Source organism: Aristolochia californica, unplaced genomic scaffold, assembly GCF_029961685.1.
Source record: "Aristolochia californica isolate CCGP_79_NKW_82.1479 unplaced genomic scaffold, dmAriCali1.0.hap1 SCAF_6, whole genome shotgun sequence".
Taxonomy (NCBI): domain Eukaryota; kingdom Viridiplantae; phylum Streptophyta; class Magnoliopsida; order Piperales; family Aristolochiaceae; genus Aristolochia; species Aristolochia californica.
This window is the reverse complement of record NW_027182257.1, coordinates 41,564,788-41,632,870: the sequence shown is the minus strand read 5'-3', so window position 1 is coordinate 41,632,870 and position 68,083 is coordinate 41,564,788. Positions and strand designations below refer to the sequence as shown.

The 68,083-nt window shown below is 37.2% G+C and overlaps 10 protein-coding genes across 17 annotated transcripts; 5 read left to right on the top strand and 5 right to left on the bottom strand.

Annotated features, from left to right (window-relative positions):
* Positions 1 to 130: 130 nt before the first annotated feature.
* Positions 131 to 3,338, bottom strand: LOC137934790 (mitochondrial ATP-independent inner membrane protease subunit 1a-like). The gene is made up of 5 exons (XM_068779318.1): positions 3,082 to 3,338; positions 2,782 to 3,006; positions 2,570 to 2,680; positions 1,728 to 1,829; positions 131 to 496 (listed from the first exon to the last, which is right to left on the bottom strand). The coding sequence occupies exons 1-4, from the start codon at positions 3,226 to 3,228 to the stop codon at positions 1,794 to 1,796; spliced, it is 519 nt and encodes a 172-aa protein (XP_068635419.1). The 5' UTR covers positions 3,229 to 3,338; the 3' UTR covers positions 131 to 496; positions 1,728 to 1,793.
* A 9,854-nt stretch (positions 3,339 to 13,192) lies between these two features.
* LOC137935120 (cytochrome P450 89A2-like) lies at positions 13,193 to 14,672 on the bottom strand. Its single transcript, XM_068779780.1, has one exon. It carries the CDS (start codon positions 14,629 to 14,631, stop codon positions 13,369 to 13,371), a length of 1,263 nt encoding a protein of 420 aa, XP_068635881.1. The 5' UTR covers positions 14,632 to 14,672; the 3' UTR covers positions 13,193 to 13,368.
* Positions 14,673 to 18,197: 3,525 nt separating this feature from the next.
* LOC137934452 (uncharacterized) lies at positions 18,198 to 19,947 on the top strand. Its single transcript, XM_068778791.1, has one exon. It carries the CDS (start codon positions 18,374 to 18,376, stop codon positions 19,760 to 19,762), a length of 1,389 nt encoding a protein of 462 aa, XP_068634892.1. The 5' UTR covers positions 18,198 to 18,373; the 3' UTR covers positions 19,763 to 19,947.
* Positions 19,948 to 22,958: 3,011 nt separating this feature from the next.
* On the top strand, positions 22,959 to 24,025 carry LOC137935113 (uncharacterized). The gene is made up of 3 exons (XM_068779774.1): positions 22,959 to 23,343; positions 23,462 to 23,556; positions 23,739 to 24,025. The coding sequence occupies exons 1-3, from the start codon at positions 23,124 to 23,126 to the stop codon at positions 23,775 to 23,777; spliced, it is 354 nt and encodes a 117-aa protein (XP_068635875.1). The 5' UTR covers positions 22,959 to 23,123; the 3' UTR covers positions 23,778 to 24,025.
* A 3,526-nt stretch (positions 24,026 to 27,551) lies between these two features.
* LOC137935094 (uncharacterized) lies at positions 27,552 to 30,588 on the bottom strand. Its single transcript, XM_068779754.1, has 3 exons — positions 30,324 to 30,588; positions 30,101 to 30,244; positions 27,552 to 27,963 (listed from the first exon to the last, which is right to left on the bottom strand). Exons 1-3 carry the CDS (start codon positions 30,519 to 30,521, stop codon positions 27,817 to 27,819), a joined length of 489 nt encoding a protein of 162 aa, XP_068635855.1. The 5' UTR covers positions 30,522 to 30,588; the 3' UTR covers positions 27,552 to 27,816.
* A 195-nt stretch (positions 30,589 to 30,783) lies between these two features.
* On the top strand, positions 30,784 to 35,667 carry LOC137934471 (cell division protein FtsY homolog, chloroplastic). 2 transcript variants are annotated; one of them, XM_068778823.1, is made up of 11 exons: positions 30,784 to 31,134; positions 31,247 to 31,351; positions 31,472 to 31,545; positions 31,662 to 31,720; positions 31,973 to 32,010; positions 32,686 to 32,806; positions 32,900 to 32,968; positions 33,071 to 33,153; positions 34,281 to 34,349; positions 34,980 to 35,042; positions 35,136 to 35,667. In XM_068778823.1, exons 1-11 carry the CDS (start codon positions 30,811 to 30,813, stop codon positions 35,247 to 35,249), a joined length of 1,119 nt encoding a protein of 372 aa, XP_068634924.1. In that variant the 5' UTR covers positions 30,784 to 30,810; the 3' UTR covers positions 35,250 to 35,667. The 2 variants fall into 2 exon arrangements, with proteins under 2 accessions (XP_068634924.1, XP_068634925.1); XM_068778824.1 differs by lacking the exon at positions 32,900 to 32,968.
* A 3,737-nt stretch (positions 35,668 to 39,404) lies between these two features.
* Positions 39,405 to 40,003, bottom strand: LOC137935423 (uncharacterized). The gene is made up of 2 exons (XM_068780078.1): positions 39,579 to 40,003; positions 39,405 to 39,414 (listed from the first exon to the last, which is right to left on the bottom strand). The coding sequence occupies exons 1-2, from the start codon at positions 40,001 to 40,003 to the stop codon at positions 39,405 to 39,407; spliced, it is 435 nt and encodes a 144-aa protein (XP_068636179.1).
* A 6,709-nt stretch (positions 40,004 to 46,712) lies between these two features.
* Positions 46,713 to 52,545, top strand: LOC137934571 (uncharacterized). Of its 2 annotated transcripts, none has more exons than XM_068778994.1 (5): positions 46,713 to 46,798; positions 46,965 to 47,297; positions 48,847 to 49,108; positions 51,403 to 51,470; positions 52,063 to 52,545. In XM_068778994.1, the coding sequence occupies exons 2-5, from the start codon at positions 47,163 to 47,165 to the stop codon at positions 52,327 to 52,329; spliced, it is 732 nt and encodes a 243-aa protein (XP_068635095.1). In that variant the 5' UTR covers positions 46,713 to 46,798; positions 46,965 to 47,162; the 3' UTR covers positions 52,330 to 52,545. The 2 variants fall into 2 exon arrangements, with proteins under 2 accessions (XP_068635095.1, XP_068635096.1); XM_068778995.1 differs by lacking the exon at positions 46,713 to 46,798 and adding an exon at positions 46,841 to 46,919 and having other exon boundaries at positions 46,998 to 47,297.
* Positions 52,546 to 53,524: 979 nt separating this feature from the next.
* Positions 53,525 to 56,900, bottom strand: LOC137934980 (uncharacterized). 2 transcript variants are annotated; one of them, XM_068779587.1, is made up of 6 exons: positions 56,736 to 56,900; positions 56,444 to 56,541; positions 55,295 to 55,397; positions 55,028 to 55,101; positions 54,414 to 54,540; positions 53,525 to 54,335 (listed from the first exon to the last, which is right to left on the bottom strand). In XM_068779587.1, exons 3-6 carry the CDS (start codon positions 55,295 to 55,297, stop codon positions 54,075 to 54,077), a joined length of 465 nt encoding a protein of 154 aa, XP_068635688.1. In that variant the 5' UTR covers positions 55,298 to 55,397; positions 56,444 to 56,541; positions 56,736 to 56,900; the 3' UTR covers positions 53,525 to 54,074. The 2 variants fall into 2 exon arrangements, with proteins under 2 accessions (XP_068635688.1, XP_068635687.1); XM_068779586.1 differs by lacking the exon at positions 56,444 to 56,541.
* A 1,315-nt stretch (positions 56,901 to 58,215) lies between these two features.
* Positions 58,216 to 66,856, top strand: LOC137934748 (uncharacterized). 5 transcript variants are annotated; one of them, XM_068779270.1, is made up of 5 exons: positions 58,218 to 58,278; positions 58,349 to 58,360; positions 63,316 to 63,395; positions 65,154 to 65,424; positions 66,410 to 66,856. In XM_068779270.1, exons 3-5 carry the CDS (start codon positions 63,350 to 63,352, stop codon positions 66,411 to 66,413), a joined length of 321 nt encoding a protein of 106 aa, XP_068635371.1. In that variant the 5' UTR covers positions 58,218 to 58,278; positions 58,349 to 58,360; positions 63,316 to 63,349; the 3' UTR covers positions 66,414 to 66,856. The 5 variants fall into 5 exon arrangements, with proteins under 5 accessions (XP_068635373.1, XP_068635371.1, XP_068635369.1 ...); XM_068779272.1 differs by lacking the exon at positions 63,316 to 63,395 and having other exon boundaries at positions 58,216 to 58,278; XM_068779268.1 differs by lacking the exon at positions 58,218 to 58,278 and having other exon boundaries at positions 58,280 to 58,360.
* The last annotated feature ends 1,227 nt before the right edge of the window (positions 66,857 to 68,083 follow it).

The following is a 68,083-nucleotide window of genomic DNA, read 5'->3' as shown; positions in this document are numbered from 1 at the left end:
AGTTAATCTTTGAAGTCTGTTCATCTTACTTCCATGCCTTTCACTTCTGATCTCCTCTCAGACCTTCAAGCGAAATAGGAAAGTGTCTGCTATGCTGATAAAGGATAATCCAAGTAAGCAGAAGGAAATGATCTCTACCCTTGATTAGGTCAGACAAATGTTACAATCTATTTACTTCTGCAAGCTGCTGCTTCTTTCTTGCCACAAGTTTCTGTGTGACTACAAAATGGACAAAGAATAGTCCCAAGTGTTATTCACTTCCCATTCAGAAAGCAAGGATCAGCCACACTGATAGTGGTTAGAACTCCCAAAAACTTTGCTGGCTTGAGGCATAAAAAAATGACATGTTGGTCTGAATCGATCTCATCGAAGAACACATTGGAAGCTGTCATACAGCTTATTGAAAATCAACAAGGTTTTATGCTTTAATCTCATGTCTATTCCATTGCAGTCTGCAGTAAGGTCCAGCAGCAAAGTTCCTATTATCAATGTCTATCTGAAAACAACAACGAACAGAAACAAAATTGCTTGGTTTAACAATTTATCACTGACCAAGGAGATACTAGCTAACGCTGCAAAAAAACAACTTTGACATTACCCTCACCCCTGAAAATAAGACATGCAATTGTTAAAAAGATGTGAGAATGGATTGAGAATGAGATTCCAAATTGAGAATGCATCCCCCCACACACAAAAATAAAAAAAAAGTTAAAAAGATAACCTATTTTAAATTATGCAATTGTTTTTTAGGTATCACGAGGTCAGCTAACGCATGTAGTTGCCAATTACCATATTCTCTAGGCAATGCTCAGAACAACTATTGATATTATCTGCTTCTCTATGTTGCTTGCAGAAGCCTCCACTTCATGCAACTCATAATGGTCACATTTCAACCTTAAAGGAATGCTCTTTTACCCACAGTAATGGAACCAACTACCAAGAGAACCTTAGAAACTTCTCCCAAGAGGTAGAGCAATTGATGCTAAAGTTTGATTGGAAAGAGGTATCACAAGATTTTTTTCTTTTTCTTTTTCTTCTTTATTTTTTATTTTTTTTATGACAATGAGAAGAGGGATTTCATTAAGAGAGCTCCCGAGGGAGGAATTAAAACAAGCATAGAGTACAGAAAGAATTAGTAGCTCTTGTTGACCATGGTTTAGACACAATTTGGAAGGGCAACCTCAACCAGGGGTTTGATTAGAAGAAATGACAGGATTTGCCCTGAGGGCTTTCAAGGCAATCAGTCTTAGCTGTAGAAAATTGCAAATTGCTCAAGTAAAAGGAGGAGACTCTTTGCTGATTCTTCCCTCTAGGACACAAACGTCCAAGGTAGATATCGGTAGGTGACTTGGAATTGTTGATATTTTGCATGTACAGATCTCCGACTGGGTTCGTTGGACTATCAACAGTATATAGAAAGAATGATAGAGATGGCTAATTCTTTCAGACCATAAATGTGAAAGTATATGTTCTCAACAGTATATTTTCACTGTCATCTCTATCATTCAAACATATGTTTTTGAATGTTAGATGGCTAATTTTTTCAGACCATGACAGTGAAAATATATGTTCTCAAACAGTCAATGACTAATTCTATAAACCTCAAGCCTGGCAGAACTAAAAAAATCCAGAGGAGGTGACAGGAAAAATAGAGACATGAAGTCAACAAAATGTTATTCGTTAGTTCACATACAACACCCAATTAAATCAATTTTCCGAATGCATACCTTCAATTTTTCCTGCATGGATCTAATACATTTTGTTCTGTCACTTGTAAGTGACTGAAATTTGGGTCATACCAGAGAGCCAAAGCCATCCAATGGCCATACCTTAGAACCAAAGCGCAGACAATTAGAAAATGAAAATTTAAACCAAAACTCATAATTAAAATAATCAGCTTAAAAAGACCACAAAATGTGCAAGTTGAAACAAGCAACATACTAAAAGAAGAAAATATCCTTTATTGGGCAGACAATGGTATCAAATGTACCTAAATAAGGACTTCGATTAAGAAAAACCATACAATTCAACTGAAATACTAGCTTAACTACTTTCTGTAAATCTTGCTTTTTTAATAGACAACTCCCTGTCAATGAGCAGTCAGTTTGTTCAAGATAGTTACTGACATAGGCATTCTCAAAATAAATTGAAGCAACTTAACTCTGACATTATACATTTTTTTCTATCACTTAATTGACGGGAGTTTTGAGACTTATAGCTACTGTTTTCCAGGGAAGGGATAGAATTGATAATTCAGTGAATACTGTCATTTATTACTCCATACTTGGCTAAGTTATGACTTTGACATTTAACTCTCTTTTTCCTTTTCTCTTATCTTCCAAAATCAAAATAAACCAATAGGTAACAATGCTAGCAGGAAATCCAACCCCTTTAATTAAATAGAGCCCACGGTCGTGCGAGACCCCCAACGAACTCTCTTTGGAGCTTCTCTCAGACTCTCTCCTCTCTCTTCTCTCTTCTTCCAACACCTGAAACCCTAATTTTTACAAAAAAATAAAGAACTATAACGCGCCCAAATCTCACAGAGGGAATCAAAGAATAAACTTACTCGACAAACGACCTTCCCTTGAAGAAGCCCATACGGGATTGCACCAAAATGCCTAGAATCGTTCGACTGGAGGGCATTATCACCTTGAATCCACACATGCCCCTTGGGGACCTATAGAGCACATAACATTACTTCCAGTCACAATGAAGAAACCTCGAACCAGAAAAAAAAAAAAAAAAAAGAGTACTTTAAATTGGAAGCGGGTCTCATACAACAACAGTACGACAGCCACCGTTTTTCATGGGGTCTGTAGCAAAAGTAACAATATCCCCCTCCATGGCAGTTATGCGCTTCGTCAGGAGTCTCTTCGGATTCTGAGGGGATCGAGCAAGCACAACATCGCCGACACCAGCAGCCCCAAACCTAGTAGAAATACGCTCGACGAAAACTATGTCACCAGTAAGATTGAGAGTTGGAAGCATGCTGGGGCCATAGACCTGTAGAGAGAAGATCAAAGTTGCTTGAAGTTGAACAGAGAGAAAGGGGAGAGAGAGAGAGTGAGAGAGAGTTACGAGGGCAATCGTGCCGAGATAATTGTTAGTGATATGGAGGAAACAGCCGAATTTGACAAAGATGAGAGCTTTTCCCATGGCCTCCTTGGCATTGGCGAGGTGTGGAATGCTTCTGAATCGACATGCAAAATTGCGTAAGGCATTCATTCTTCTACAGTCACTCAATGCCCTTGGTGCGGATTCTGTTGAGTTAGAGAGCTCGGTGACCCTACGTTGGGCAGAAGCAAAGAACAAAACGAAGGAAGACCAGAGAGGCAGAGACGAGGTGGGAGGATCGCTTGGTCAAGGACTCAAGAGTCAGGACATCCCCTGAATACCTGCCCATTATGAATAGAGACCAGGTGATCTAAGCCACCCATGTTTAACGGTACAAATTATGCCTATTAGAAAGTTAGAATAGAGTGATTCCTCTCATTCATGGATTAGAACATATGACATAATGGACCTTATTGGTGGTGAAAATATCCTTTAAGGAAGACAAGGAACAATTAAGAACTAACTTCAAGATAATCAACCTATTGTTGTGTACTTTAGGTCCAAATGAGTTGAATCGGGTATCCACATGCAAAACAACCAAAGAAATTTAAGATAAATTGGAGTTGACACATGAAGAAACAACTCGAGTGAAAGTCTCCACAATTACTCTATTGGTAGCCTAATACAATGAGTTCAAAATTAAATTAGGTGACTCAATAACTAACAATGATTCTAAATTTACTCATATCATAAATGAATTGAATATCTTAGGTAAAGAAATATCCTTCTATATGAGAAATGACAAGCTCTTGAAGGTTTTTTCAAAGTCTTAGGGACATGAGGAAGATGACAATTAGAGAAAATGTAGATTTAAGGATCATGAGCTGAGTTGAGGAGCTAATAGGTATTTTTCTTATACATGAAAATGGAACTTGAAGAAAAAGATGAAGAACAACCTAGGAAAAAGTATTACACTCAAAGGAAATAGAGCAACAAATAAGGACTCCAGTGAAACATACTCCAATAAGGTGAGCTTTATCACTAGGCATTTATAAACACTATATATATTAGAAAGAAGAAGAACTTTAGAAGCGCAACGAAGAAAAACAATTAAAAGAACTCATATTTGCTTTGAGTGTGGCAAGCTAGGGCGCAGAAGAAATAAATGCCCATCTCTCGGAGAAAATTCTCCATCCACAAGCAAGATCCAAAGATGAAGAAAGTTTTGGTCTTAGTTTGGGATACAATTGAAAGTAATTTCAACCATTATGAGGAGGAAAGTGACATTGGTCTTATGGCTTTAGAAGAAGAAGAATCTACTATTGAATCCATAATAGTAAATTCTAATCCAAAATTTACAACATGCTAGAATACTAGGATTGAAAACATACCTGGATCCATTCTGTGAATTTCGCCTTTTGATGCGGAATCTCTATGACGAACGATAAGAACGGATATGGTCTTCCTCAACTAAATCGCCTTATTCCTCAATGGGACCTTCGTCTCTCTTCCGAATAGGGAGAAGGGAAACTGTGTGTGATTTAGTATATCAGGGACCATAACCCTATTGTGTCTCTTTATATAAGGTTCCCATAATTCCCTATGGTATCTACTCAATTGGCCCATATCCATCACCCATTCTTCAATGGGCTTAACGAAATTAAATCACTTAATTTCAACCCATTCCATTAATAATAGAAAATAAAATTGCATAATAAATATGTTACCCAAATTAGAATAGGAAGTGTGAATTTCTTAACAATCTCCTACTTGGGTTACATATATTCCTGAAACAATTATATCACAATTCTTTAGGCGCGCATCTGTATACTATTAATAATGGAACAATCGTATATATTAATAATGGAACCACCGTGACTTTCATTACATTACATTCGTGACTAAACCACGATGATCACCATACTAATACACTCAATGACATAGATCAAATATGGATGAGTAGCATAGAAATTACATGCAATGTGATATCAAACATGCCTATTTCCAACTGGTCCTTCTTTAGTCTTTAGTGAAATCTTTCCATAATCCTTAATGCAATGTGAACATTGCACATAGAAAACACAAGAAGTTCATAAATAAAATAATAAGTAATCAATTTTATTAAAAAATCAAATAAATCAATGTCTAAAACAAACATATAGTACAAAAAATGACTCCCACTAAACCAAGGTATCCTCAGAAATAACGCCCATATGAGCAGTGTGCTCATGAAAGAACTTAGGCGGTAAACCCTTGGTTAATGGGTCTGTTAGCATAGAGTCTGTCCCTATATGTTCTATAGAAATTTACTTATTCTGAACTCTGTCCTTAACAACTAGAAACTTGATGTCAATAAACTTTGACTTCGTTGAGCTCTTGTTGCTGTTGGAATAAAGTACCGCCGAGTTATTGTCACAGTAAATCTTTAATGGCCTTTCAATGCTATCTACCACTCGTAGCCCAGTGACAAAGTTTCGCAACCATATTCCATGGTTGGATGCCTCAAAACAAGCAATGAACTCCACAACCATGGTTGAAGAAGCTATGAGAGTTTGCTTAACAGACTTCCATGAGATAGCTCCTTCACCCAACATAAAGATGTAGCCTTATGTGGAGCGTCTGCTATCTTGGCATCCGGCAAAGTCGGAGTCAGAGAACCCAATGATCTCTAAACTGTCTGATCTCCGATAAGTAAGCATGTAGTCTTTTGTTCTCCTCAAATAACGCATCACGCGTTTGGCTGCCTTCCAATGTTGCATACCCTGATTACTCAAATACCTGCCCAAAATTCCTACTATAAATGCTATGTCGAGACGAGTACAAACTTGAGCGTACATTAAACTCCCTACTACTGATGCATAGGGAATTTTTTGTATCTCTGTTCTTTCAAGATCATTTTTAGGGCACTGTTTGAGACTAAATTTGTCTCCTTTAGCGACGGGTGTGTCTCCTGGTTTACTATCTTTCATGCCGAATCTACTCAACACCTTATCAATATAGCTCTTTTGTGACAACCTAAGGATACCTTGAGAACGATCTCTAAGTATCTGTATGCCTAATACAAAAGAGGCATCACCAAGATCTTTCATCTCGAATTTTTTCATCAGAAATTTCTTGGTTTCGTGTAGTAAGCCTATATCGCTATTAGCGAGTAGAATATCATCAGCATATAATATCAAGAAGATGTATTTACTCCCACTGAACTTATGATATACACAAGCATCAATAACATTCGCCTCAAAATCGTACGAGGTTATGACTTGATGGAACTTGTGATACCATTGACGGGAAGCCTGTTTGAGACCATAGATGAATTTCTTCAATTTACAGACCATAAACTTTGGATCACCAGATACAAAGTTTTTTGGTTGTACCATATAAATCGTCTCATCAATGTCTCCATTGAGAAATGTAGTTTTGACATCCATCTGATGTAGCTCTAGATCTAAATGAGCCACTAGTGTCATTATTGTTCTAAAAGAGTCTTTCGAAGATACCGGAGAGAAAGTCTCTTTATAGTCTATGCCTTCCCTTTGAGTAAAGCCTTTAGCGACTAGACGGGTCTTATATCTCTCAACATTGCCCTTTGAATCCCTCTTGGTTTTAAATAACCATTTACAACCAATGGGCTTCGCACCTTTGGGCAACTCGATGAGATCCCAAACGTCATTGTCTTTCATAGACTTTATCTTATCCTTCATGGCATCAATCCACTTTTGAGAGTTAGAACTGCACAAGTTTTGACATAAGTTAATCAGGTAATCTTCTGTCAATCTGATGACATCCTCATGTTCTTGGAGAAATATGATATAATCATCTGGAATCGCATTTCTCCTCTCTCTAGTGGATCTCCTTAATGACACTTCTTGAGGTTATTGAGTTTGTACTAAAGGTGGTGCAAGAGGAAGAATCTCATTGTTGTCTGGATTTAGAACAATGTCAGGAATAGGAGCCCGAACATTGTCCTCTAGTGCCTGAATTGTGTCTTGAACAACAATAGGTATGAAGACATGATCACTATCAATGACATATTCTTCTTCAAAGACAACATTCCTTATGTTTTCTTCCCCTCCAAACTCAATATCCTCAAGGAATCTTACATTTTCCGTTTCAAAGAAGGATCGTGATGTGGGATCGTAAAACTTATAACCCCTAGAGCGTTCAACATAACCAACAAAATAACAGTTAACCGTCCTTGAGTCCAGTTTTCTTTCATGTGGCCTATAAAGTCGCGCCTCAGCTGGACAACCCCAAATGTGCAAGTGCCTAATGCTAGGCTTCTTGCCTGTCCAAAGTTCATAACAGGTTTTGGCAACTGCTTTGATCAGTACCCTATTAAGGATGTACACTGCGGTCTTGAGAGCTTCTCCCCAAAGTGACTCTAGCAAAGAGGAATGACTGATCATACTCCTTACCATATCCTTAAGAGTTCAGTTTCGTCGCTCTGCAACATCGTTCATGCTAGGTTTGCCCGGCATGGTGTATTGCGGAACAATTCCACACTCTTTGAGGAAAATCGCGAAGGGTTCTAGACGTTGTTCTCCTGATCCATCATACCGTCCATAGTATTCACCACCACGGTCGGATTTGATAGCCTTGATTTTCTTTCCAAGTTGAAGTTCAACTTCAGCTTTGAAAGACTTAAAGACGTCCAGGGATTGTGACTTCTCATGTATTAAATATAGGTAACCGAATCTAGAGTAATCGTCTATGAACGTAATGAAGTACTATTGGCCATTCCATGAAGCTGTAGGGAATGAACCACAAATATCTGTATGTATAAGTTCTAAGACATCTTTAGCTCTTTCGGCACCTAATTTTCTAACATTTGTTTGTTTCCCCTTGATGCACTCAACACAAACTTGAAAGTTTGTAGTATCTAGGGGTTCAAGAATTCCATCCGACACAAGCCTTTGAATTCTCTGTTTAGAGATAAGTCCTAAACTTTTGTGCCATAATGTGGCGGAATTCTCACTTAATTTTTGCTTCGTACCACGTGAACTAATTTACAATATTTCTCTATAGGAACTAACAACATCAAGCATTTATAGATTATCAATTAAGGGACCGGAACCAACAAAATTTGAATTTTGGTAGAGACTAACTTTATTATTTCCAAAAGAACAAGAAAAACCTGATTTGTCCAAAATGGAAATAGAAATTAAATTCCGCCGAAAAGACGGTGCAACAAATGTCTCAAATAAATCTAAATAAAATCCAGTGCTTAATTGTAATCTGAAAGTTCCTATAGCCTATACTGTAACTTTATTGTCGTGGCCCACAAAGATGAATTTTTCAGCATCACTTGGCAGTCAGTTCCACAGGCAACCCTGCAAAGACATACTAATGTGAGTGGTAGCACCAGAATCCACCCACCAAGTGTCTTTAGGTACAGAAGCTAAATTAACTTCAGAACAAACTAAAGTTAGAGGCATACCCTTCTTTACACGCCAGGCAGCATACTTGGGACAATCCTTCTTCATATGTCCCGACTTCTTGTAGAAGAAGCAGGTAAACTCCTCAACCTGCTTTTTTTGTTTCTTAGTCTGAGAAGAACCTACCGCAATATCCTTACCTCTCTTCTTCTTCTTGTACTCAGAGGTGGAGGCCAAGTGAAAACTTTCAGTCTTATCCCGTTGCTGCCTCTCTTCCTCTTGCACACAGTGAGATATAAGCTCATTTAGGGACCATTTGTCCTTCTGAGTGTTATAACTCACTTTGAATTGGCCAAAGTGTGCAGGAAGAGAAATCAGAACCAAGTGCACGAGCAAGTCCTCAGATAGCTCTAACTTAAGTGACTTGAGTTTTGATGCAAGATGAGACATTTCCATGATGTACTCTTTTATGTTCCCTTTGCCTTTATACTCCATCGAAACGAGTTTAGCCAAAAGGCTACTCACCTCTGATTTTTCATTCTTGGCAAAATATTGTTCAATTTCTTCTAGGAACTTCTTGGTGCTCTCGCTCTCTGTCATAGAGCCCCGAAACGCCTCCGGAATGGAGCGTTTCATGATCATCAAACACATTCAGTTAGAGCGCTCCCAGTTCTCAATTTTAACCTCATTGAGGTTATCAAGAGTAGAAATGGGTGGCTCTGCCCGAAGTGCAAGATCTAAATCCATACAACCGAGGACAATTTCCACGGTATCTTTCCAAGCTTTAAAATTTGTCCCGCTTAACATTGGAATGTTGCTTATTTGAGCAGTAACATTTGAAGCAGTAGCGACAGAGACTGTATAAAGAACAAAATAAACAAGCATACTCACATTAACTAGCATGTCATATAAAGAAAAATAGACAAGTACAAAATAAAATCCAAATTGGGGACCCATCTCAAGATACCTAGTATAACATTAATTTCTAGTCTTTGGACAGAGAAATTAATTGTAAGTGGTACTCTCAGTGCAATGATCAAATATTGATAATCAGTTCTGTCAAACAATAGCCTTTCTTTGGACCGACTATTGTTCACATGAAAAGTCTTTATAATTGTCGTGCATTTATCATCACAGGTACGTTGTTTATTTGCATAAATAACTCCGTACAAACATCTATGTATTTCTAGTCAAATTATTCTACACTAAAGAGGTTACTTTGGCAACATGTAGCTTCAAACAATTTGATTGAAAATACTAGACCAACTGGTGCCGCAGCGTTGGCCTTTATATTTTTTTATTCAGTTGCCCAACACTGTGGCACCGCCCCATTGGTGTCACGACGTTGGCCTTTATTTCCTTGGAGCTGCAATAAATATTTTGTAATGTAATATATATAAACAAAATATTTAGTCAAATGTAACAAACAAATATGAGCAGCCTTATTGGGCATATACGCCAAAAGCAAAGCTTCAACTCGGTCGAGCCAAGTCGACCCGATCTGTAGCAACCGGTTCGAATTGACTCACCCGAGTCAATCTCATTAGGTAAGTCTTAAAAACCCCAAGTTGTTTTTATTTTTTTATTTTTTTATGGCAATGCTGCAGTTTGTCCAACGGACAAAGCAACGCATCCGTTGATTTGAACGGGCATTGCAGTTGCCCAACAGACGCACGCCCATTGCAGTGAACCGACACTACAATTGCCCAACGGGCATGGCAGTGTGCCCGGTGGAGGCAACGGGTGCTACTGTCGCCCAACAGTGATGACAGCCCTCCCAACAGGCGCTGCTGCCGCCCAAGGGCCTAGATAGCGCTCCTGACGGGCACTGCTGTCCCCCAATCTTCCTCCGTCGGCCGATCTGCCGTCGTCCAATCTTCTTCCGTCGGCCTGTTCCCTTCTGACGACAGAAGCGATGGCGACGACAAAAAAATGATGCTGTCGGGCGCTACAGCGTGCTCAGGCGACCTCCGTCGCCTCCCCCTTTCCTGCTGAACGTCATTGCAGCTTCTTCTGTCACCCCCCCTTTCACGAGTAGAGAGAAGAGGGGGGGTTCAGTCTCCCTCTATCTCGCAGAGAGAAGGGGGTCGGGGGGGTTTTCGTCGGTGATTGTCTATTAGAGTCGCTGTAACGTGTCCCAGTGGACGCTGCAGAGCCATCCTCCACCCGACGGCGACACCGACGAACTCACAACCCAAAAAAAGGAATTCCGTGGAGAAAAAAAAAATTCTGCACTCCAAGAATTAATCTAGAAATCCTAATAATCTAACAGACTGCTCTGATACCACTTGTTGAATCCATAATAGTAAATTCTAATCCAGAATTTACAACATGCTAGAATATTAGGATTGAAAACATACTTGGATCCATTCCATGAATTTCGCCTTTTGATGCGGAATCTCTATGAAGAACGATAAGAACAGATATGTTCTTCCTCAACTAAATCGCCTTATTTTTCAATGGGACCTTCGTCTCTCTTCAGGATGGGGAGAAGGGAAACTGTGTGTGATTTAGTATATCGGGGACCATAACCCTGTTGTGTCTCTTTATATAGGGTTCCCATAATTCCCTATGGTATCTACTCAATTGGCCCATATCCATTGCCCATTCTTCAATGGCTTTAACAAAATTAGATCACTTAATTTAAGCCCATTCCATTAATAATATAAAATATAATTGCATAATAAATATGTTACCCAAATTAGAATAGGAAATGTGAATTTCCTAACATCTACTGTATTGAAAGAGGTTTGTCTTTGTGCCAAGGCATCAAAAAACACGTGGATTTTGTAGTAGGTACTCAAACACATGATCGGCGATAACAAGAAATTTATAGAAGCCAACCCAAAGGATGATGATAATGCCAATTTGGGAGACAATGGAAAAGATATTATCAAATGTTTATCATGTACAAGGGTTAATAAAGATTTGTTCAGTATTAGTCGATTTGTGACGAGGATAACAAACTGGTACTTGAAAAGAATAAATGTCAACAATATTTTAGATATACCCTCATATTTTAGCTAATGTGGCAGATGACGTGGTAAAATAATGATGTGGCAGACGACATGTCAATCTATGTTTACTGCACTGATAACGTGGCGACACATAAGCAGTCAAAGCTTACGTGTTGTTTTTGACTGCACACATAGGCATTTGATCGGTCAAAGTTGGGTAATTTTAGAAATATTTTGATGACGTTAATGTTTTTGAAAATAATTTATTTTAAATAGGTATTTTAGGGAAATTCCCTACAAACAACCATGTCATATTTGTATAGAGTCATTAAACAAACCAACAAAGAAAATCACGTAAGAAGACAACAACTAAAATTGAGTATGTAACGATTGGGAGTTATGTACAACTCTTATTGATGAAACAACAATTATAAGACTATGGCTTGAATCAAATTAAAATCCCCATCAAGAATATTAGTTAAATACCCGGTTCACTATTCTCGATCAAAGCACTTAGGCAAAGAGAGACTTACTTCTCTTATTTACACAAGTAAGAAATATGTGGTGTTTATATGTGTGCCACAATGTTCTTATTGAATTCACTTTTATGACTTGATTATCAAAGACAAGTTGCAAATTCTAGCAAGAGAGGGTAGGAGGAGAAAATAAGGGGCATTATGTTCTTATTGAATTCACCGGTTGAGCTCGATCCTTCCCGTGTGCACGCCCACGAGCTACACCCTTCGTCGACGAGAGCATTATTAGAGAAAAGCAAAAAAGTATATTGGATTCTTGTTCTCTTGTCTGTCATCAATATCATCGTGCGGAGCGATCGAGATTCTTCCTCGATCATTTCCTCCAGTGTCTCTTCCCATTCATCTCGTGGGTAGCGACGCCGGCACAGCTGCTTCACGTGGGAAGTTGTGCAGAGTCGCGTGAGCTCTCCAGTTTTGTCCATATCCCTCCGACCGGCTCTTGATCATAGGTTTCAGAATCATTCACAGCTCATCAATCTTTTCCAAGTAGCTGCAGTTTGCGTGAAAATTGACAGAGAAACGACGAAGCGAGGGACATCTTTTCATTCTGTTACACGAAAATAAAAGGAAATCGAGAGAGAGAGCGAGCCCCTCTCTCTTGATTCGACTGAATTTGCGGTGATCAGTATATTGTTCAGGTTTCCAATCTAAAAGTTATCTTCAAATAGAGAAAATGGGAGCCTCTGTTTAGAAATCCTTCATGGTCTATTCAATGGGACCTTACTTCTCAGTTTCAGGTGTTCCTAACTACCGGAGCAACTTCTAGGTAAGATTTGATGCTTATGTCCACTTCTCGGCCACATTTTTTATTCTTCTTGTCTGATCCCCTCTGTCATCCTTTCGCTGCCCTTTTCTCAAAACCGAACCCTATCATTCATCTCCTGGTCGCTCCCTATCTCAAAATTGTACCTTATAATTTTCTCTCGGTACTCTCTCTCTTAATACTCTATCATTTTACCCTCTTGCCACCCCTGTCTTAATGACGTGGCATCTTACTTGGCTATTGACATGTCGAAATGGTGATATGGTAGTCGACGTGTAAATTAATTCATTGAGTGTTAATAACATGACAACACGTAATCAGTCAAAGCTTATATATCACTTTCGACGGTACATTTTGAATTTATTTAGAAAAATACTCAACTTTGAAGTCAAAGTTGAGTATTTTTCTAAATAAGTTCAAAGTGTCGGTATTTATCTAATTAAGTTTAAAAAAATCAAAGTTAAGTATTTTTCTAAATAAGTTCAAAATGTCGTTATTTATCTAATTAAGTTTTAAAAAATAGGTACAAACATACTGGAATAAACACATGAGACGCAACAGAGATGACTAATCGGTCAACAGGTTGTTGGATTCAACTACAGAGATATAATTTAGTAATAACACACGAGAGAAATGGCAGAATGAAAGAAATACAGGTCTTGGAGGGTTGTTTCTGCTCTCTAAAATTTACCCCTTCTGGGTACGATGTGAGCTCGCAACGGTGTTTTCATGGAGTAGTCAATGTCATTGTGCATGGTTTCGGTCATGTCCACCCCTCCTCCGTCAACGACCTTCCACTCGAACTCCTTCACCATATTCGCCACCAAGAATTCCAGATGCAGAGTCCCGATTCCCATACCTGGGCAAACTCTCCTCCCTGCCCCGAAAGGAATCATCTTAATCTCTGTCGTCCCTGTTAAATCCACGGCTTCCCGTCCACCCAAAAATCTCTCCGGCCGGAAAGCCATCGGGTCGTCCCACACCTTGCCGTCCCGGCCCATGCTTACCAGCATGAAGTTTACGAACGTGTCTTTGGGGATGGTGTACCCTTCCATCGTCATCTCCTCTGTCACGCGGTGGGGAAGGAGAGTGTGGATTGGGGGGTGCTTCCGCAGGGTCTCCAGCACCACTGCTTTGACGTAGGGCAACTTCTTCAGTTCCTCCTCTTTGATGATTCCGTCTCCCGACCCTGTGACGGAGACGATCTCTTCGTAGAGTTTGGACTGCACATCGGGATATTTGACCAGGTTTGCCATGGTCCACTGGAGGGAGGAGACGACTGTAGAGACTCCTGCAGTCAAGAATTCGAAACAGAGGGTAGCGATCTCTGGCTCCCTGAGCTTCCCGCCGTCGGGGAGTTTAAGAGCTATGAGGGAGTCGGCGTAGGACTCGATTTGTAGGTTTTTCTCCAACTTCCGGGCTCTGGATTGGATGAGGGGGAGAAGGTTTTCAACCAACCGGCGGCGGATAGCTATCATCTCCTTCCACATCTTTGGAAAGAGGTACTTGCCGAATCGAGGGAAGACGTGGAAGACGAAGAACCGGCCCAGATTCTGGTGACTCGCTCGCACAGCTTGCATCTGTTCCAAGATCTCCTTATCGTCTAGCGTCTCCGCAAAGCACATAGACAATCCCAGCGCGAAGAGCACGAATCTGAAAATCTCGAGGGGCCGAACGACGCCTCCATCCGACTCCGCACCGGCTTCATTTCCCAGCTTCTCAAAGAGCTTCTGCACCAGCTCCTCCCTTGCTCCGGCAAAGGAGTTGAGCTTCGCGGGGCTGAGAAGCTCGGTGTTGAGGTTGCGGCGGAAGGCCCTCCAGAGGGGACCGCAGTCGGTGAAGCCGATGAACGGCTCCGACTCGTCCCCGCCGAAGAGACGGAAGTTCTCCGGCGCGGCGGGGATGCGGTTCCCGAAGGCGGCTCCGTTCTTAACAAGAGCCATGTGAGCGGTCTCGTGGCCCGCAACGAAGACATGGCGCTCGGGGCCTTGGTAGACGGTGATTATAGGACCGTACTTGTCGTGGAGCTTCTGCAACTTGGGCTCGATCTCCTCTAGACCAATATGGTGCAGGTTGCCAATGAGGGGTAGCGGCAGCGGCCCTGGTGGGAGCTTTCGCCTCACCTTCAACTCCCCGACGAAACTCAGAAACAGTTTGACGGCTAAACAGGCGACTGAGGAGAAGAAGATGATCCACACCCAGTCCTCCATTACTCTGTAAAATTTCTTACAACCTCGTCGGAGGTCAGAGTGGAGAATTGAAAGAGGCAGTGGCTGCGTGACGGGCTGCTGATTCTTTATATAGTCCAAAGGCCGAAGAGTTCAAAATCAAATTAAGACATGACAAATAAGCGATAAATCTTTCAAGGAAGGCGGCTTCTCGCGTTCGGATTTTTAATATAGACTTTAAGGTTTTTACCCAATTTTTTTAATTTAATTAGATAAATGACCAACTTTTGAACTCATTTAGAAAAATACCCCATCAACTACACACGTGTACAATCAAAAGTGACACGTAAGCTTTGACCGATTCCGTTATGTTAGTACCCGGTGAATCAATTGACACATCGTCTCACAGCCATATCATCATCACCTTTGTAAGATGCCATGTCATTAAATACCTTAACACGTCATCATGCCATAATTTTTTCAAATAATAAATAATTTAAATAAAAAATAAATGGTATTAAATAGTTAAGAGTAAGATTTTTAAATTAATTAATATATTTTTAATAATTTATTATTTTAAATATAATATAATAAAAAGTATTGAATAAATTTAATTTTTAAACTCGAAAATATTTTTTTCTAATATTTTAAAAAATTTATAAATATTTTAAATTGATAATAAAAAACGTGGTTTGCCATGTAATTGTTATTTAATGATATGGCATGATGATGTGATGACATGTAATCGTATAAAACTTACATATCACTTTTGACTGTACACATGTATAAGTTAACGGTTAAAATTGGATATTTTTTTAAAAATAAGTTCAAAAGTTGAATCATTTATCTAATTAACTTTAAAATATTCTCTTTTTAAATATTATATAAGGAGGCGCCGGTCCTTTGCGGTTACTTCTGAACGACGGGCCTGGTCACTCTACCCAGATATAATAGTAGCATTAAATTGGGCAAGAAAGACCATTAAAGGGACTGACTTGAAAGGCCAAAGGAGTCTATATCACCATGCAAGGAGTTGTCCCTTGTCATAACAAAAAAAAAGGAATTGATCCCATTGGGAGGAGTCGACCCCATTGGGCAACCAGGAAAAAAAAAAGAAAAAAAAAGGAGTTGAACCCAGTTGTAGAAACATTTGAAATAGAAAAGGAGTAAAGCATACAATAGGAGATGTAGCCATGGGAAGATTCCATGTCATTTGAGTGAAAAACAACAAAAAAGATTCAACTTCGCGAAATAGTGTTTTTTGAAATAAAAAATGATTCAACCCATATATGGTACATACAAACCCATGAGATAACTCGACTCGATTTTGAGTGAAAAAAATAAAAAATAAAGGAGTCGACCCCAATTACACTTTGATCCCATGTTGTAGAACTTCAAAGATTTGAATATTAGATCTAGACGAGAAAATTATGGGTCTCCAAATTTTTTAATTGACCTACCAACATGTTCAATTGCAAAAATAAGGTTTATTAATTGTTTTTAATATTTTTGGACCTCTCTTCCTTTCACTTGGATCGAGAAGCACTCTAGATTGCATTTTAGACTCAATATGTAATCCTTTATTTAAGCCTTATAGGTTCCATTTTGGGCTCTCTAACTCAAGCATTTTAGTGTGATATCAAGGCTTACCATGGACACAATTTTCCCACGTTCCATGTATTTTTATGATATTAAGAGCAACATTCTTGTATTTATCTTCAAGCATATTTCTACAAATACATGTGAACAGAAATTTATGTGCACTAAGAATATTTTGTAGCTCAAAAAGCCCCCACGTGAAACTTTTGACACCAATATGTTTGTTTGGTAGAGGATCGACCAAACAACCCATACAAAAATGGATGCAATCAACTCAAACCATAAAAGCACACCATCTGAATAGCCTAGCAACATTGTTAAATTGAGCCAAATAGCTTAGCACAACAAGCAAAGAAAGCCCAAAAGATCAAACAAATAAAAATCATTTGTGCAACTGACCAAAACAAAGTATAGACTAGAAAAAAGCAAAGTCTATCTAGTTGAATCGTGATCAATCGAACACCACATGCAAAACGTCCAAGCGAATGATGAAACCTGACTATTTGAAATGAAATTGAAAACTTAGAAGAAAAGAAAGAGGCGTGAAGATCATTTGATTGACCTCTAATCAATAGAATGATGTGTTCCAAAAAGGTGGTGGAACTAGATTGAAGATTTTGATTTGGCCTAGGTAAGTCTCCCAAATCTATGAGTGACCTATATAATTAGTACCTCAAAATGAGAATTTTAAGCATTTTTCATGGATTTAGTCAAGATTTCATTGAGTTCATCCAACTCCATCTACTTACTCTAAGAGACATTAAAAATGACAAAATTAGAGGGTTGTCTCTCTCTATTTGTGGCAGCCTCTTAGTTCATCAATGTATCAAAAGTATTTTTAAAAAATAATAATGCAACACATATAAAAATAGCCCATTACTTGTTGCTTTCTCTCTTCTTCTAATACACTTTCTAGTTAACTTTTCTGTCCTTGCTTCTTCTTCTTCTTCTTCTTCTTCTTTCATCCACCTCTCACACACAAATTTTCTTCTTTTTCTCCTTCTTTTCAAGTGTTCTCAAAGTCAAATTTCATGAAAACTTAGTGTGGTATCAAAGTAGGGGTTCTAAGTTTATGGGTGATATTTCATGTGTTTGTCTTGCAAGTGTTGAAGTGAGGTTGGCCAAGACTATTGCGAAAACAAGTTATTTTGGTCCAAAATAAGTTTTATGACATTTTTGTTTCAAATAGATTTATATGCGCAAAAAAATGGACATAGCATCACACACACACACACACACATATGTTCAAACGTCGAATTTTACATTAAAATAGGCTTACTTCTAGTTGTGGGTTAATTAAAAAAATCCTACTCTCAATTTTTTTTATCACTTGAAACATATGTTCAAACGTGGAACTTTACATTAAAATAGGCTTACTTCTAGTTGTGGGTTAATTAAAAAATCCTACTCTCAATTTTTTTTATCACTTGAAATCTTTTAGTTGCATTTATATGAGGGTCAACAATAAAATATTGTTTATGCAAATTTCACTATATATATTAGTTGGACCTTTTGTTTTATGTATGAACTTAGGGCGCATATGCCATGTCGCCTGGAGAAAAATGCCTTTTGCCTGATCAGATAAATTTGGCATATTTGCTCAACAAACGGTAGATTTAATATTAATAAATGTACAATCCGTAAATTTTACACATAGAAGATTTTAATTTACCATTTTACCCTTCTATTTTGAGTTTTCTCGCCCTTGGGGCTTACTCGGTTCTCCTTCCCGACCAGACGAGGCCTTGACGGCGGAGTTGTCAATGGGGAAATGGCCACTCTTCATCCATGTTTCATAGCTTCTTCGGGAGCTAGCTTCTGGGGGCGGAGAGGCCTCTGCTTCCTCCATTTTGCTGCATTGTTTTTCTTTAATAGTATCAATGCCATGTCTCTTCCATGAGAAATCCCCAACCGGAAAATGAAAGCCGACCTTTTTCCCTACCAGAATCTGTTCTTCCATGCCTTATTTTCAGTCTGCATTGCTTTCATCACCACCACATTCAGCATTCCTGTCAGGTGGCTAGAAGGGTTGCAGACGTATGTTCACCCTGAGAATCTCGGCAACGATGCACCCCGGGGAAATGTCCGAGCTGCGATCCGTCGGCCGTCTTCCTCGGAGATGGGGGATTTGGGTGCCAACGGGTTTCAGACCTTCTCCGAGCAGAAGAGGCGAAACCACCGATCTAAAGAAAAATTCGAGTTTGATGAGACCAATGCGCAAATCTACCGGTTGCCATTAGTTGAAAGTCATGTTCGATCTCGCCTCTTCTTTGGTGATTTTAATCTTGCATCGATTTATTCCATTGCTGCCTTACTTAACCTCCTTCTCCATCATTTTCTGCCGGTTCCAGAAAAGAATGATAAGTTTCTCACGGGCGGGGCTGCAGTTCCTGTCGGATTGGGGCTTCTTGCCATTTCCAAAATTTTGGTTGTTTGGGCAAAAGTATCATTTGAGAAGTCAGCCTCGAAGAGATCAGACAAGCAACTGAGTATTTTACTGGGTTTGATAGGATTTCTAACTGTGCTTTTGGTGACTCTAATCGCTGCGCCCTCTTGTTTCGACTTCGAATTCCATTCAGTCCATGGGTTTGCAAAAATTATCCTGGGTATTTGCTCGGGCGGTATTGTTGGTTTCATGTTCCTGGCGGGGGGTAAGATAGCTCGATCGTTCTGGATTGGGACTGATCAGCTCCGCTGGAATTTATCTGTAATTTCGTGCAGTACATTCAACCGAATTCTTCTTTATCTCAGTGTTCTGATGGCTGTGTTTACTTCATCGCTTTGGATTAACCCGGTTGTAGAAATCTTCTTAAGAAAGGAAGGCAGTGCTGTTGGTGGGGCGAATACTGAGGTGTTGGCTGGGCACATTGGCATGGTCCGATCAGATTTTTTAAAATTTAGAGTTTGGTGCTTGTTGGTTTCGGCTGTTTTGCAGCTTCTGGTGCTTCGTCCAATGCTGCAGATGTTTCTAAACGAGGCTGTGTTATCTTGGTACCAGAGACTTCATTCCAGTAAGGTCCCAGACTTGGACTTCAGTCGAGCTAAGATGTTCTTGCACAATTATTACCTTTGTCTGGTAGTTCTGCAATTTTTTGCAGCCCCAATGTTGGTTTTATTGTTTACTGGCATATCAGAAATGCGAGGTAACCTATTCGAGGATTTTCCTTTTATCCGTAATTTCAAACATTTATCTTCTGCTACAAAAGAAGTAGCTCTGTTCATGGCTTGGTGGGTTATGTTTGTCTGGACTGCTTTCACTTCAGGAAGCCTCCTGCTTTATCGTGTTGGTTTTTCTTTTGTTTCCTAGTGAATCTTGAGTTGGAAATTGGTATTCATATTTGTAATGTTTCAATTTTTGCCACGCACTCTGTTTTTGTCTTGGTTGCATTTTATGGGTTTGCAGAGGTTTCTGTCGACAAATTTACCTTTCAGTAGCAGTGAAAATGTTCAGGGATTCACGGTGTTTAATAGAAGAAATGAGTTAGTTCCAGATGTGTATTGAAGTTTAAGGCCTTCTGTTCCCCTCCTTTCCAAATGATCAGGCTTCCGCACATATTGAACACCACTCATTTCACTCTGCTCCCCATATCTGGTCAGTGAGGAAGAACAAAAAAAAAGCTCATGTAATTATCGAAGGAGGGTTCCTCTTCATTGAGGAAGGAATACTATTTTGTTAGCCTGGTCTCTTCCTCAAGAGGGTTGGAGAATCATCTTGTGAACCTACCTTAGCCTTCTCCTGTTTTTTATCTCTTTTCTCTGTAAAGTTCTAAGCAGACAGAGAATTGTCATTGATGCAAAAGCTGCTGACTCAATTTTGTGAAGTATCTGCGTTTCTATTACTTCTCAGGGACAAACTGTTTTTGCAAATTTAAAATCATCTTTATTTTGTGATTGGCAAGAGATGGAATAAGATGGAACTTCATTGCAACTGAACCTTTAGTCTAAGTTGTGAAATTAGTTTTCCTAACTGATGTAGTTCTCAATCTGGTCAGTGAGAAAGTTTTGATCAGATGCTTAGACAACAAAGTTAACGAGTTCAGGTGCTTTCTGAGACAGGACAGAGCTTTCTGGTCTTACCCAGATGAGGGAAGACAGTATCGTTGCTGGGCACGGTAGGGGTGGTTTTGAACCGAGCTGACTCGCAAGCGGCTTGAGCTCAGCTTGGTTCGATTCGGTATCTCTCGAGCCGGGCTCGAGATCCGGAATCGGCTCGTTTAAATTAACGAGCCAATCTTGACCGAATCCAGGTTCGGCTCAGCGACTCATGAGCCGGCTTATTAATGTCTTGAGTCGGGAGTGTCACCACTGAGCCCCTCCCGTCCGCTTTTGTTGCCGCCTTTGTCACTGTCGGCAGTTGTTTGCCGGCCGCCTCTGTTGTCGGTCGTCCGATTTCTGCCTCCCCTTGTCTTCGCCTCTGTTTCCGTCGTCGTCGTCATCCCTGACGACACCAGCGCCGTAACTCCCTTCCTACGCGCCGTCTTGGCAGGATACCTAAGTTAAGGGGAGACACCCCCCCCCCCCCCCCTTCACACGTGCGAGATCATAAAGTTAAAAAAAAAAATCCTGGTTTTTGAAAAAATTGAAAATACATTTTAATAGAAATAAGTTTCATTTTTTTTGCAAACATTTTTCTAATTGAAAATTCTTATTAAAAATCATATAATTTTCTAAGTAAGATTTTCCTGCCCAGATGGGCTAGAAAACCGTATAGAAAATTTTTGAATAAGTATTTAACAGTTGATATTGTAATACTTTTAGTATGAAGCAATTTTTATTGCAATTTTGTGTTTGACATTATATTTGATTAAAAATTTATCGATAAGTATAGTAATATATTGGATTGATTATTAATTTTTATTTATTTCCCTAAAAGAGGCAATAAGAGGTCCATTTAACTTTCCTAAGAAAATTTTAAAATATTTCTTTTAATTTTCTAATAAGTTACTAATAGTAATAAGATTTTATTTAAAGTTTTTTTTGGAAATATGTATCACAGGATAAGTTTCAACCAATGAGACTAAGGAGGCCCTTGTAAATTTATGGCTAGATTCAAAAATTACAAAACAAGATAGACAATATTTGGAGTAAAAAAGATTAATATTGGTGCATTTTAATCCATTATTGAAATTCAATCCTGAACCTCCCCTATCATTATTTTTTTTAAATGTATGCATAATTTTATACATAATTTATTTGACATATATTTTATATAGAGTATTAAATGTAGGTTAAGATCGAACTTGGGTAGAGTTTGAGTTCGAACTCATTAAAATTATTAGGCTCGAGTTCGATTACAATTTTAGGTTCGAGGCTAGGGTCGGCTCGAGTTCGAGTTCAAAATATTTAAATCAAGTTTGACTTTAACAAGGTTCGGACTCAGCTGGATTCGATGCCACCTTTATACCCAATTTTAAGTAGAGGTCATTCCCAATTTTATGTAAAATATATGCATAATTTTATAGACAATTTATTTAATATGTATTTTTTGAAAAGTTTTAAATGTATGTTGAAGCTTAGCTCGAGCTCGGCTCGAACTCGTTTAAAATTATTAGGCTCAAGTTCAATAACAATTTTAGGGCCTAGGCTCGGCTTAAGCTCGAGTTCAAAATATTTAAATCAAACTCAGCTCGAATATAAGTAGGTTCGAGTTCGGCTCTCGGCTCAATGCCACCCCTAGCGAGTGTTCGTGTTATGATAAGAATCATAGAAACCCAATTCTTTATGTTCGTTCCCTTTTCTCTCATATTTCCCCTGTAACATACTTGACTAATATTTCTTGATCTTTCACGCACAGATCTCAAATTAAGGGTTTCTCCCCGCAACAAACAATGATCTCTTGGTTAATAGAATCTTAGCTTTCATCTCTCTGGTTACGGAAGCTCACCTGGTCTCGCACCTTCATCTTCCTGAATAATGTGTTCTGACGAGCGTGCTGGAATTGGAAACATGTCTCTGACGGCAATAGAGAAGAACGTGACGTGTGGCTTCCATAGTTTGGCCGGGTGTGATCGCACTGATTCCACAATATTTGATTTTATCTTCCTGTTGGTTGTCCAGCTCCAACGCGCATGCAAGATCCAATTGAAGCCGCATAAATTACACAGACGCTATGGATCAGCTCTAGATTTTTAAACTGCAGTTCCTGCCGATTTTTACATATGGTTGATCATTAATTATCTATAGGGTAAGATGTCAGAACGAATCGATTCATGGCCATTTTTAGACCATGGGTTTCTTCTTAATGTTTTAAAACTTTAGAAAAGTTAAAAGTTTCTTCACCGTCGAACCAGAGGCCTCAGCAGGGGCCTACCAGAAGCTGCATAAAATGGAAAAGTGAAAGAGAAGGAAGATGAGCTGAGGCGGACGAATCGTTCGAAGACAGCAGTCCACTTCCGTGCTATCCCAAAATCAATCGCCGTGAGTACGTCGCCATCACGGGGCGAAACTGATGGCCGATATTTTTGAGCTCCAAACTGGAGGACCGATTGTGCGACGTGGCCACGAAAATATCTCAAAGCCCCACCTTGATATTTCTCTTCCCCACACCGGAAAAACAAGAAAGGGCCAGGAAAAGCGAAGCGGCGGCCACCCACCAAGCTCTTCTTTAAAGACTGCAGAAAATCCACCGAACGAACTGCAAGCTCTGATCAATCGCCGAGACATCGACCATGGCCACCGGCGATTCGCACGGGTGTTGGACGGACGAGAAACACATCTCTTTTCTCAACCGATTGGAGGCTTCATTCGTGGAGACAATGCTCCTGCGGAGTGATCTAACGTACTTGAGTCGCCACCCTTACCATCCGCCCCCCCTCGACCGTTTCCTCCCGGACTGCGCCGATTCCACCCTCGATGCTAAATGCTCCGGCCAGACCCATTTCAATAACGGTACTATAACTACCCATTCTCCGAGCGAGAAACGAAGATCGATTTATTTACAATATGGGTTTCTGCATCTGGATCTTTATCTCTTGATTCTGATATTCTGTTCAAAATATGATTTCAGAGGTTGCGAAGAGGAACGTCCAAAGAGATGGAAGAAGATTTGCGAACGGAACAATGAGGCTGCCGCCTACGGATGATAATGCCCCAGAAGATCAGGTGGGTGGTACTATCTTCACGCATTTATATAAGAAAAAAAACCCAAACCTTTTCCATCTCTCTTCGATCTCCTCTGCATTATTATCATGACCACGCAAATTCCAACTCGTTTTATCATCAAAACCAATTCATTTTCTTTTGTGATAAGTTTTCCGGGTGTCTGCTGTGTTTTTGTTGATCAGGTCGTTCCACAATTCGCACGTAAGGGAGGTGATAGCTGATAAAGATGAAGGAGAAATCGATCACCGGCCGGGTTTGCTGAAGATGGATCTAGTTGTTGTTGATGGGAGAAAGGAAAGCCTCAATTTGGGGATTAGAGTTAGATATTTTTGTTATGTGACAGTGTAATGTGTCATTTCTGATGATGCTGGGGCACTATCTATTTGCAGTGGGGGCATGGGAGGTAGGATACATAGAGAGGTGTACAAACTATGGTCCAAGGTATAATAGATAGAGAATATTTCCACAATTTCATCTCTTCTAAGAAACAGGCTTTTAACCCTTTTCATCTTAACATATAAAATAAAATCCAATTTAAATATCTTTAAATTTATTTATTTATTTTTATTAATAATCTCTAACTCTCTTGTTGTTATTTACTTGCATACCCTATTTAAACATTGAGATACACATGATCCTATTACCAAGGAATCAATAATGCAAAGTATAAACACAACCTTATCCTTAAGGTATAGCACCTTATATTAGATAAAAATGCAATCTTATTCTTACATAGGTGAGGATAAAGTTTTCCTCACCTAATCCAATTTCCTTTTTTTTTATGTTTCTTATGGAGCAATTTCTTTATCATGCAAACAGTTCAAAAAAATCAGCTTCAATATGTCAATTTTCCCAAAAAAAAATCAATTTATTAATAGCTAATTAGTACATGTATTAGCAATTGTATTAGTCTTTTCTCATCCCAAGAAAAAAGAACTTGTGACTCATTTAAATAAAGAAATATGTTCTAATCAAATTTTAATTCTACGTGATTAGAGGAGATCAATTATGTTAGAATATGTAATTTATCTATGGTGGCATTTATGTAAAAGTTTTTTTTTGTCCATTTTCCACCTTTCTTAGGATAAAAGGCATTGATGTACTTACTACACTATTACACTTATAAATAGAGGTTAAGGGAGAGGATTAGGTATGCATTCACAACCCTAATGTTCTTTCCTAGGTTCTCATTCTCTGCTCAACAACTATCCCCTCTCTCTCTCTTTCTCTTTCTACTCTCTTATCTCTTTCCACTTCATCTTCAGTTCTTCTCCTCCTAAAGTACTTTGTTCTTAACTAATCAACATGGTATCAGAGCAATAATTTTAGGATCCCAAGTCCCTTGGTTAAGGTGTTAATCAAACGTTTTTCATCAACATATCAAGTTGAAGTCTTTGCTTGAGCAACTCATGCTCATTCATGATAAATATCCTTCTCCTCTTTTGTTGAGATGATTATTAATGGTTAATCTCGTGAAGAAGGTCGGAGAATAAGAATTTTTTACCCATCTGCATGAAGATTAAGTGTTGCCATTTCATATGAATCAACATAAGGTTTTTGGATTTTGGTTTCCTTTCATTCATGCAAGTGCCGATCAAGAGGCCGTTTATATGTGTTGATGTTGTATTTGCTCTTGGAAATTTTATTTTGGATCAAGCTTAGTTGGTTATTTACTGCAACCATGATTTATTCTACTCAATACTTTGATTAAATTCGTTGAACAACTCCTAAAAGACTGTTGTCCTTGGCTGTTCTTTTTTTATTTTCCTCTATTGATGCTTTCTTGATTGATGCAAGGAATGAGGATAATTTTTTATTTTTTATTTTGGCAAGAAAGTTGTTGAATTCAGCAACATTTAACTCCTTCTATTCTGGAATATATTATGAAATTTCATACTTAAGATAATCAAGAGCAAAAAGAAAATCAATGTACGAGATCTTTTGATACATGTGGCACATGTGCTTAAAAAGGAAAACATTCACTAAGTTTGGTTTGACATTTACAATTTATTTCTAAAGTCAATTCTAGGGCTGCCTATATAAAGACTTACGTCACTCAATTGACCACAACAACCAATTTACAAAAGCTAACTCCCACATAGGAATACAACAACAATCTAAGTTATCCAACCGAGATCCACAAGGGAATTTTTCAGCAATAAATTACACAATCTTGTCTAGAGCAGCACAAGGATTTACAACAATAGCTTACTAGAACACCAAGCCTAAACCCAAAAATGAATTTTTAGGGCTACTTGCCTACACAGGGACTTAAGCTCAATAACAACAATTACACAATTTGTAACCTTTCTCTCAAGAATACAACAACTAATTAAGTAATAGCTTAGATCCATAAAGAATATAATATATTTTTAAGTGAAAGCACAAGAAATACTTAGTTCTTTAATAGGTGGTTTTTCAAATTATGATTCCAAACTTTAAATTTGATTTCAAAGCACTTGTGCGCTTAGGAGTAGTTGTTTTTGTATTCGGAGTTGAGAGATAAACTTTGGAGAGAAATTGATTTATATAACAAACTTCTCAATGTTAAATATTTAACCATTGAGCTAAAAAGGGACATTTTGTCTTAATTAAAAAATCATGACAAAATACTTAATATTTTCATAATAAACTGCTAATCACAAGGATAGGTCACAAAAATTTGAAACTTATCTTGGTTCAATCAAAACCTTCAATTTCATTCCATAGCTTTTCTAGAATATATAGTTCGGTTGACTTTGGGTTGGTTGATGGATCTTCATTGGACACCTCTTTCTTTCTTCTAGGCGATCAACTTCTTTGGTTTGGTTGTCCGATCACTTGGATGAACAACTTCAAACATATAATTTTCTTTCTTTCTCTCGTTCAATCAACCTTAGTTCAAGCAATCTGCTTTTGTAATGCCTCCTTTTCTTCACGGCTTCTTGCCTTTGCTTCTTCGGTTGTTAAATCATATGACTTCTAACTTTGAATTTTCTTTCTTCAGTTGTTTGATTGACTTTTAGTTAGACAATTAACCTTCATTATTCTCTTATTTGGCTGTTTGAAACTTTTGTACACGATATCCGGTAGACTATGACTTGGTCAAATGACTTTGCTTCTTTGACCCTTTCTTTATTTTGGTTAGTTGGACATATGACTTTCTTCATCCAATCTTTTGGGCTTTTCTAATTTGTTGTGCTAAGCTCTCTTGCCCTGTCAAATGGTAGTGTTATGTTATTTGAATAGTGTGTTTTCTAGCATGGGTTGTTTGCTTCCCTTTTTGCGTTAGAAGAAGTACATGATAGAAGGTAAAAATTAGTAGACGAAGTACATGACAGGAGGTAAACATTAGTAGAAGAAGTACATGACAAAAGGTAAAAATTAGTAGAAGAAGAAGTACATGAGAAAGGTAACCAACAATGAAGAATTCCACGTGTAATGGTAATCAAGTTTTATGTGGCTAGAATCTCCAAGTAAAGGGGAGACAAGATGAAAACAAGATGAAGATTACAAGCAAAAATGAGTCAAAGCAAGGCAATTAAATTTTTTTTGTTAAGTACACAAATTTCTTGACCAAGATTATTTGCAAAATGAAGTTACAAACACAAGCTTGAGGGGGGGTGTTAAGAGACACCCACATGTGTAAGGGTGGCATAACTAGTAAATAAGGAAAATTTTCATAAAGATAGAATAAAATTACAATTATGCAAGATGGTGTATGTCATTTTTCTTTTGAAGCATGTAGCCCTAAGGGCATTGTAGTAATTATAAACACCACACACAACTATAAATATAACCTCAAGGCATGGGTACAACATTCAAGTCTCTTCCTCTTAGCTCAAATTCGTCCATACACCTTTCTCTCTTTTCTTCTCTCCCTTGGTTTCTTTTCTCATCTCTCCCAAGAGCTAAAATTCCTATCTTCTCTCCTTCACTTGAGATCTCTTTGTGTTTGTGTTGTCCCTAGAAATCAACATTCAACAATTTGCAACTGAAATCTTTGGGAAAATAAGTTTTGACATGTGAAGTTCTCATGATGCTTTTATTCAATTATCGTTCACAATAAGATTTGTGGCGATAGAGGGGGCAAATGAACAACAAAATCACAATATTGGGAGTTTTCATGTCAACTAAAAGTATATACAATTGATCAGCTTTTCATGGAATCCAATCCAGAATAGAAATGATAGACACTGACATAACTTAGTTCCACACTAAGCATTTGGAAAACTACTCGTACCTAGAATCAACATTGAAGATGACCTAGTTTCACTCCTTTCAAAGTTTAGCAACAGCCCGGGAGCTGTAGAAGGTACACTTTGCTGTATAAACAAGTTGATTAGTCTCCTTGTTCCTGAATTCAACCATAGTTACAGCCACACTTCTTCCATGTCGCAGAATAGATGCTGTAACCTCCAGCTCTGCCTGCGAAAAAAATTCCTTACATTCAGATAATACACAGTAGCATGTGTCATAATCTGTGTGAAGCCAAAAGGTGTTTGAAAAAAGATTCTAGTCTCCACTCTTTTGGAGATTGTTACTCAATAAAATGGCATTCAGTGGTTGCTTAATAATTTCTGTCATCCACTCTTATCAGTAGCAAGCAACATGAAGGTTTTGTTTTTTAGGAAATGGCAAGCAAGATTAAATAATAAGTGCAAATAGCAATTCGCTACCTTTGCCCTCCTGCACTAAAAATAGCAAAAGAATTAAAATACTAAAATTACTCATTTAAGCCTGTCATGTAGAGCAAGTTGCAGCGAGGTGAAAGGTGTCATGCTTACAACCCAAAAACTTGATGAAATGAACAATCCAGTTCTCATCAACCCATGGATGGAAACTTACAACGTGTGAAATATATTTATAGTATTTTGCTGAAAATGATGATATATAGTATTTATATCAGTAGCAAGCAACATGGTAGGGGACTACCCCCATAGTCCTTGGAAGTTAACCCATGGAAAATCCCTTAACTGATGAATTATTAGGTGGCAAGAGGCTCTACAATGCCAAGATATCCCTTCAACCCCAGGCCTTTCTCTCAAGATTGTAGGATCAATACAGCAGGGTAAGAAATCCGTCAGTATTGTAATGTCTTTGGGTGGTAGAAACTAGAGCTGAATTTATGAAATCATTTCTGCTTTACGCTGTAATTTCTTGTTAATAGAAAAAGTTTTCATGAATTTGGAAAAAAAATGCATTGAAGGGGACAGTAGAGGCTGTGGAGATTTGAATAAGGAGAGTTAGTAACAATTACTGTGATTTGAAGAATTCAGGCCATACTGGTTTTTTCTCCTTCCTATCAAAGAGAAGAAATGGGAAGACACAGAAAACAAAAATCGTTCCATGTAGTCATCCAAGTTTGAGTGTCACAGATATGCATTAGGTTAGACTGCTCACAAGAATTATCTATTGCCATATCAATGTAGTATTTTATACCATAAATGTATTGATATAGTCTTGAATGGGTTGCTCAATGACCAACAAAAATGTCTAGCTCAATATATTTGGACCTTAGTTTTAGTCCCACATACAGAAGTGGACAGATTGTGTTTTATATGTAGGCTTATGAGCCAGCTTATGAGCCATTAGAATGAAACAATCAATACAAAATACAGTTGTGCCTTGTGAAATAAATACTGTCCTTCATTTTCTAGTTGAGAGAAAAAGGAATTATTTGTACACATTTGCACAATGTAGGAGATAATATCAAGTCAACTCAAGGTCAAGGCCTACATTGCCTGTCCTTTCAAGGAATTGATGACGAACAACCACCAACATCACAGAGTTGACGGATATGTCTCAGCTGTCAGTTGACGAGCTGAGTTTCTTCTCAAGTACATGAGCAACAACTTTTGGAGAAGGCAAAGTCGACAATGGATGGTGTTACAGAGTCAGTTGATGCTACAAGCCGACAGAAACAGTCAGTCTACTCCATAAAAGAAGGGACAGTGTCACAACCAAGCAGATGCATAGAAAGAAGCGAACTGAGAGGGAAGAACCAGTCCCACATCCGGTGCTTCTTGCAAGCAGGATGACCATTACAAGTCCCATTTGAGCAAGCATTGCTATAAATTTTTGTATGATATGCTTAGTTTAAGGGAGACCAATAAAATCATAAACTAAAGGAATTGCCAATTATCTAATTAGAAGGCTTACCTCAAAGGATGCTAATAGAAGCCATGAACTAAGTTAGTTTCTTAGTTTATGTAAAGTTAACTTTTGCATAATGTTATTAACTTGAGTTATGAACTAAGACAGATTATGATTCTTACTATTAGTTTCCAATCAGTTAAAATTGCCTTAATAGGTTGCTTAATGCCCGGAGTAAAAAAATGTGTAGACCTTCCTTTTTGTTCTACATGGAAAAGAGAGAGAGCGGAATGTTCTCCATAAAACAGTTTATATAATATAGGCTCTATGAACAATTAGAATAAGCAATCAATACGAAGCATAATTGTGCCTTCTAAGTAAATCTCTCAATCTTCTAGCTCTTGTGGTGTGTGTGTGCCATAGTTAGTACAAAGGGCTCAAACATCCAAAGTAGAAGCAGAGAGCTTACATTGAGATAGGCAGCCGAAAGGTAACTCACGGCCAACTCCCCGAGAAAGAACCCCTTATCTCCAGCAACGGTTTTCAAGCAAGTCGCCGACACCTCTTCCGCAATCGACGCACCAGCTCCACCTTGGAAGGTGCCAAAATGATTCTAGAAGACAAACAAAGGATTGGCGGAAGCAGTGGAACCCGAAGAAACAAGAATCGATTAAGAAAAGAAAAGTGCTTACCGTGAAAGGGGCTTTGACAGTGAAGAAGAAGGAGACTCTGCCGCGCTCGACCCGATCGACCTTAAGGAGTCCGCAGTGCAGATCAGAATGCGCACCCTTCTTCGCCTGCAAATCTGGAAAGCAACGCTGATACTCCAGTTTCTCGAAGAAACCCTTGGCGGCAGAGACCCACGGCGGCTCCGCTGAGCGTTCGTCCATCCCGAGTCTCGGTTAAGTGAAAATTCCAGAACTGGACAGCAACTCGACGACAGGAGGCAGAGCAGGATGGATTGTCCAAATCGGCAGTTAATTTTGTAGTTTTAGTCAGGTTAACCGGATACGGTTAAGGTTACTGTAATATTTTAAATTCGAGAGCATCTTACTGCAAAGGTGATACGCGGGTATTTTCGTAATACCACTTCCTTGGCAGGAAGAAGATGAGATCTCGAGGACTGAGTAGAGCTTAACGCCTACTCTCAAAATCTAGACCACCGTCGCCTAGCTCCCCATGGCTTCTCCGATGTCCTTTCTCTCACCGTCTACCGCCATCCCTTCTTCCCCCAAGCCCACCTCCTTGGCCCTCCTGCAAGCTCCGTTCCAGTCAGAAGGGACTCCTCCGGCTCGAATTGGTTCAGCCCGCTTCAAATGCTCCGCCGGTCAGACAGGCTTCTTCACTCGTCTTGGCCGTTTGATAAAGGAGAAGGCCAAAAGCGACGTAGAGAAGCTCTTCTCAGGCTTCTCCAAAACCAGGGACAACCTCGCCGTCATCGACGAGCTCCTCCTGTACTGGAATTTGGCTGAGACTGATCGTGTCCTTGACGAGCTCGAAGAGGTTTTCTTCTGGTCGTTCATTTGTTTTTTAAATCTGTTTCCTTTTGATTTTTCTTAGTCGGTTTTTCTTTTTCGAGTTCAATGATGTGTATGGGATTGTGGTGATTCTGTAGGTGTTACTAGTGTCTGATTTTGGGCCGAAGATTTCGATCAAGATTGTGGAGAGCTTGCGAAGTGACATTTTAGCTGGAAAGCTGAAATCAGGAGCTGAAATTAAGGTACCGAAATTAAGAAAAAAAATTTGTTTGAGCTGAAACTAAAATGCTTTTGGACATGTGTTTTCTTTGTGATGAGATTATGTTGTTAATGGAGTCGGACTGGTGTTTTTCTCTTCTCAGGAAGCTTTGAAGAAAAGTGTTCTGGATTTGTTAACAACCAAAGCTAAGAAGACGGAACTGCAGCTAGGCTTCAGGTTTGATTCCACAGAACTATGGGTGTTGCTTCACTCTTTTTCATCCTTTGTTTATGTGGCATGATCTACTCTAATTTTATAGTGCATGGGCATGTTCGTTCTGTTTGTACCATTAGGAAGCCAGCTGTGATTATGATAGTCGGGGTTAATGGAGGAGGGAAGACAACATCTCTCGGTAATATGCTGGCACAACCACCTCTTTCTTTCACCAATAAAACTTGATCATATTTTTTAGCTGCAGTTGCTCCGGCATCTTTTGGAAATGTTCTGAAATAACTTCTCACCTTACTACTTTGTTGATGAATTAGAAATATCTCCAATAGAAATCATGGAGGACCTTCATTGGAATTTGAAACTTGAAAAGTCTTTTTTATCTTGATAAGGGAAGGAGTTCTTATTACTCAAAATGTTACTTATTTCCTTGCAGGAAAACTTGCATATAGATTAAAGAATGAAGGGGTAAAGGTTAGAATTCTCTTCCATAATGAATAGCAGATTACTGCAAAAAGGTGGATCTGTCCTCAGATGATCAACTTAGCTATTATTTTTCTATTAAATTACTTAAGTATTATCATTTAGAAAGGTAAGTCGATATTTTTATGTAATTTTAATGTATAATGTGTTTATAAAATGCTCCTTATTTTACCATGTTTTCTCTTGATGTTGTGAAACCTAAGTATATGAAAAAGGTGAATGCACAATCATGGGCTTCGGTGAAAAAGCAAAACAAAAATGTGGACCACTCAAATCTACAATTAACATGGGCCAATGATGCACTTAAAATACATTTTCACTTGTTTTGTAGAACCATCCAGCAGAAGGATTTGATATTTCATTTTTCTTGGTCAGTCTAGCTTCATATGCAGTTTGTCTTTGACTATTTCTGTTATGTTATTCTTACTTGGGCCTAGGGCTTATTTATCTGGTGTTATTTTTAATTATTGACAAGTTTCTTTCTTTCTCATGTATTAATTCGAGATATATTGTCACTAGGTGTGTTGTATTCAGATGGGTGGATTACTTTCAAATACAGTTTAAAAAAATAATGCAAACCAGCTCTGGAATTATTTACTTGTATTTTTATTATCATTATTATTTTTTGTTGTTCTTTGCAATCTTTCTGATTTAAATTTGTGACAGATATTAATGGCAGCAGGTGACACGTTTCGGGCAGCTGCAAGTGACCAACTGGAAATATGGGCTGAGAGGACTGGTTCAGAAATAGTTGTAGGTGAAGGAGAGAAAGTGAAAGCATCATCAGGTACTCAGAGCTCATAAATTATTTTTTACCATTTAATCCATGTAATTTTGTTGGTCCATTTTTTTTGCTATCTTAAATTAGTTTCTCGACTAGTTCTTTCACAGGCTGTAAAGAGAGGTAAAGAAGAAGGCTTTGATGTTGTGTTATGTGACACATCTGGACGTGAGTATTGGAAAAAGCATAAATCCACTTCTATTGGTGGCTTAGTGATTCTGGCTTTTTCCTCAGTTATGTCTTGAGTACTCATTAAGGTGACTTTTCCAGGTCTTCATACTAATTACAGCCTCATGGAAGAGTTGATTGCCTGCAAGAAAGCTATTGCTAAAGTTGTTCCTCGTGCACCTAATGTATGTCAGTTTTTTTTTTTTAAATCTTTTTCTATTTTCCCTTTAAATTTATTTTGATGTTTCAATCCGTTGTTTCAAGAGGCAGTGAGGCACATGACGGATTGGTCAACTACACTCCATGATTGCATTAGTAACAAACAAAATAATTCTTGAATTTTCACTACAAAAGGATACAAATTTTATATTTTTATTTCACACGATGGCTTATGTACAATGATGAAAGATGCAAATGGGGTTGGAGAGAATAGTTCTGCAGAGAGCTGGTAGTATTAATCTAGAGAATTATGAAGTCATAACAACAAAGAAAATTCCGATGGCACCTTGCTTGAACATATTCCAGTCAGAGTTGGTTCAGATATTAGTGGAATTGAGGGTCTAAGCCCTTGTTATAGATCCTACAAAGGAACTTTCATCCCTAGAAAATCTGGATATGTTTTTCCATGAAACTCACAATCTGAAAAGCTAGTAATGCCATATCCATATGTCGAAGTTGTATTGTGCACCCATTGACTACTTTCATATCCAGTTAGCCAGTTTGGTTGGGTATTTGGCTCAATGACCACATATGTGTGTCTGTTGGGGGAAGAGAGAGGTGAAGGGGTAGGGTTCTTCTAGTATGAGATATTGGGCTCAAGTCTCACCGGGGAAAAGAGGTGTAGTATGCTTGTGTAATCAACATTAAAATAAATAAATAAAAACAGTTATTGAGTCTGAGATGTGGAGTACATTGACATGGAACAGTGGGGCTTTACACCCCCATACTGTGGAAGAAATGTGCTTTTACTAATACCTCTTTCCAGAATGGTGGGGCTTTTACCCACCAATACCATGGAGCAGATGTACTTTTATTGAATTGCTTCTGGAAATGACAGGTGCATGATCATCTTTTACCTCCTAGCATGATTTTGCTGTAGAGCAGGAAAAAGGGAAAAAAACAAACGGATGCAAAATTGACAAGTCTAGCAGCCAGCTCTGTCTTGGGAGAGACTGTAGGAATGGACACACTGTGGGAGTGGAAAAGATTTAACCATGATTTTAGTAGAGATTTGGCAGGGGAAGGGATGGTTGAAAGAGGGAGATCGTTCTTGATTTTTAATCATCTGAGATAGTTTTTGAATTTCTAACAGGAGATCCTTCTTGTTTTGGATGGTACTACGGGGCTGAACATGCTTCCACAAGCAAGGGAATTCAATGAGGTACAAACTTCACTGCTGAAGTATAATTTAAACAGTATGTAATGAGTTAAAGAAGGCCTAATCCAGGACAAATCAACAGTCATTTAGAAACACCAAAGCATTACTATTTTATTTACCAGATATAGATTGTCACTTTTAAAGCTCAATTCCTAATATATGACTGCTGTTTGAGAAGCGATAAAATTTAAAATTGTTTAGTTGTTACCCATTATTAATATTGCAGGTTGTTTCTCACTTCACTAGCTTCTTCTTTATGACCATGTTATTTTCCCAAGAAAGGTATTTTTTACAAGGTTATAGTTCAGTAGTAGGTTGGTACAGACCTATACTGATTGGTGTTTGGAATGTACCCTTACCATGTCAAGCTTTCAGGCGTAAGATGTGAATGATTGTCTTGTTTTATGTGCTTATTTACTGCTTTTTATTCTGCACTGAATGTAGACCTTGGGAAAAGAGAGTTTGTAGACCTTGGGATACTCAAGTTTGTTTAAGGACTGAAATTTTGGTCTTGATTTAATTCATTCTATTGTCTTGTTACTTCTAATATGGGATTTATTATTCAAACCTAAAGATAAGATTTTGATGGTCATATCATGAAAAGGCTGATGAACAAATCCAGTTTTGCAATAGGTGGTTGGAATAACTGGTTTAATCCTTACAAAACTTGATGGTTCAGCTCGTGGTGGTTGTGTGGTAAGTCTTGAAATATCATGTTCATCTTTAACTTTTATTTATTAACTTCATTGGTCACAAATGAACTAGAAAAATGCATGAATTCACTTGCAGGTAAGTGTAGTTGATGAACTTGGCATCCCTGTTAAATTTGTGGGTGTTGGGGAAGGGGTGAATGACCTCCAGCCATTCAATGCAGAGGACTTTGTCAATGCCATCTTCGCCTGACGATCTTAAATGAGTTGATTATGCTGAAAATGGATGATTTGTTCACCTGTTTTTCCTTTCCTGCTGATCTGGGGTTCAACGGTTATGAATTCTTGTGGAAGATTGTGGTTCTACTCGTATCTGTTTAACATGTTTGAGGTAGGGGAAGAAGAAAGTGGCCAGTTTTCAAGTGCAGGAGATGCTAAGTAAGACTTGAAAGGTGAGCAGGTTCAACAGAAACTCCGGTTCCATTCAGAGTAAAAATTTTCCCACAGCAAGACGAATTGCAGACCTGTATGTAGCAATAAGAGTCACCCAAAGTGGTTGTCTTGGATGTATGTTTGTGCCTTCAGGTCATTAATCACTCTATGCTGGATGTAACTTGAATGATATATGATTCGTTCTGGAATCCTGCATAAGATTTAAGTGGTAATCAGATTTGTTGAGATGAGATTTTTCCATTTTCCTTCAGCATAGCATAAGAATACTGTTCAAGTAGGATATTTAAAACAGCAATGAAATTTTCAGCTTAGTGGGAAAACCAAACACTTAACAAGTCTGAGAAAATTTCAGAAAGAGATTTCAGAAATGGGGCTTAGTGGGAAAATCAAACACTAACAAGTCTGAGAAAGGAAGCGTGAGAAGCAAGAGGAGACTGACGGTGTGACCTTTTTCCCTTCAAAAGGGTCAAGAAAAGCTTCATCCTCGTAGAAACAGTCATCTGAAATGAACCCGTCCAGTTTCTCCAAATTCTTGTCGTTAATAGACGAATAGAACTGCTGAGTGAGATCGCACAACGTGTCTCGATTGGAAGGAAGATCCAAATCATCTGATTCAGCCGCTTCTGGAATACGCTTTACTTTCGTCCAACTCATGCTTCCAGGCTCCAAGAAAAGGCTTTCATTTGGCGACCATCAGGAAATGCCTCAGCTGCCGGTCGCTCTGCACCGGAGAAACCCGTTTGGGCCGTCTTGAAACCTGAAAACTTAGCCACCGGGTGGCATCCAGCCCAGCCGAGCCCAGAACTTGCCTCACCGAGCTTGATTTAAATATTTCGAGTTCCAACTCTAATATATATTTAAAATTTTTTAAAAATACATGTCAAATAAATTATATATAAAATTATATATACATTTTACATAAAATTGGGAACGACCTCTACTTAAAATTGGACATAAGGGTGGCATCGAATCAAGCTGAGTCTGAATCTTGTTCAAGCCAAGTTTGATTTAAATATTTTGAATTTGAGCTCGACCGACCCTAGCCTCGAACCTAAAATTATAATCGAACTCGAGCCTAATAATTTTAACCGAGTTCGAGTTTAACCTACATTTAATACACTATATAAAATTTATGACAAATAAATTATATATAAAATTATGCATACATTTAAAAAAAATGATAGGAGAGGTTCAGGATTAATTTTCAATAATAGATTAGAACGCACCAATATTAATTTTTTTTACCCCAAATATTATCTAGCTTATTTTATAATTACTATGGCCCCCGTAGTGCCCCTAGTTGAAATTTTATATTCTAGGAAAAACTAGAAATGTTTTTCCTATGATACATATTTCTAAGAAAAAACCTTTAAATAAAATCCTATTACTATTAGTGACTTATTTGAAAATTACAAGCAATATTTTAAAATTTTCTTAGGAAAGTTAAATGGACCTCTTATTGTCTCTTCTAAGGAAATAAATAAAAATTAATAATCAATCTAATATATTACTATACTTATCGATAAATTTTTAATTAAATAAAATATCAAACACAAAATTACTATGAAAATTGTCTCATGCTAAAAGTATTACAACATCAACTATCAAATACTAATTCAAAAATTTTCTATACGGTTCTGGTTTTCCGCCGAGACGAGGAACGACACCGAGGGAACCAACGGTATCGGTGAGGAACTTTCGTCGAGGATAACTGCTGCAACGGAGACGGTGGTGACAGAAGTGGCGGTGACAGAAACAATAGCGACGACAGACGAGGGGGAAGAAATCGAGCGATGGCGATGGAAACAAAAGCGACGACAGACAAGGGAGAAGAAATCGAGCGACAGCGACGGTGACGGAAAGGCAGAAGGCGGCCGGCGAGGCAGCTGTCGACGGCGACAGAGGCAGCCACAACAGCGGCCGAAGGGGCTCGGGGGTGACGAGCAGAGGAAGAATTTCCCCCCCCTCACTCTCGCTCTCACTCTAGCTCCGCTCAGAGATCCGGTCCCGACTCCCCCGAATCCCGCATAGACTCGTTAAATTAACGAGTTGGCTTGCGAACTTTCGAACCCAACCTTGATTCGGTCGAGTTCTGCTCGTTAATTTAAATGAACCAATCCCAAATCTCAAACTCGACTAGAGATTCGGGTATACCAATTCGAACCGAGCTCAAGCCGCTCGCAAGCCACCTCGATTCGAAGCCACTCCTACACAAGATGGACTGGGCAAACAGCAGCAACCATTGCAGAACCCAACAGAAGGGTTTGAGTAAGAGACTAGAAAGATCAGAGAGGGTATGGGAGAAATTCCTGGAGCAATGCAAGCAAGGCCAGCTTTGCCTATTGTTTTACGAAGATTTTTTTGGCGAAATGGGTCTTTTCCTGTTGCTTCCTACCTCATTGAAGATTCAGATTCAAGAAATTGAAAACACGCATTCAGCGGGCACTCCGAGCTCTTTTCAGAATTGAAGTGGAAGCAACAAAGAAGGATCAATGCACAGACAAACATAAAGTTGCAAACCTTGCTCATGTCATAAATCATCGAGTGAGGTAACCGATTCTGGTAAAACCAAACTCAACAAGGTTTGCTCATTCCATCCACCAACAAAGGGCAAGTAGAAAAGGAAGAGGAGGGTGGGGCAGAGGGCATTCTCCTGGCCAATGTGTTTGTCAGGAAGAGATTGGAGAGATGGGGAATTTGCCCCATCCTCACGTTTCCTTTCATCAACTAGAGAGGCTTTTCCCAGTAAAGATGGAAAGCAGCAGGGTGAGGAGGAGTGTCTGTCCTCCCTAACCTCTTTATGGAACAAAGAGACCGAGGAGGAGCGTCCCCCTCTCGTGAAAAGCAAGGTGAAGACAAGCAAAACTCCTCCCAGTAGATTGTAACTTGGTAATCCTTAGAAGGGTGACGATAATTAACCCTTGGTTGTAAATTGTAAATTACAAGTCTTCGTAGGTAGACATTGAATATACCTCAAAAAACACAGCCTACGAGATTTCAGTTTCGTAAAGTTGAGACTTGCAAAGTACCCTGACGCATTCTGCTGCACTAACTGTAAGGTCCAGGACGCCAAAGGCGAATTACTCGAACATGTAGACATGGAATTATCCACCAAAAAGTGAATTACTGATGACAAACCCCATCTGCCTTTGCCAGGGAATTAACCCATCCACCATGCTAGATAGCCAGCTTTTAGGCACACATTGCTTTCGAACGCAGCAGAAGATTCCTAATAAAGAATATAGAATAGTGCAGATAAGAACAGATCAAGAAACTTAAATTTATTTAAGAATAGAAAAGAAAGGTATAGAGAGAGCATCAACCTTCACAGCAACATCTTACACATTGACAAGAAAAAACCCTTTAGTGAAGCAGACCTACAACGATGCTTTGACTTCGTTCTGATTTCAATACAAATCATAAACTTTTGACAAGAAATGGCATTTTTGCACATTAATATACATGGAGGTGCATCCTACATTCTGAAATCTTCAGTATAGCAGCACGGGTAGGAACAGTGGCAGCAAGGATTTCTAGCAGCATTACAAAGATGATTTACCTCTCAATATGACCTCATGCTAAAAACAGTGATTTCAAATTAGAGTACATCTGAGTGAACATACATATTTTTTTTCTGAATGGAGCAAACATAATTTAACAACAAGTTGGAAATCACTTTGGCAAGATATTAGTAAAGCATCAAGCAGTAACTTCACAATGCAAATACACATCGTACAATATCATCCTGCCCATACTAACTGGCATCACTTAAAATAGCATGCTTCATGTAAGAAGCACCAAGACTATAGTATCCAAGAACATGACACAGCAACACCACATATTTCTGTGAAAACAAGACTCTTCTTTGACAACGATGGGACAATTCCGCAATACTTATATACAACTTTATTATTAGAACGTATATGGTCAGACCCCCTTGTACAGATTGATTTTGTTACGCAAATCTTCAGCAATTTGAAGTGATGAAACAGCTTGAGCTGCAATCAGCCCAGCTGATACCTCTCCCCCTCTGCTTCTTTCTTCAAAATAAGGTGCTTGAAAATCTCTTCCTAGGAAGCCAGAGGTCAAGGACCAACCTATTCCACAATCATTCCATTTGCATGCTGACCCATGAACATCAGAAATCCAACCCATCCCCTCAAGTGAATACTTGGTGAATCCCTGATAAGCAGGTCCTGTCCTCCAACCCCCCATGACAAGGCCAATGTTACCAGCATGGTCCCGTTTGTTGAAGTTGATTCCTTGATTATTTTTCAAGACAATCTGACATGAATCATCAGAGTCATCACAGAGGACATGTAGGGCCACAGCCTCAGCTATTGCTGCCCCTTCTTCATCAAGCCTTTGCTGTTCTTCTTTCTTTTTCTGTTTCTTTTTTTCAAGTTCAGATCTTATTGCAGCTGAAGTAGCCAAAGCTTTTTCCAACCGTCTCTTCTTTTTTTCAGCCTGTTTGATTCGATCTACGTCATCTTTCACCTGTTTCTTCTTTTTTCTCAGAACTGGAGGCACTTTTCCGCACCTAATATTTTCCATGGTTCCTAAATACCTATGTAGTATAATTCTCTCAAACTTCAAAGAAATCCACCAAAAAAGAGTGTACTATCCTAAACCATTTTTACTGTGAGGTCAACCATTTTTTCGTGGCTCAATCCTATCTTGTTGGTAAAAATACTAAGTCCAGAGTTTGTAGTAAACTAATATAGTTTGTATGCACCAGCAGCTACACCCACTCAGGTCTGAATGAGTATCTCATTTTACGAACAATACACTCCCAAACTGAAACCACTGGAGATAGCAAAAACGCAAAACGGTATGCACTGATAGATGTGTCCCTTGGACCCATTTTTCCCACCTTTCCAAGTCCCTCTGGCTTTCCCATAACAGTCTGTCAGTAATTCACTTTGCCTTGATTAACGATAGATAAAAATCCAACCTTCAAAAAGCAGCTCACATGGCCTCCTATTGCAAATGAATAATAATAAACAAAAGTCAACAATAGAACAGGAAGAAACTAAGGGACTCTTATAAGTTCTCCAGGAGATGAAAGACTGCCTTGAAGCAGATCCAACAGCTGATAAAGAAGTCACCCAAGTTTAAAATTTATATCAACCAAACAACGAAAAAAAATACCATCAAGCTTGATTTCTAGATTATCAAGCAAAGGAGGCAAGAAATATAAATCTCCAAAAAATTAATCTCAGAAACTTTCAGGTTGTGGGTAACTTTAAAATAATAAAAAAAAAAAAAAAAAAAAAACAGGAGAGCTTGAAATGGAAATAAGGCTTGTCAAGATCTAAAGAATCCCATTTTCTAATCTTTTCTCCCACTCTCTTTCTAGCCAATAAGATATTATATTATGATCTTAAAATGAAGCCAGCGAGCAAATTATTTAAGTTGAAATAGAAAAAGGAAATGAGAAAAAGAAGACAGGCGTTGAAACCCTATATGACTAGAACTGCAAGTTCCAAGTGGAACGGTAAAGAGTAACCAACAAACATGCTGAAAGCAATTTCATATAAGCAAAATCTCCCTTCATCAAGATAATAATAACCCACAAGACGAGAAACAATCAATTTAATGAATAAGTATCAATACCCAACTAGAGAAATTTTTTTGTAAAGAAGATAGGATAGAAAGGCGAACTTAAAACCCACAACAACAGCTTCATTAAAACCCAAATTCGGTCGTGAAGCCTAAATCACGATCAGCCAAAGAAATTAATCTAAGAGACAAGGACAATACAAGTTTAGTCCTTGAACATCATAAAACAACAAGTTTTCTTTAAAATATAGATTTAATTTTTGATAAACTACTATCTTTGTCTCACCAATAACTCCACCACCTCATAACCAGAAACGAAATTCAGTAGCACGCGGGGACCCTGAGACCGATACACTAATCTAACCCAGCATCTTCAATCCAAGAACGTCCTGCGTAAAGCGAATTCCACGGAAAACCTTGACTCTATTCTCAACAACCGGTTCGCCGAAACGCGATCCGAAAACCACAGCAATTAAAAAAAATCCCATCTACTCACACCGGATCTGAAAACGGTCAACCAGACAAAATAACGTACGCGATTCATATCTAGATTGAATTACGAAACACAACATCGCCGAAAAGAAACAACAGAACGCAAAAAGAAAAAAAAAAAACGCAAGCAACAGATCGAAGACGGTGTACCTGAAGAAAATGGCGAAATGATGAGCGGTTTCGCACCTAAGCCGACTTCATATCATGCCAGTACAGAACTACAGATTGTAGAGAAAGATGACTTCTACTGAGAGAGAGAAAGAGAGTGGGCATTGAACTGGGATGAAAACAGGCTGTGAGAGGGGAAGGGGCACGAAAGGGGCATTTTCGTCAAAGCATTAAACAAACATCGCTCAATGGGACCTGCACACGTTCATCTAATCCAAGGCCAATGTGTGACTGCATAGTCGACTCCCACTAAAGCCAGTAAATTTTCACTTAAGTTTCCTAAGTTTAGGCTAATATGGTATGATAAATTGATAATTATTAAATAATTAATTATTAAAAAATTATAGATTATAGAAATGAATATGTAGTTGGTGATACATTACAAATTAACTAAATTTAGTTAATTTTTTGGCTAAAATAAATCTATAATTATTAATTAATACTTAATTTAAGTAAAAGGTAATAAGTATTAAATAAATTAACAATATTAATTTTTCAAAAAAATATAATATGAATGATTAACTAAAAATATAATTAAATATTGTTTAATAAAAATATAGAATATAAATGATTAATTTAAAAGATAATTAAATATTGGTTAATAAGAAAAAATATTAAGTGATGAATTTTAAAAATAGTTATTACTAGCGACCAATAATCGTTAGGGTTAGGGTTTTAAGAAACTCTTATAATTATTAGTAATTAAGCCATTAATTGATAATTTAATATCAATCAGTAAGTAATGTAATGAATTGAAGAATTATTAAATAAGTCATTAAGTTAATAAATAGGACTTAATATTTATTAATTATTTAATTATTTAATTTTTTTATGAAAATTTAATATTATTAAAATGATATGAGCATGTTAGGTCGAGTCATGTCTAGGTATTGTTGCATGTCAACTCAGGACTCAGATCATTGAACACCGAGTTGAATACAAATCCCAATTCTAAAAGCATTAGTTTTCCACTAAATTTGTATTACAATTCATTACGATATGTAGCTAATTATACGTAACATATTGTATACCATAATATAGAATTTTCATTATTTTTAAATTTAAAAAAAATATATTTGCCTGATTGAGGCGATTCGGCTAGCCGACTTAGGCAAGTCAACCTAACTCACCTGAGCCAATTATGTCAAATCGGGTCTTGGAGTATAAGTGTTCAACCAAGGTAAAAAAGTGTTTGAAGAGAAATTCAAACCAAAGAGAAATTTTTTATACGTTTATTAATTAAGATATTCCATGTATAAGATGTAGAATTAGGATTAATAATAATAAATAGGTATGCTTAATATGAAGTCCATATTCATCATGAATTTGTGTGAATAGGCTCATGGAAAAGTGTCTTGACTAGGCCAAATATATCATAAGAAGGTTTGAATCTAAATTCAATTTATTGACAAAAAAATATTAAACAAGATCTAAGCACAAGGTTCAACTTATATTGAACCCAATTATTGACCCATATAATAGAATGGATTTATTCAAACAAATATTGTAATTTATTGGGATTTACGACAACTAAATTTCTTATTGAAATATCTTTATATCTTCTTGTATGAATTACACTAATACATATTTTCCATTTTATATAAATTATATTTTATGATTTAATTTAATTTATCCTAATAATAATTATATATAATGTTTCTTTACTTTTGCCTTATTTTATCTTTTTCCTTTTCTATTACTAGCATGCCTTGGACATTTTTTTTATGTGGGAAAAAATAAAAAATGAAAAATTATTTGTTAAAGAAAGTAGCCTAACCTAATTCAATTAGAATTTTAAGTGTATTAATTAAAATATTGTATGAATAAGAGGTACTTTTATGATTTAGAATAATAAGCAGGTAGGCCTAGTAAGAAGTCCACATTCGACCTGAATTTGCATGAACAAACGCCAGGAAAAGTGGTCTTGAACAAGCCAAATATGTTGTCTAAAAGGGTCTAAATCCAAATTTCATTTATTAAAAAGAAATACAAAAACAAAATCTAGACAAAGGGCTCAACTCATATTGGACGTAATTGTAGACCAATTTCATGGTACAAATTTGTTTGAAAATTGTAATAATTAATGACTAGTGGTAGATTGGGGTTAGGATGACTTTTACGAATTACACTAATACACATTTTCCATTTTATGTAGATTTTTCTCTTTTTATTAGCCTAAAGATCTCCGTGAAGTTAGATTTTATGATAAAAAAAAAATTTATAGACTAGTTGTGAATTTAAATAAGCAACTTAGGCAAAAACAACTGGCTAGTTTGGCTATGGGGAGTTTATAAATACCCCACCAAACCTTACATAAAGGAGTTAATAAACATTTATTGGCAAATCTATAAGGCCTTATTCTCAAAATCTTGAAAATCTTCTCCAAAGTGCTTTTGAGTGAAAGAAAGTTATACTTTTGCATATCCCTTACTCTTTCCTCCACCTAACCTTGCATTTCATACGAATCAAGTTCCTAGTTATTCAACATTGTGTTATTAAAGAAGTAGATCCTTGGATCTCTTCAGAGAAGGTACTCTCCAAGTATCGAGTGCAATTTTTTTCTTCCTTTCTTTGATTTTATTTTGTGAAAGGTTCATCTAGAACCTATCTAATTTAGAAAGAAATGGCCAGTTAGAGCTCTAATCTAACCAATCTCTAAGGTAAATTGTGATTTGTAAAAAACATGTATTGAGTTACACATGACTTAAAGAGAGCCAGATCTTTTTGTGTAAATTCTAGCTATTAGAGCTTTAAATAGTAAAATTTTCCAAGCAAGGTTCTTGGACGGTGAATACCAATAGAAGAACATCAATAACAAACTTTTTTTTCCTATGGTGTGTGAATGTTTATTTTACTTTGAAATTGTCATATTACATGATTTTGTATTACACACTTTTAGTTTCTAACATGAAAATCTCACTTCGCCCCCCTTCTTGAGAAGCCACTTACGCCAACAACATTGATTGGGAGGAAACATTGAAGATAAGAAAATATTTTAGGAGATGCATTTCAAGATGGTTCCAGATTTTTTTCCTCATCGCCCAAGAAATGACAAGTGTTCTGTTTGTCTACTTCAAAGGTTAAGTCCACTAGACATTGTACCATACAAGTAGTATGGCTGCACGAGATGCAAACTCCACCACAAAAAGGATAAACCAATTCTATTTCAATTGTAAAGTGGAATATGCAATTTTAAAACTAGAGCTTAATTAAAGTAGTATACAAATTCACACAACCACAAAAGTGACATAAAGATATGTGGTGGTTCACAATTAAAACTTGAATTGCTATCCATTTTCAAAGTATTTTTCTCTTTGGAGTTCAATCAACTACTTTACAAGTCTAATGACACTTACGACAATGAAGCCAATAGGCTAGATTACAACTGTTTGGTTAGACAAGCTAATTTACAATTAACAAATGCAACAAATGCCTATCAACCATAGTTCATTGCAACAAATGCCTATCACCTAATGAATACTCATAACTCACTTGGCTAACCTCATGCCTCATAAACAACCACAAAAGCGTACAATCATCATGAGATAGATTCTAGATTTTCTTACACAAAGCTTATTAAAGGAACAATGCAAAGGTTACATGTTTTACAAATGTGATACACTTAATATTTCTCAAATAGGCTAACATTACAATAAAGAATTGAAGCATTGTACCCTTGTCTTAATTATGTAATTCAAAGTGAAAACAATTCAACTTAACACCAATTGACGTGATTTGAGAATATGAGGCCCTTTTGCAAACTCAAGATCTTGATTTGAAATTAAAGTCACTCGTAAAACAACTCAATTGAGAAGTAGATTTAAAATTTTGAGCTCACAAAATGATAGGTGAACACTAATAGATGATTTAAAACTAAATGTGCATGAGCAAAGTAAGAAATCACCAAGTAGAATAAAAAATTTAAAACTAAAATACTAGTTGTACTTGTTTTTTTAACAACTAGAGATGATAAACTTTTGAATCACAAATTTGACTCCATAGATGATTTCAAAGTCAAATTCTTTGGGAGAAGTCATGGTTCACTATACCAATCGTTCTTAGTTTAAATGAACTGAAAAATTCTTAAATAAGATGAAATAGTATTGTTTAGATAGGAAAACAGACACTTTGCCTTTTGAGAAAAATTGAGTTTTTCTTGATAAAAATACTAAATTAATATAAAAAAATGATTGATTAGAGATATTGATTACAATGGTAGGTCATTTATAAATGTTGAAAGTTTATCTTGATTATATTGATAATTGAAATCTTCTTCTACAATATTGGAATCTAAACCGGCTCGATTTGAAATCGATCAAACCAGGTTTTGCAAAACCTGAGTCAGATTGGATCACCCCGAATTCAAAACTAGACTTGGAGTGGGGGAACTCATCCCAAAATAGAAGGGTCAAGTTCAGCCAAACCAGCTCGACTTGAAATCGATCAAACTAGGTTTTGCAAAACCTCAATCAAATTGGATCACCCCGAATTTAGAGCAAGACTTGGAGTGACGGAACTCATCCCAAAAATAGAAGTGTCAAGTTCAGCCAAACCAGCTCGACTTGAAATCGATCAAACCAGGTTTTGCAAAACCTCAGATTGGATCAACTCAGAATTCAGAGCTAGACTTGGAGTAGGGGAACCCATCCCAAAATAGAAGGGTCAAGTTCAGCCACCCTGGGCCGGGAAAGGCATGGATTGACTCATCACTTATCAGGTCAGAAAACCATGATAAAAACTGGATTAACATCACTTATCAGGTCAGAAAACCATGATAAAAACCGGATTAACCTTCTTCTACTTCTTCCTGTGAATGTTGTTATATAATTAATAACTAATGATTTAATATCATCATGGTTATCGACTAGGCAGCGCAGAAAGAGGTAACTCTCCGTACTAAAGATTTTGTATTTCTTGTGAAAAAGCTATTGGCAATTGGCATTACGAGTTACGACACAAGAATTGTCGACAAAAGTGTCCTTGCCGTTTTTTCTCGCAAATCCTGTAAGACTTCAGGGTATTGACCGATATTTCTTGTGAAAAAGATATTGGCACTGGTACTACCGACACAAGAATTGTCCACTAAAGTGTTCTTGGCTTTTTCTCGCAAATCCTGTAAGACTTCAGGTATTGATCGAACTCATCTTTGCTGCAGGAAAAGACTGCATCTACAAATCTTAGTAACGTCCGCAGACGGAAGCCTGTGCAAACTGGAAACTGCAAACTGCAAAAACTAAAAAGATACCGAGTATTTTTCTTTTCTCATTCCAAAAGTGTCTTTGCCCTTTTACAGTTTCCCCCCGACTTAAAAATATCCAAAAAGCAGGCAAAGTGCGTCGGGAAAGCATAAAGGCGGTGGCATATCCCGACCATCTGTGAGTGGCGCTCTCGTATATAGCAGGGGTTTAACACCGAGACGAGTGAAGAAAGTGAATCAAATTGGGTAGGGAATTGATTCCAGAGGAGGAAGAAGAAGAAGACGAAGAAGAGGATGACGGAGGTGATCCTCCATATCTACGACGTGACGAATAGCTCTTCTCCCAAGACAAACAACACCATCGTCCAGATCAACAAGATCTTCAAGGACAGAATTGGGTTGGGGGGGATCTTTCATAGCGCTGTTCAGGTGAGTTGTTTTTGTTTCCGTTGCTTACATTTGGGAGACTATCTGTTTTAGTGGGTTTTTTTTAGAGAAATTGAATATGGGACATGGTTCGATCTGCCTGACATGGGTTCCAGAAAATGACCGAATTTGATAAGTTATTCCCACAGGATTACTACCCAGGGAAGGAATTGGTTTTTTTTTTTTTGTGCTGATGGACTGTCATAGTGTCGTGATTGTGAAATTGATCATGTTTAGTTCTCTTTTGCCACGTGCATGCAGTGAGGTTTAGGTGTCTTCGAATATCGTTCCTGTTAACCATCTCCACTGCTGTCACGTTTATATTTGTCAGCTGGTGTTATATTGAAGAACTACTTGGAAAATATTTTATCTTACGAGGTTTATAAGATTGAAAAACCATTTTCTGATGTTACTCAAATACTAAAACTGTACGTTCTGATCTTGGAAACGGTTTTTGGGGATTAACCCCTGGACTGTCAATCCAGCTATTTAGAGCTTGTCTTTCCTTCAGGTGACTATTGAATTGATGGATTTAGTGAAGGAGAGCCAATGACCTTATCAAAATATCAAGTACAAGTTGTATTGTGCCTTTGGCTCATTTGACACATGGGGGCTTTCTTGAGTGAGGCCTTGAGTTCAAGTCTCACCAGTTGTATTATTTGTAGTTTGTATGTCAAATTAACATTTTTAACATTCCAACAAAAGAAAGTGTACAAAACAAATACAGAAACTCAAAAAAAAAAAGAAACAGGGTCACAACTGAGTTGTCATTTTCTTGTCAAGAGTAACTTTAGATATGTGTCTGTCATAGCTAAAAATGGACCAGTTCAAGCAAATGGGTTACTACCTTACTAACCAAAGCTGCTATGTGCCAAGCTTTGTGAATAGGGGTATGTGAGCCTCTTTCAGTAAGAGATTTACAATTGGTTAGTTGCAAGTTGGAAAGAATATGAGAATTATTTGGTGCAAATTTATGCTATACTGGGGTGTGCTGATTATTTTCACATGACTATTCTCAACCTTTCCTCAGATGCAACAATATATTATTTTATGCGCTTCTTTTGAGGACATGATTGTACTGTTATTTTCAGTCTACTATTTTTTAGTTTATAATTTGTACTTCATGTGTTACCATCTATTTCCGAGTTTGAAATTTAAATTTCGTCTGTTTATTTAATACTTTGATTGTTGTAATCATAGTGGGTGAAATAGTAGGGTTGTGCCATGTTGGCAACTAGCATAACACCATAATGTCAAAGTGAGAATTCAAACGCTTCTTATTTGAGCATGCTATGTCTATTGTTAACACCAGTTGTTGGACCAGCTTGAAGTAGAGGAAGGCCGAGAACAAAGTGGATGGTAATGGTGAGGAAAGACCCCAAAAAGACCAGAAAATAATGGAACTCTTAGAAACAAATTGAATGGAGGAGAAGGACATCTGTAGCTCAACCTAGCACTGTTTTGACAAAGCTCTTATGACAATTATGTGTAATTAATGACCTATTTGAAGGTTTTTTGGAATTTATAAATTTATTCTAATCAATCTTGGCAGGTCTATGGCGATGATGAATGGTCTTTTGGATTTTGTGAGAATGGCTCTGGGGTTTTCGGTTGCCCCTCAGGCAAAAATCCTATGTACACATATCGGGAGCGGATTGTTCTCGGAGTAACTCAGTGTTCAATCTTCAAAGTTAATCATATTTTAAGAGAACTTGGCAGAGAATGGCCTGGAAATTCTTATGACTTACTAGCTAAAAACTGCAATCACTTTTGTGATGAATTTTGTGAAAGGCTTGGTGTGCCAAAACTTCCAGGTGACCTATAACTTCTTGTTTTCAATCTAACATTGTAGTCTCTGATGAATAAAAAATACGTTTCATGTATGATATGATTCTATCATTCTAGGTTTTTCAGAATGGAGACTGTGAAAGGAGAAGAAGAAGACAAAGAAGAAGATATCCTTAACCTCGTGAGAATTAAACCCATTAAGAATACCCCACCATCACCTGCTTTACTTTTCTCAAGGGAGACCATTGAGCCAGGAGAATCCACTGCAGTACATCTTTTCTCTCTGCATTTAAAAAAAGTCTGCATGAATAATTTTAGTGCAGCAAGGCTTGGATCCAAGACCTCATGCTAGAAACCCCCCAGATATCTTAGTCACACGTTTCTTCTTATATGTTCTTTCTGAAATTTAGAAGCTGAGTGGCAATGCTGGTTGCCCCTGGGAATTAGCTTGGACATATTGCCAGCGGCACTAGAGTTGTTATGGTTTTACCAATTTTTTGAATCTTTGGAACCGAGATATAGCAAACTGCTAAAGCAGCCTTGTGAAGTACCTACCAAGATCCCTAAAAACTTCTCTTTCAGTGTTAAAATGAGTAATTGTGCGACAGTCTCATAAACCTCTGCATTCCCATAAACTGCTACATCTGTCTCTCTGTCTCTCTGTCTCTTTCTCTCTCTCATTATGAGTTTTCAACAAAAGTAATGGTTTGTGTCATGCTTGATGAGAATGCATTCAATTTTTGGCCACCAAATTGAATAGATATATGTTTGGGGACTGAGCTTCCATGATTCAACCGAAGGAGTTTTTCCTCTCTTTTGAGGATCACAGGATCTTTTGATCCGTTCTTTTTTGGGAGATCTTGTGGTCTATGAGTTATTTGTTTGTGGTTGCAACTCATTATCTGTGATCTATAACCATGGTCCTGCTGGGCTTCAACGATTCAAATGGAGCAATTTCTCCTCTTTCTTCATCTGTTCTTTCGGACAGTGAGTACATGATAGTGTCTCTCCATATCACATGTGGGGCCAACTGGTTTTGAATTTGACAGTTATATCCAGGCTTCTCTTGTGTATGATGGCTGATTAGTTCAGATCGAAGGAAAGAAATATACTCTGCCTTAATAATGAGGGATGGCCCAGACAATTCCTAGTGCGTTCGAGTATTTTGCAGTGCTTTATATGTGCCAACTCTTTCACTAGTGTACTTAATCCCTAATACGTTGGCTTATGGGTCTGTGTCTTTCTTTTCATCTCTCCCTGCTTGTGGGAATTAGTTTTGTCACTCCAGCTGGACCTTAACTATCTTAGTGTGATGTACTCCTCTAGTTTTCTCTTCTCTAGGGAACAAGAAAACACAATATGCCTGATAAATGGGTGAAATTTTGCATGTGCCTTGAAAGCAATGGATGATTCTTGAAACAAGGCAACAGATCATCCCTTGCAAGTCCAATTTTCTCAGTCAAGGTGATTGACATAGCTGATTTAAAAATCTTAGCAGACATAACTTTGGTGCTCAATAATATCTGACAAACCCTTCTTTTGTTTGGATACGATAATGGTTTTACCTTGTTGACTTAGATCTTTTCAAAATATTCTTGGTCGATACTACTACTTGTTTCCTTTCTTTTCTTGGGATTAATATAGGAGAATATGTAGGACCTCTAAAAACTCTAGAAGGAGGTAAGGAGGAGTCTGTATTTTCTTATTCTTGTTCCTTTTTCTGTCTAACTTTTCAGATTAGTGAGTGAAAAAGGAAACAAGTAAAGTTGATATTATTTTTTAAAATAGCAAGATGTGTCCTTAATCTGTTTGAATTGGTTGTTAACCAATTCTAAACAGTTGATATTTAATGACGAGTAGTGGTCATTTTACTTAGTTACATGTCAACTTCAGGACTAGTTCTCTGCAGTATTTTTCTTTCAGTTTGGACTGCTTTAGTTTTTAGTTTTTATTTTAAAATCATTAATGTCCCTCCTGTACTAGAATATGTTATAAATCTTATTCTTTGCGAGGTAGAAATAATGCATAAGTTAGTGAAGGCTACTTATTCAAGTATTTAATGTCGGCTTCCCCTCCAAAATACCCTACTTTTGAACCTAAAAGCTCACATTGAGAAATCCTCAAACGCATCCATTGAGCCAAATGTCCAATCCATAAGTTTTTTTTTGTTTTTTTTAAAGTCCAATCTATAAGTTACTGAAGTTTCTAAATACAGTTATTCCAGTTAATAAATTAATTGCTTGTGTTTCCAACCCTTTGTTATGTTCTCTTCATTTCTTGCAAAAGGGTAATTTTTCTCATAGCATTTTGTCATTCACAGCTTGGGTGAATAGGTTTGCTAATGCTGGAGATGCTGCTATGGGGGTTGCTGGAACTACAGCATTAAAGGTGTGAATCTCTGCAATTAAAGATGCTGCTTGCTTGGTTTCTGTTTTTTTTTGTTTTATATTTTATTCAAAGAGTCGATGAACTGCAAGTGTTTCATAGTTTTATTTTTATTCATTAAATTTTTAGCCATCCATGTGAAATGTTATATTTCATTGCAAAAAAGAAAAGAAAAAGGTGAAATGACAACAGACTTCACTGTATTTTTCCAGTTTTATCATTATATACGGAAAGATTGCTTTCCGTAATGGCACCTTATTATGCAAGAAGCTATGTACATTTCCGTGTCGTGCCAGTTGATAACTTGTTTTTGCACTCATGCTACTTATGATCTGGCATGATGAGGAAAGTGCATAGTTCCATTCTCTGGTGAGCGCATTCTTTTGAAGGACTTAACCGTGAAGCCCTTATCTTTTGGCTATTGAATGGTGGTCCCGGCATTGAGTCTGAGCATTTGCTTTATTTACTGAAAAAACTAGTGTACTTATGTCTGTTTATGTGTTCCACAAATGTTCTTTTGTCACTCAATTTCTTCAGCACTTGCCATGTATGATCTTTTATCATTCTACAATCACTTGTTTGTATGATTTTACAGTTCAGGCAAGCTAAGACAGAAATTGCATCGGCCAGCAGAGTGGCATACAATTTCCTTGCTGGAGTAACTTCTAACACTCAGGCACAGATCACCCCTGAGTCTCCAAGTAATTCCAACAGAGGTGGCACCTCCAGATTTCAAGGCGCTTGGCTGAAAAGCCTCGTGGCAATCGGTGCCACACCAATTAATGGTTCAGAGGTTTCAAATCAGAATGAAATTGCAAACCAATCACAGCAAAAATACCCAACGGAAGAAACAATCATGTAGTTCAACAAGCTAGCAGGAGTTGCTGCGGCCAGTTCATCTGGAACCATCTTATACAATTTTATTTCTGCTAAAGACATGTTTCAATTGGAACTTAGAATATCCATACATGAACTGCAATTTGAGCGGACCAACTTTTTCGCAATTTGAAAACTCAAGTGGATCATCTTTACAAAGAAATCTTCTTGAATTCATTGTTACTCAGTGTTTCTTTTCAAACCTACTGTGCATGTGCTCTGTCTATTCTGCTCTCCCTGTGATATTTTTTTTGGCCTGTATGCTGTTGATGTGAAGTAGCCCTTGAAAGCACCGAAACGATTGAGTGGAAAGCATTGGCAGCTATTCTGGACTTTATCTGCCCTCTCTTTGGGATAGGCCTTCTACTGACGAAACCTCCGTCTCCAAAAGCTGCAGCAGGAATAGTGCTTACCTTGCTATTGCTCATTCTGCTAATATGCTGGAACACCTCAGAAATGCCAAGTCTTCTAAAAGGTACTGAAATCCTCAGAATGATTTGGCTACTCATGGCTCAATGGGGCAGTATTTATAGGTGGCTTTGGGAAAACAGGAAGAAGATTGCAAGGAAACATGCCAGCTAGGGTGTCTTGAGATTCCTGAAATGGATTCTCTGTATGGTTTTGTTAGATTGGATTTAAAATTGGCCAACAGATTCTGTTCATGCATCCTTTTGACTCCTGTTGAATTTATGACATTTGAAAGTTCTGCAAATCAGCAGGTCGAGTTTGAATTCCAGAGTTGGAAATCAGCGGGTTGAGTTTGAATTCCGGAGTAGGTAAATCTTACGGATGTAGGAGAGTCAAGGAATCATGGGCTTGTCTTGTTTTATTACAGCAGACAGAAAAGATTTGTTTTAAAAGGAATTCCGAGATTTGTTTCTGTAGCCTAACCATGTAGAGAATCAGCCGTGACGGTTTTCAAAACCATTGGCACAACCAGCTGCCTGAATTGTATTAGCATGAGTATTCAAATTCTAAAACAAACAAGGAAAAAAAAAAAGGGTAAAGAGGAAGTTTAGGTGCTGCTGGAATTGGAATGGCGGCTAGAGAGCCGTACCGGTGCTTGATAAAATGCTTATTTGACATGAAATAAGGAAAATGAAGATTTATAAAGTAAGATAAAGATTACGAACATGGTCACATGACAATAGACAAAACTAAAGATAACCTGCAATATTGTACTGAATTCTGATACATGAAGACATGCCACCCTGTTTTGTCTCCTGAATCTGATCTCAATAATTTTCCCAAATCTTTATTGTGAAAAATCCTAATCCAAGCCTCTTTCGTCTCAACATCCAAGAAAGAGGAAGGAACTTGCCTAAAGCAATCTACAGAGGACGGAAAGCTTCTATTTAAACGAGCGCTTGAATGGCTCTCTCTACTGTTTTCTCCACAACAAGGGTGGGTGCCAGTACTGAGCAGAGTTGCCAATCTCTTCTGAGCAATAGAAGAAAGGAAGGCTCCAGCAAATAATGGGAATGAGACTGCAACATAATATCACAAGATTCGAAAGAAGAAACAGATTGGAGATGCATTCATCATGGAATACGATAACCATGTCCTTCCACTTCCTAGGAAACAAAGGCATGCCCTCAACTTGGAAAGATTTCTAAATATACAGATATGAAAGTATACAAACACGGCAACTAGGACAGATCTCCCCAGTGGTGCTAAATGCGCAGCACTCATGGATATGGTTCAGAACAAACTACAATCAGCATGAACATCTCAGCTATCACTTGGTCTCTGCTTCTTCAGGCTGCAGTTTTCTTCCTCCATGGCCTTCAGTTTGTTCTTTATAGCTACTATTTTTGCACTCCGGGTTATATGTTCAGATGGGCCTACTGAACTGGTTGATTTTTTAGTCTCCTTTGCAGCATTGGGAGAACTTGTTGTTTCTAACAATTGCTTCTCACTAGCAAACCGAACAACCAAAGGACGCCCACAAGCCAATCTTCCGTTCATTTTCTCTTTGGCCAGCAGTGCTTCCTGCATCCTCACTTCAATGAAAAGAATTACGAATTGCAATGAGATGGTAAAGTGATATTCAAGATTTCAGCACCTTACCTCTCGAGTACTATACTGGATGAAAGCGTAGCCCCGTGGTTCTCCACGTTTGGGCCCACGTGTATGCCACAGAAAATCCTCTTGTACAATCTTCCCAAACGGGGAGAACAGTTTAATCATGAGAGACCTAAAACATTCAAGAGGTTTTAACATTGACAGATGTAAAACATGAAATAGTCTAAATAGAAATTTGGGATATCCTTTGTCAAGAAATAGTTTCTCAGAATGATACTACTGGATCATTTAAGAGCATCCGAAGCATGCAAGCCACAACTCTTCCACTGGAGGCTGTGACCGGAGGTAGCTATCTACATGTGGTCTTCAAATTGGCTACTAAAATATAAGTATCCAACCCGCCATTCAAAATATATATATGAAATAAGTGCCTAGAGTTAGAAATGAACATGCACGAAAAAAAATCCAACTTCTGGATATTCTTGGATGATGGCCCATACATGACACCATCTCTCATTTGCAGGGCAAGTTCCAAGGCACAGAATAGGCTCCATTACTTTCAAGCATTGGTCTTCCAAAAATATTTCAAATGATCAGTTAGAACATATAAAGCGGAAAAATTTTGAACTCAAAAATTACAAAAAAAGTTGTTTTCATACTCTGTGATCCTCTGATCAAGGTTACCAACATAAAGTCGTGTTTCAGATTTTTCATCAGCCACACCATTTTGATCCTGCAGTAAAGAGCCCTGAGTCAACATATGTTGCAATGTTGAAATTTCAAAAACATAAATAGAAATGAAAGCACTCTAAAAAACTTAAGAAATAAACTATTGGATAGGAATCAGTTACATGTTCCTTCAAAACTGAGACTTCTCAGTTAAGGAAGCCAGGAACATGCAAAAATTGAACACAAACAAGCCATACCATCTCTTTCAATGATAGAGCCAGATATGGCAGAAGGAACAGCTAAATGTCAATAACAAAATCCAGGAACACAAAATTTAATTCGCCATGATCAGTGCCACACCTGCAAAGAAACAAATATTCACAGAATCAGTTGGTGTATTTCCTGTTCATCCAGTCCCATTAAATTTTCCACTAAACTACAACATATAACAATTATTTTAAACTTTTTTCATTACCAATATGAATATCATTGTGATCATCATCAAAGTCTAATCCTAACTGTTATACACCTGTTGAAAAGACTCCCCAAGAGACTTTATGCTTCCCTTTTCCTTCTCCAGGTCTGTAAGGACTTTGAGCTTATTGTTGCAGATATCTAACCTCAGAAAAATATCTAACCCACATTGATTCAGCTTCAGTGATACTAGTATAACTGCAATTCTATTAAATGTGCATTACAAATACCTTAGATTCTACACAACGTTCGCAGGTCCAATTTAACAAAAAAGCAAACTAATGACTTGGTTAAATAGTATTAGTGGAAGACACGACGCCACCAACAAAGGAAAACATGAAAAAATAGCACCAAAAATAACAATCTCATTGTACATGAAATACATTATGTAGATCCAATATAAACTGTCAGTCATCAATGTACAATTGAAGAAGTATATATTGAACTCTCAGCACAGCAACTCAGCTGTATGAGAGAGCTCTCACTGTGGATTTAGGAGTCCCTGAACCATGTAAATCTCTCCCATTTCAATTAGTTCTCATTCAAATGTTTGATTTTTTTTTTTTATCAAAAAGACTGTTAAGAGCTCACCAATATCTTGCAAAAAGCAGACAACCCAGTTTTGAAAATGTCATTTTCTTACATTGGTTTCTACTAATGCAATTCATACAACCCTGGCCTGAGACTAGAAATTGAAATAAGTCACATTTGAAGGAAATGTAATACACCCAACCAAAAAATCAAGATGGTAAAGGTATGACAAGTAGAATTATGGCATCCACGCTTCTTGTGTTTTTCTTTCCTATGTTGACAAACCTCACAAAACGCCATTTCTCACTTTCTAAAAAAGACCTTAATTCACTGAAAACCCAAGACTTAAAATGAAAGGTAAGTACAGTAGAAAGAAACTCGAACAGGAAATAGCAGCTTACATAGACGAAACGTGAAGGGGTAACATACACTCGTTTTACCGAACTCCTCACACATCCCAACGGTTCTAATGGTCCAACAAGCAAGAATGCTAATCTAACTGCAATAATTTTATCGATCGGAATGAATAAAACGCTGAATATTTAAACTTCAAAATAAACTGATATCTGCTCCGGATGAAAATAAAAGAAGGAGAAATAAGAAAATATGAACTGATTTGAGTGGCTCCTATCAAGAAATCCTAATGCACAGTGCTGCTCGTGATTGTGAATGATATAGGCAGAGCAAACTCACTTGTGGTTGCAAGAAGACCTTGAGGCAATCCCAGTTCTCCTCAGCTATTCTCGTCCGAAGAGCAAGTTGCTATTGATGAACACGAAGCAGGAACACAAAATTGAGATGCAGCAATACTGCACGGAGGAACTTGCTAAATTATCCTGTAAACGAAGGGGGCGTTAAGTAAAGGGTATCGGGGGAAACGCATTAACGAAGGGCTGCGTAGGCGAGAGGGGTCTCCTGTACCAGTCACCCTGGTGAATAGTGCTTTGTTCGAATTTGGTCCAAACAATTCCTGAACCAACTGGGTACATGAGATCCTGTTCCCAGTTAATAATTTGTAATTTACAAAATTTAGATATATAATCAAACCTCAAGGATGAATAAATTAATGTGAAAACTAAAATCTACCTTTCTTTAATGTTTTTAATAAAAGCTTAGAGAGAGAGAGGAGCTAAAATGTGTTGAAATGGTAAAATGGTCTGCAACAACAAATTGACAATTGTAATATAATAAAACATCTATCAATAGATCACATGGGGATAAAAAAATTATACTATTGCTGAAAATTAATCTAGCCAAAATCAAAATTTGATTTCAATTATGATGACTATGACGCCCAAATAAATTTGGTCTCTGAGAGAGATCACTTGACCACCATGAATGGTGATGGTGTCCCTAGCTCAAGCTATGAGAAAGTAATTTGAGATCATTTGAAAACTTGTATTGTTAAGAAAGATGACAAATCAATTTGAGAGACACTGACTTGATTCATAATGCATAAACCATGGAATAAAATGATCGATAAAGGAATAAACACTTATATTTTAAATTATTAAAATTCCTCGAACAAAGCTCGCGATCTCTCCTCTACGTATGATGATTTGAATGATCAATGAGCCACATAATTTTGAAAATGGAGGATTAAAAAATGAACATATTTTTCCTAAAATTTAAAATCATTAAGGCTTGAAGAATTTGACCACTGGGTTGATGGTCATCAATGAGACATTAATCAAAAACTTGACATTTGGACTTGGACTTTTAAATCAATCTAATGCATACTTAACGATTTAATTGTATGAAAGTATGATTAGTTTTGAAATTATTTGTCTTCCATACTAAGTGATTTATATGCAACACTAGGGGGGGTTAGTCTATATGAATCAGGAGATAAAATTCATCTTGATTATTTAGATCATTCACTTACCCGTTAATGGTGCACGAGCGCGAGTTTCAAGTAGACGAAGGTTAAGCTGTGGAATCAGGAATCCCCGGAATTTTCCGAGTCATCTACATGAAATCGTCGGGACGCGTCGCTTCCTCCCGAATTTTGTTCTCTCCCGCCCTCTTCTCCCTCTCGGATTTTTCGTCTTCTGCTCCCTCTCGCACTCCCTCCTCCCTCTCGGCCTCCTTCTCGCTTCTCCCTTCTCCCTCTCGCTTCTCCCTTCTCGTCTCTCTTCTCCCTCTCGGCCTCCCTCTCTGCCTTCCTCTCTGCCTTCTCCCTATCGCTGCTCTCTTTTCCCCCAAAAATCCTCCCGATTTCCTTCGATTTTCCCCATTTCGGCGTCGATTTCTTTGATTCTACTTCCATTTCCCTTGATTCCCCCATTCGGCTTCGGTTTTCCCCAAATTTTCAGAAGGTAACCCTAAACCCTATTTTTTTCAATTAATTTACTGTTGTATTTGATTTAATTTTAATTTTCTGTGTACAGTATTGTTATTGATTGTTTAGTTACTGCATAATTTCGAGTTTAGGGTATTTAGAGTATGGTTAAGGGTTCAGGGTTTATGGTATTTAGGGTTTACTTTTTTTTTTTTAGGGTTCTCGGTCTCATTAACACAATTTAAATAGCAAAAAAAAAGTAGATTTATTTTAGTCATGTCGTGCTGTCCATGGCCCAAATCTAGATATAAACCTAAAAACCAGTAAGTTTGCCATCTTCTTTTCCTCACATAATAAGATGAAGAAGTTGTCATTGTTCAATTACTGGTTGGAGATTATAAATAAGCCATTAACAGGCAAAAATAGTAATAATAATAATAATAAGAAGAAGAACAATTGGAAATAGTGTCGGTTAACCTGGCGAGAACAGAGACACTCTGCACGTAATAAGAATTACCTTAAATTACATGACGTAGAACATACCTACAGAAGAGCTGTAAAGGTGATTGCCTTAAGTTTTGTCCTGCAATTAGTATACGGCCATTTATGAATTAAAATTTTAGATAAATAGTATAAAATTATTTTTTTTGATAAATAGTATAAAATTGAAAATTGAAAATTTTTAGAAATAAATTTATGCACAATTTCTAAAGAGCTTCCATTAAGAATATAAAAATTATATGAAGCAAAGAAGAAAAATTTTTAATGAAAAGTCAAAATAGAAACTTGGAGAGCCTAGCACTAATTTCTTTAAATTCACCCAATAAGATACAAAGTATAATGTAGTAAAAATAAATCTTAACATAATAATAAATTAGATGGATTAAATAAATCCTTACTCTCATAAAAGAAATTTTCAGACAAAAGTAACAAATTTATATTAGCCACATCCTGTTGTCCTCTATCAACCATACAACAAATCTTGTAAATACGATTACAATTTTACTCAATCATGTAGTTTAAATTTAAGAGTAATTTTCAAAATAAATCAAATGATAAATGAAATAAAGAAATTAATCATGAAAGGGACTTTACTTGGAGAACCAAGCAAGACTTTTTATAATTCCAAAACATTAAGTTTCAACCATGAATCAAGTTTATAGGTAATAGAGAGTAAAACAAAAGGCAAAAGGGTATCTTATGAAATTAAGCCTATGAGAATCTTCTCAAAAATATAATAATAAAAAACTTATTATGAATTGATCCTTTGACTCAATGGTGTGTGTGTGGGGAGGGGGGCTGTGATGGTGGTTAGCATTGTTATTCCATTAAATATCTTTTCTTACTGTGTTTGGCCTCTTAAGTCAGTGAGACTTTAAATCTTCAACCACGTTCTACTTAAGATTAAAACAAAAACTACATAATTTTATTGAGCAAACACACGAAAAAATAGATAAAACTTACTACTTTAACCATTGATTGATATTATTAAGATAGAAGTATAAATGCACAATAGCAACAGAAAAAAAAGTTTCTATAACATATTTGGTTGCACAAATTAACAAATATGTCCTATGCAATAATACAAACGTGGCAACCTATAAAATGCATAAAAGGTAATACCAAACTAACTTTAAAACACTAAGTAAAAGAAATTAAATTATATATCTAATGCTAAAGGATGCGCCTTGAAAATTAAGTTTTCAGCTATCTTTCTTATTTTTAATAGGGTCCTATACGAATTTCACATTTGTAAGAAGTGTCTTAAATCAGATTTTTTTATTTAAGATTGCAGAATGACAGTGAAAGAGCTTGTCTTCCATCAGGTGTACTACTCTACCAAAAAAAGAGGGAAATGAAGAAAGCATGACAGAAGAAGAGAAGAAAATTATAAAAAACCTATAGCAATAGGGTATTCAAAAATCTGTTTTGTTCAGCAGGGATGAGAAAAAAAGAGAAAACCATCAAATCCAACTTTACTTTCCCTCCAAATGTGACAGAAAGAATGAAGAGACAAGGGAAAGGGAGTTGAACCACTGGAAGTGCAGAAGGTAAAGAAAATGACATCAACATTCTGAAATATGAAACAACAAATTAAGCCATTACTGTCTGATGTATTTGAGCTTCACAATAAGATTGCAATGTAGAGAAAGAGGGACCTCTTGCTCTCCAAAACCAATTTGAAGAAAGAAGAGAGGTGGGAATGAGCATTAGATGCTCAGAAGCTCAGACAACCAGTTGCCAGTGCATAAAAAGAATGATTGATACTACTAGAGAAAATTTTTTGAAATCAAGTTTTTTTCTTAAATGAAACTCGGAATAAAACTTTCAAATTGTATGGAGGGAAATTTTTTCGAAGAACTTTGTTATGTATACTTGCAACGTCACAGGTAAACTGTTTACCTATGACATGGGAGTCACGTGTAAGCCTTTCTTGCTTTTCTCCCCCCCCCAAATCCTTGTTTTGCTCATGAATCTATATCTTACCTCCCAAATCAACCATCATCTATCTTCTTCCTAACAAAATAGTAAGTTGTTCTGTAGAAAAATGGTTATAATCTGAAATCATTTGCATATGCCATTAAGGATTTGTGTGGTAGTAGAAGAGGATGAAGGAAGGATTCTGCCTAGCTCACCCTAACCGGTTCAAATAATCTTGTTTTTTCAAGGCAGAAAACTCTTGTGATTTTTTCCTTCGTTTCCTATCTGAGGATTAAACTACTTATCTACACGCTACCTATGTAGAGAGACCAGCAGAAAGGGAATTCTTTTCAGCCTTGTTCCCATACAAAAGTGATCTTCTGTCAGTGGATCCCAAAAACTCACTCCCAACAAAGTTGACCAAAGAATGACATTATACAAGGGATCCATGTAGGCGCGTTGATCTTTACCACCACCTTCAGTTTGTTAAAAAAGCATAATGAAAAACAGAAGCCTGTCCATGGAAGCTAATGAGAATGCCTTGCATAGCAGTAAATGGGCATATGAGAAAATGTGAATGATGACTACATGTCCACAACTAAATATCTGAAATGAAATAAAACTTTCTTCACCTCTCAAACGATGAGACGGCTACTATAACCTTGATTTCGATTTGAGTTATAATGAAACAAAATCAGAGACGACGCAGATATATGCCGTGGATATGGGTTAAGATGAAACAAACGCCCAAAAATGCTAAGAACTGAAAAATTTCTCTTTGATTAAACAGTCATGTAGTACCCAAACATCAGACACTAGATATACATAAACGAAAATGAATTATTTAAAAAATGAAGAAAATTGGAAGGAGTTGCCTACCTTTGATGTCAGTTGGAAGAAGGGGGGGAGGAAGAGCGGTAACATCAACGGCATTAGCAGGATTTTTTTTTCTTCTGGTCAGCACTCGCAGAGTTCTTTTTTTCTGAAGAAAAGTAAAAAATGAAGGGGATGGACAATCACAGGGTTTAGGGTTTAGGGGTGAATATCCAAATAGGATTTTATCTCGCCAACGTGGCATGCTGAGAGCATTCTACATAGATGCCACATTGACTACGAAATTTGACAGCTAGGTTAGTTTGCTCACTTTAAATTTATTGTTTCCTTCCTTGATTCATTCACTTCTGTGCCTAATGAAGGCAACCACCATCCTCCATAATCATCCATATCCATAAGACATTTAAGGTGGTAGAATTCAGTTTAATGCTTCTTCCAAGAATTACCGAGTAAATCATTCTCAAAACTAGATCTTAAGAATTTTCAACCCACGCTTTTTGTATGGAACACTCTAAATAGTGTTTCACACACAGTATTTCCTTTTCTTGTACATGCTTATACATTGTTGTCTTGCAAAATTTCTTTAAATCGAGGAACATGATTGACCAATCCTGATCAATAGGTAGTCTTGGAAGAGCTACCCTTTATTCATTTCTTCTCTATAAATGTAGGCGAATTATTCGTCAACACAGAGAGAGTCTTAGAACTTCTTATCTAGAAGTTCACCTTTAGCTAGGATGTAACTGATAATTAGTTCCAATGCGGTTATGCAGTCAGAATTGAGGTCTAGTTTTGGTTGAGTCCCCTTTCCTGTGAACATGTTCTCCATTTCTATTAAGTCTTCTTCTTCTTTCTCATGATTTCCAATTTTTTTGTTAAAGGAGGTTTTCTAATTTTCTTTAATAAAAGCTTCCAATTCCAAACATATTGTCTTATTAATTTGTTGGTTCATTTGTGAGCATGAGCAAGTAAATGCTCACGTCACTGATGTAACTAAGTTGTTTGGTAGGATTTTTCTACTCTCCAAGGAATTCATCTTTATTTCTAAAAGGGTATTTCATTCTATTTTGGTCTCATAAAAAACCTTCATTTTTAATTTTACATTCCATGTTTTATTTGGTAAGTTTGCTAGATTTACCATGATGCTTTTACTTTTTATCTCTCAATCCTTGAGCTCTTGAGTTTTGCATGAATGTATTTCTATACTCAAGGATAGAGTTTTACTTGAGATATCTAGTGGTCTCAATGCTTTTGATATTATATACACCAAATCATTTCATATCAGAAAACATAATTTTGTATTTTATGACTCAATCTTTAAGGAAATTCAGTGTTGGCTACTATTAGCCATTTTATTTTCTTTTTGTCTAAATACTAAGATAGGAACCTTAATTCCTTAGTCATTGGTGTCTGGTGTTCATGTTTAATTTAAATTCATATCTAAGGCCTTTTTGCTCACACTCTAGCACATTTGAGTCTACGTTTATATTGCACTTTTCATTAAACCTTTTTCTTCTTGCTTCATATAATTTTTATATTCTTCAATAATTTTTGAAATATATTGTGAAATTCATTTCCAAATATAAAATTTTAAATTAGTTTACGTTCTGTGTCAGTTTTATGTAATGGAAGCTATTTAGAAATTGTGAATTAATTTATTTCTACAAATTTTCAAATTTTAATTTTATACTATTTGCCTAAAATTTTAATTCATAAATGGCCCAATGCTAATTGCAGGACAAAACTTAAGACAATCACCTTTGCAGCTCTTATGCAGTTATGTTCTATGTCATGCAGAGTGTCTCTCTTCTCTCTAGGTTAACCAACACTATTTCCTATTGTTGTTGTTGTTGTTCTTCTTATTACTATTCTTGCCTGTTAATGGCTTATTTATAATCTCCAACCAGTAATTGAAAAATGACAACTTCTTCATCTCATTATGTGTGGAAAAGAAGATGGCAAACTTGCTGGTTTAGTTTTGTATCTAGATTTGGACCATGGACAACATGTCATGACTAAAATAAATCTTTTTTTTTTTTTTTGCTATTTAAATTGTGTTAATGAGAGTTGGAAATTACTTATTACAATGGAAACTTTATCTAATTCCTTCCCTGACATCATTGGCTCACCATTTCTTCTATTTTTGACATTGTATCTACCATTTCTTGTACTTGGAATCATATTCCCAGATCAGCCAATTCCTTCGCTGATAGAATAGCTAAATTTGGAACCTCCTTGCAATCTCTCATTGTATGGGATGGTATCCCCCCACCTTGTAATTTTGCTCTTTGTAGCTTTTTACTATAACTCAGCACTATTTAAAAAAAAAAAAGATTAGGAGAGCCTGTGAGAGATGATGAACCATTTTTGGTTTGTTGAGCTCTTTACTTGAATTACCTGACCTATAATTTTAGTATGCATTATTTTTGGATTTTGTGTTTTTCTCAGTTATCATAGCTTATTTGTTCCATGTATGGCCATTAGGAAATTCTTAAGTTGGTTAGGGCTATTGTTGTCTGCCACATGGTTTAGTTTAAAATTGTTCTTTTGGTTTGTTTAAAGTGTAGCTTTTGTACCTTTTTTTTGTATTTTCTCAATTTACAGGTATTTTCAACTCTAAAAGGAGCACTTTCATTTTTATTTTTTTAAGTATATTCAAATTGGCACTAATTATTGATCTGGTGGTTTAGTGTTTAAAGACCAATGTTTATGCTAGACTGGAATAATTCTTTCTTCAATTCAACAATGACCTTTATTCCAAGACCAGTTTTATACAAGTATTTTTTTAAATTGTTAATCCTGTCATTTTATGTTTTTAGTTTGCACTTTTATATTATTATTCTGTCACCATATTTATTTTGATCACCCCTCCGTTGGACCATTTTGATCACCTCTCTGTTGGAAGAGCTCTACTGCTAGTGTATACATAATAACAAGTAAACAAATCTGAGTAATTTTCTTAACTGAAGCCCATATCTTTTCTGATTTTTACCTATCTACAGTCCTACAGGGAGGTGGGTTTTTTTAACTAAATAATTTAAAGCTTTAAAAAAAAAGGGAAAAAGGGGTTAAACTCAAGTCCAGATAACCTTTATTCCTCCCAATTCTTCTTTCTTGGAAAAATCAACGCTATTTACTTCTTTATATTTACAATGAATACATTATCTCCAATTTTATAAATAAAAAATAATAAAAAGATTTAAAAACGTCCTCATTCTTTTAGATTAAGAAATCAGTGAGACTAAGAAAAAATTAAGTTTTAGACCATTATACTTAAATTTGATAGTTATATTAAAATTAAAATTAACTTATAAGATCTTGTCATATTCAAAAATTGGCTTATCTTTTTTTACTTAACCAAATGAAAGTGAAAGAATTATTTCTTGTTCTCTTTCTATCTGATTTCTCTCTATAGGCATCGGCATTTTTTTGGTATGCCTATACTTTTCGACCTAATATACTTCAAAGAAAATGGAGATAACATTTAATGTATAAACTCCCTCATTCATGTCTCAGTTACAGACAGGGAATGATCTCCAGTCCTTTGACAAAGTCACTACTTGTGGTTGTGACAGAAATGGCTAGAGGTCTGATATGGACAACCGCCGAGGATTTAGCAAGCAACCGATCCAAGGTTCTATCCCTCTATCGTCAGATATTGCGGTGCCTCAATTCCCCAAGGCTACCTATGACTCCAGCGGCGCGGTTAGCTAAAAAAGCGGAGGTCCGTACAATCTTCATACTCGGCTCTGAGGAGCAATCCCTTCACAACATCTCTGATCTCATTGAAGCTGCAGAGTACTCACTTTCTCTTCTCAGAAAAGGCGAAATCCCCAAATACATCCAGTCAGTTTTATTCTCTCTCTCTCTCTCTCTTTATACTCATGTTGTAGGTTGGATTAACGTGCTTCCTTTAGGATGTTTTGGAATTCAACTATTGTTTTCTGTTCATACCTTGGGTAGTATCCTTTTATATAGCATGCTTTTCCAATGTCTATCCAATTTCTGTAACCCAAGGCTCATTTATGTGATGCAAATGGGGATATAGATCTTATGGTGGAAAAAAGTACCAGAACCAAGTGCTTGTGCTCTTCATATCAGTGCTGTCAGCTGGTGTCTTAACAGAGTCCTAGGTCTGTAGATGACAGGGTCTGAGTCTGTAGATAACAGGTTCTTAAATACATTGGTTGTACAAGACATTTTCAATCTTCTAGCCTCTGAGGTTTTCTAAGCCCATGGTAGCATGTGACCCCTAGGATATTTGGTGAATACCATGAAACTTGAGATACAGCTGATGTTTTTTCAGGGAAATAGTACAATTTTATTTACTTATTTGGTGATGATGTGGCTTTTATAATTGAGTGATTTCTCTATATTTTCTGTTCACATGTCTGTAGATTTGGGAAATTGGAAATGTAGGCTGGTGTTCATCCTCGTATTTTTGCTGTTTTTTTTTCTGTTTATGTATGATTTGCAGTTACTTTACAGGCTTGCTTGCTTGGGACAATAATTATGAGGATTGGTTTGGCAAGAGAAAATTTGCTTTCTTCGGGCACCACCCCATTCTAGCTTGTGAGAAAATGAAAGAAAGACCTTTAGCTGAAGATGATACTTCATTTGCTCTCAGGCGCCGTTATTTGAAAGAGACTTTCTAGAAAATAAATGACTGGATGCAATCAAATTTGTGTTGCTAAATATACTCTCTTAAAAATAAGAGTTACCCATTTGCTTAGTTTATCCTCTTCCTGTTATTATTTTGGTCTGTTTTCTTGTATCTACATGAAATACATTTTTCTCTTATTAACTGATTGTTTTTCTGCCTTCATCTCAGATAGTCAGCAGGGTCATGGAAAGGTCAAAATGAAGCTTCAGTAGAGGCTTCCCATATTTGCATACTGATCTCCTTGCTTTGGTTTGAGGCTCTCAGTAGCCGTAATTGCCTTCTTGCTTTGGTGGCTAAACATGAATCTCACATTTCTTACTCTGTGGTTGTGGAAAATGAAGGCAACATGTATACTATTTATTCATCCCATGTGGAAGGACAAACAATCTTCAAGTGAACTCTTTCGTCTACAGTTAAGCATGTTAGACAAATTGAGTCTTCAGTTACCTCTCGAGGAAGGAATCACTGTAATGTTGAAGGACTCTATGTCATATTATAAACAAATCGAGACTTCTGTCATCTTGAAGGAATCTTTAAGCATGTACTTCAAGAGCTTTTGGCTTCCTGAAAATGTATTTACTATAGACTCCAAGATAGACATTGAAGGGTCATATTTTAAAGGGTCATGCGTAATTTTAAGTTAAATTTATATATAATTTTATATACAATTTATTTGACATATATTTTATCTAAAATTTTAAGTGTAGGTTGGAGTTTGAGTTCAAATTTTGTTTAAAATCTTGGGCTCAAAGTTTGATTCTAAATTTAGGTTTGAGGCTAGATTCAGTTTGAGTTCGAGTTCGAAGTATTTAAATTAAGTAGTTTGAATATATATAGGCTTAAGTTTCCCGATCCTAGTACAGGATGATAAGTTCCAAAGGTTTGAGGTTTCGGTTTTCAAAGAAGGATTGATTTTCCCACGAGCGGCTAACAGGTTGGATTTCCAACTCAGAGACGATAAGTCTCTGGTTGAACAGGTTGCTATTTCGAACCAGTGAAATGAGGGTTTATGCTAACAGTGGTTTCCATGGAAAAAAAGCACAGAAAGTAACTACCATGGGGAAGATTTTTATTGAGAACAGCAAGCCAGACGCTTGGGGAGACGAACAGTAAAAAGTTGTCCTCATGGGCAAAGACTATTTTGTTATTCTCCGAAAGATAAATAATTAAGACATTGCCAACTGTTGCATCTACTCCCATATTTTAATCTGAATACCTATTCTCTACCGATAAAAGCAATAATGAAAATAATCCAGCTTCGGTAGGAAGAGAACCAAACAGTGATACTCTCTTTGAGCTTCTACTTTGTTTGAAGGATTCAGTTCATTTCTTGTCCTTGTTCTTTACAAGATAAATAGATAATTTTGCTCAAATTTATAAGTAAGTTCTTAAAATTACATCATTTTCTTCCATTGCTATCAGCGTAGCCACCCAGCTTGACTGCTATGGTATCGCTGCTCTCTCCTTCCTCTGAATGACAAACAGCAATTAAAGTTCTTGAAAAGAACGCGTTCTCGACTGCGACGAAAAGTAGCTAAGACATTAGTACTCCCCCCATGGCAATTGAAGTTGGTTATTGTAGTACTCATATGCAAATACAGCAGCAGCTACGCTCACCATCAAAATGCACAAGAAACCAAGGCGACTAGCAAGGGGACTTCCAAGGTAAGAGGAGATGGAAGACCAGTTGAGACCGACAACACCAATGCCAAGCCCGTGCAGACGTGAACCCAATTGATGTGCCAAAACAGAGTAAGGGAAGATCCAACATATCCAAGAAAGAGAAGTGAGCATGGAGAAGAGGTAGCCAGGGAAGAGGTAGCAGGCAAAGCTGCAGATGAA

What these genes read in the sequence shown, in the direction of transcription:
- LOC137934790 (XM_068779318.1), bottom strand. Translation starts at nt 3,228, where the DNA reads ATGAATGCCTTACGCAATTTTGCATGTCGATTCAGAAGCATTCCACAC. An exon ending in ATCTCGGCACGATTGCCCTC is followed by an intron (nt 3,007 to 3,081) that starts GTAACTCTCTCT and finishes TTCTCTCTACAG; the next exon opens with GTCTATGGCCCCAGCATGCT. An exon ending in AAGGGAAGGTCGTTTGTCGA is followed by an intron (nt 1,830 to 2,569) that starts GTAAGTTTATTC and finishes TTTGGTTCTAAG; the next exon opens with GTATGGCCATTGGATGGCTT.
- LOC137935120 (XM_068779780.1), bottom strand. Translation starts at nt 14,631, where the DNA reads ATGGCTCTTGTTAAGAACGGAGCCGCCTTCGGGAACCGCATCCCCGCC.
- LOC137934452 (XM_068778791.1), top strand. Translation starts at nt 18,374, where the DNA reads ATGAAAGCCGACCTTTTTCCCTACCAGAATCTGTTCTTCCATGCCTTA.
- LOC137935113 (XM_068779774.1), top strand. Translation starts at nt 23,124, where the DNA reads ATGGCCACCGGCGATTCGCACGGGTGTTGGACGGACGAGAAACACATC. An exon ending in CCAGACCCATTTCAATAACG is followed by an intron (nt 23,344 to 23,461) that starts GTACTATAACTA and finishes ATATGATTTCAG; the next exon opens with AGGTTGCGAAGAGGAACGTC. An exon ending in ATAATGCCCCAGAAGATCAG is followed by an intron (nt 23,557 to 23,738) that starts GTGGGTGGTACT and finishes TTTGTTGATCAG; the next exon opens with GTCGTTCCACAATTCGCACG.
- LOC137935094 (XM_068779754.1), bottom strand. Translation starts at nt 30,521, where the DNA reads ATGGACGAACGCTCAGCGGAGCCGCCGTGGGTCTCTGCCGCCAAGGGT. An exon ending in CTGTCAAAGCCCCTTTCACG is followed by an intron (nt 30,245 to 30,323) that starts GTAAGCACTTTT and finishes TTTGTCTTCTAG; the next exon opens with AATCATTTTGGCACCTTCCA. An exon ending in TTTCGGCTGCCTATCTCAAT is followed by an intron (nt 27,964 to 30,100) that starts GTAAGCTCTCTG and finishes TTTTTTTCGCAG; the next exon opens with GCAGAGCTGGAGGTTACAGC.
- LOC137934471 (XM_068778823.1), top strand. Translation starts at nt 30,811, where the DNA reads ATGGCTTCTCCGATGTCCTTTCTCTCACCGTCTACCGCCATCCCTTCT. An exon ending in GAAAGTGAAAGCATCATCAG is followed by an intron (nt 32,807 to 32,899) that starts GTACTCAGAGCT and finishes TTTCTCGACTAG; the next exon opens with TTCTTTCACAGGCTGTAAAG. An exon ending in CAGCTCGTGGTGGTTGTGTG is followed by an intron (nt 35,043 to 35,135) that starts GTAAGTCTTGAA and finishes ATTCACTTGCAG; the next exon opens with GTAAGTGTAGTTGATGAACT.
- LOC137935423 (XM_068780078.1), bottom strand. Translation starts at nt 40,003, where the DNA reads ATGGAAAATATTAGGTGCGGAAAAGTGCCTCCAGTTCTGAGAAAAAAG.
- LOC137934571 (XM_068778994.1), top strand. Translation starts at nt 47,163, where the DNA reads ATGACGGAGGTGATCCTCCATATCTACGACGTGACGAATAGCTCTTCT. An exon ending in TCTTTCATAGCGCTGTTCAG is followed by an intron (nt 47,298 to 48,846) that starts GTGAGTTGTTTT and finishes CAATCTTGGCAG; the next exon opens with GTCTATGGCGATGATGAATG. An exon ending in CTGGAACTACAGCATTAAAG is followed by an intron (nt 51,471 to 52,062) that starts GTGTGAATCTCT and finishes ATGATTTTACAG; the next exon opens with TTCAGGCAAGCTAAGACAGA.
- LOC137934980 (XM_068779587.1), bottom strand. An exon ending in CTTGATCAGAGGATCACAGA is followed by an intron (nt 54,541 to 55,027) that starts GTATGAAAACAA and finishes TGAATGTTTTAG; the next exon opens with GTCTCTCATGATTAAACTGT. An exon ending in TCCAGTATAGTACTCGAGAG is followed by an intron (nt 54,336 to 54,413) that starts GTAAGGTGCTGA and finishes GTGAGGATGCAG; the next exon opens with GAAGCACTGCTGGCCAAAGA.
- LOC137934748 (XM_068779270.1), top strand. Translation starts at nt 63,350, where the DNA reads ATGCAGTTATGTTCTATGTCATGCAGAGTGTCTCTCTTCTCTCTAG. An exon ending in AGTGTCTCTCTTCTCTCTAG is followed by an intron (nt 63,396 to 65,153) that starts GTTAACCAACAC and finishes TGGTTGTGACAG; the next exon opens with AAATGGCTAGAGGTCTGATA.